The sequence below is a fragment of the Engystomops pustulosus genome, chromosome 2 (genome assembly GCF_040894005.1).
Source record: "Engystomops pustulosus chromosome 2, aEngPut4.maternal, whole genome shotgun sequence".
NCBI lineage: Eukaryota > Metazoa > Chordata > Amphibia > Anura > Leptodactylidae > Engystomops > Engystomops pustulosus.
In genome coordinates, this window is record NC_092412.1 from 32,917,134 (window position 1) to 32,989,222 (window position 72,089).

At 41.9% G+C, this 72,089-nt stretch overlaps 1 protein-coding gene across 4 annotated transcripts; it reads left to right on the forward strand.

Moving 5' to 3' along the window:
• Window positions 1–9,545: 9,545 nt before the first annotated feature.
• On the forward strand, window positions 9,546–44,549 carry YAP1 (Yes1 associated transcriptional regulator). 4 transcript variants are annotated; one of them, XM_072134192.1, is made up of 8 exons: window positions 9,546–9,986; window positions 17,983–18,233; window positions 31,373–31,485; window positions 34,733–34,834; window positions 40,755–40,945; window positions 41,844–41,974; window positions 42,133–42,245; window positions 42,738–44,549. In XM_072134192.1, exons 1-8 carry the CDS (start codon window positions 9,759–9,761, stop codon window positions 42,974–42,976), a joined length of 1,368 nt encoding a protein of 455 aa, XP_071990293.1. In that variant the 5' UTR covers window positions 9,546–9,758; the 3' UTR covers window positions 42,977–44,549. The 4 variants fall into 4 exon arrangements, with proteins under 4 accessions (XP_071990293.1, XP_071990295.1, XP_071990296.1 ...); XM_072134194.1 differs by having other exon boundaries at window positions 40,755–40,933; XM_072134195.1 differs by lacking the exon at window positions 34,733–34,834.
• Window positions 44,550–72,089: the final 27,540 nt, after the last annotated feature.

Genomic DNA, 72,089 nt, shown 5'->3' on the forward strand with positions numbered 1-72,089 from the left:
GAGAGCCATAAATCACACAATCTGTCCCCCCAGCCCAGACGGCCAATACACATATGTAAATGCGGAGTCCTACATGGACCAACTGGGAGAACCTCCTCAGAAACTACATTTTTGATATTTGCTTTCTGATTTACATTTTTAGTTTTGTTTACAGTTTAAAATAAAAAAAAACTAAAATGTAAATCAGAAAGCAAATTTGAAAAAATCTGATTATGATTTAATTCATTTTTATATACGTAAAAATAATCCTGGAAAAATTGTCAAAAATTTGCAATTACATTTCTGAAAATAGAATTGTATTTTGTGACTGGTATTAAATCTGAAGTCTATGAATTTCCATCTGATAAATACCTATAATCAAATATTATTTCTTATTGGTAAAATATGGATGAATTTTTGAAAAAAAAAAATGTAGAAATTTTTTTTCACTAAAGACATTTATGACTGATCACCAGAATGGACACGGCAATGGCAATGTCAGTCCTCCTCTTACCTATGTCAATGTATTATGGACCGGATCTAGGTCCAGCTTCATACAAGTGTATTCTCTGCGTGCTATAGACTAGCTTAAAGGAGACCTACTATGAGGAGTCTATCATCAGAAGTAGATCTGGTGGTAGATGCCTCCTTCCTTCCTGCCTCTGCCCTAATCTGTAATATAATAATCCTAGAACCAAACCTAATTTGTTACAAACTTTATTTAGTAATATGTAAAATAACCGCAGAGGCTACTGGGGCGTGTACTAGCCCAGCTGGGCACTGGGAGCTAAGGCTAGGACACACCCCAGTAGCCTCTGCAGTTAATTAACATATTACTAAAATAAAGTTTTAGTTAGGTTAGGTTCCAGGATTATTAAATTACAGATTAGGGCAGAGGCAGGCAGGAGGCATCTTCCACCACATCTAGTTCTGAAAGTAGATTCCTCATGGAAGTTTTCCTTGCAAGGGAATCTACCACCACAAATCTACCTATAAAGGTAGATCGGGTGGTAGGTGGATCAATAGGACGTGAGGATAGCCCTTTTAAGGGCTAATCCTCACGTCCCGCAATGTTTGGAAAAGTTTTATTGCCCCGTCGGACGAGGGTGCGCAGCTCCTCGTAGCTGCGCGCCGAAGATTTTTGGTAGGAGGAGAAAAGAGGCTACCGGGGCGTGGAGTAGCTGCCCCGTGTAACCTCAGATGCGGCTACTCCACGCCCCAGTAGCCGCATAAGTAAATTTGAATATTGGGGCAATAAAACTTTTCAAAACATTGCGGGGACATGCGGATTAGCCCTTAAAAGGGCTATCCTCACGTCCTATTGATCCACCTACCACCCGATCTACCTTTATAGGCTGGCTGCACACGACATGCACTGGCCAGATTTCTGGAACCCACCGCAGTGTCCTACCACAGGACAGGATATAAAATACAAGGATAAGATGAAGCTGATATCAGATGAGGATCCAGGAGTTACAAGTAGACAATCTCTAGACGGGACTACATGGGTGCTACAAAATAAAAAGCTCTTTGGTCTTTGTGAAAGGTCGTACTCTCTTGAGGTGTAGTTGTAACAACAGGGTGAATTGTATCCCACGTAAATAAATTATAAGGTGTGTGTGTTTATGGTGTTGTTGACACAGCTTTGAGAAGATCACAGTTAGCATTGTTTATCTACCAATCGTCTTTTCCTGTTTATTTCTTCAGGGCTCCAAGACCAGACAACAGCCTGGGATTTGAGGACTGCTGGGAAAAAAAAACGACAGGAGACAACAATCCGTTTATCTTTCCCAGGTTCTTTTACCTCCTCTCACACAATATATAGCCCATTAAATCAACATGATGTTTGTGGAGAAGTCTAATCTCCCTGGAGAGGAGCTCAACATTTACTCTGATGTTACTGTAATGTCTCCTGAGATGTCACATCAGTGGGGCAGCAACTTGGTGGGAACTTAGAACTTCATGAGGTCAGGCAGAAACCTGTAGGAAGATCAAAAATAGGAAAATCCAGATTTTTGTTGACATATTTCTCATTTAAATCAGATATTGACCTGCCATGGATTTCGTGGACATCACAGTAACACCCCTGAACATAATATATCTATAGATAAGATGAAGGCAAGAACCTTTGAACTGGTGGACCAATGGTACTTACATTGGGCTAATTGTTGAACATAATGGGGGTTATTTACTAAGGGCCCAATTTGCGTTTTTCCGGCGGTTACACAAATTTTTCCGTTTTGCGCCAATTTTCCATGAATTGCCCCTGGGTTTTTGGCGCACGCGATCGGATTGTGGCGCATCGGCGCCGGCATGCACGCGTCGGAAATCGTGGGGCGTGGCCGAAAGAAAACCTGATAAATTCTGAGAAACCGCCGCATTTTTTTTTTTAAAAGTGTCGCTGGACACGCACTTACCTTCACTCGGCCCGGCTTGGTGAACTCCAATGCATTCAGTGCAGCAGCGACACCTGGTGGACGTAGGGGGAACTGCCTTAGTGAATTGCCGGAAGACCCGAATCCACCGCAGAGAACGCGCCGCAGGATCGCAAATGGACTGTGTAAGTAAATCTGCCCCAATATGTCTATAGATAAGTTGAAGGCAAGAACCTTTGAACTGGTGGACCAATGGTACTTACATTGGGCCAATTGTTCATCAGAAGACAACCCAAGTTGAGTCTGAATCCTCAGGCAATGGCTTGATTGTATGACCACTATATTGGCCTACTTCAAGTAGTAACCTCACCAACAGAACCTAGTGTTTTTTGGGGAAGAGGGAAGTCTGGAACCATAAGTAGTTATTGTTGTGTTAATTTATCGATGATCAATGATCCCATAGACTGTTAAGTAATCTTTGAGTTCTTCCAGAAGTGATATCCAACTTAACACACAGATCCTATATGTAGAGCATGCCAAGTGATTGCTAGATAAGAAGAATCCTTAAAAAGTCAGTATATCTTCTGAATTTCTTGAAGGATAAGAATAACATGAAAGTAAAAGTGTTCCTGTTTGTTGTGGACCAGATCCAAGTGTTTTATGTTTGTTGTATGACTCACCGCAATCTATCTTGGCAAACTGTGTTCCCTTTTCTCTCTCCAGAGAGATTATCATCTTAGCACTAGCTAATTTCGTTGCTGCATGGGAAAACTTTCTACAAGTTGACACTTTATCTCCTAACAGAAACCCATAGATCTGAGTCTTGACAGCACTTAAATTGCTAGATCTCAAATCCCAATGGTGTCTATAAATTTTAGATTATGTACTGTAGAATGGACCCTGGCTCTAGAATTCTTCTTCTCCTTCCCTCAATCCCTGAAGTCAGTTTACCCCTGCCCTCAGCCTCTTGTCTTCCTAAATCTCCAAAAAGGGCCCATATTCCACTGACAAAAATAATCGGACACCTCCCAATTCCCACCAACCCTGGCACTGTTAAGCTGCATTTGGCTGGTGGACTTGGCTAAATCTGCAAAAGACACTACACATGCTGAATGTTGTCTCAGAACTGTATGAAAACTTCTCGCAGCTGTGACTTACCGGTATGATTGCAAAATTTTCCTCCAAGGTGTCTTCAGCTCCTTCTAACAAATCTCCATGTTGTGATCCTAAAAATACCACAGTCATTTACCACATAGGGGCACATTTAATAAGGGTCCACACACCGCATTTCTGTCAGGTTTCCCGACTATTTCCGATTTGCGCCGCATTTAACGGGGGGGGGGGGGGTTTGGCGCACGCGATCAGATTTTGGTGCCAACTTTCATTCGACACAAATCGGGGGGCATGGCCGTCGTACAACTCGATTGATTCGGACTAAGCGCAGGATTTAAAATTCAAATTGTGTCGCAGGACAATGCACTCACATGCACCGGGAAGAAAAAGGTGAACTCCGGCCGACCTGAGCGGGGAAGCGACACACGCAGGATATCGGGCGCACGATCTTAGTGAATCGCGCCGGATTTCATCCTCATCGGACAACGCACCTCGGGGGTTGGCGAGAGGACCAGGTCAGTAAATGTGCCCCATAGAGTCCCTTAGAAAACAACTATGTCCCCCACTGTGCTCCTAAATATTATATACCCCTCACAACAAAACTGACCAGACTTCAACCCTTTGATATATTATACTACACAATAAGTCCTGTAAAAATTATTATGTGGTGCCTTCCAAATAAACTCCATAACATTTCATACCAGCTAAATACATAATTATATACACAATTTATACAGTTCCTCTGGAATATTTACAATGATCTCATGTATGAAATGCTTATTGTGTTGTATCCTAGGGATACCAGATACCACAAATCTACTTTTGTGTGGGCAAAAGTGCCAAAGCTGGACAACCCCTTTAATTTATACTTCCATCAGCTGCTATCTATAGGTAGAGGTCTACTGAGCAGGATGATGAATGTGACATCAGAAATTCTCATTTGTATGGTGAGTCTATGCTGACCTCCAAGAATATGAGGGGGGTGAATGCAAGTATATGAGTAATCTGTGTTTTATCTCTGGATCCCAGGTGTAGATACTCCCCCGTCATATATATCTGACATAATGGATAGATTGATAGATTTTTTAAGGCATAAGCTGCTTCTGATCTCAAAGTACTATTGAATCTTCACATACTGGAGGTCCTGTGCCTAGGGTGTCCAGTTCTTAAGGGTAGTTTCCACAAATAGACAACCCAGTCACAGTATTTGGTAGAGAAGGAACATAGGGTTTGTAATAATAGTCATGTATAGGAGTGGAAGCATTATTACCGTAACTATAATTTCAGAATTCTCATAGTGTTTCTTTTAATACAGCAACATTATTATGTTTTCTTAGGGGTTAGTGTTATCCGTGGCATCAAATCAAAAGATCATTAATAAGCCTTGGTTTTATAGGTGACTCCCTGTTAACATCGACTATACCATTCATTATACAAAAAAACTGCATATTATAATTATCATGATTAATTGAGATTTACATATCCGCAGAACCCAGGGCAGTGTGATCCTACCACATGTCACAGTGGTCAGGACTTTCATGGGGGTCCTACTAGTTATAACTCATTTGTAATCTTTGCTATTACTAGCATGCCATTGACAATGAGATCTAACAATGATACATGTGACTATATAAGTTTTCAGGACATTACTTTTCTGTTTCCTAAAAATCTGTCATTGTGAAGAAAAGCATTTTTTTAGCTTTATGCAAATGACATTACCAGTGCATAAGCTATGGGATTAATAATAATAATCTTTATTTATATAGCACCATCATATTCCGTAACAGATTGTAGATAACGGACGGGAGAAGGACATAGGATAGATTAGTAAAGAGAGAGGTGAAATTTCATGCAGTTAGCGAGTGTGATAGGCTGCCTAAAGAGATGGGTTTTTAGAACATGTTTGAAACTTTGGAGGGTGAGTATCAGTCTGAGGGTCCAGGGAAGCTAATTCCAGAGAATTGGTGCAGCTCAGGAGAAGTCCTGGAGACATGCGTGAGAAGTTCGAATAAAGGTAGAGATTAACTAACAACACCAGGAGATCGAAAAACACGGGTTGGGCGATAGACTGAGAAGAGAGAGGAGAAGTAGGGGGTGCAGCATTATACAGAGCTTTGTGGATGAGGGTTATTAATTTAAACTGTATTCGGAAGTAAAATGGGCAACAAGTGCAGTGATTGGCACAAACTGGAGGCATTCATGTAGCATTTGGTCTGAAAGACAAGCCTGGCTGCTGCATTAAGAATAGATTGTAGAGGAAAGAGTTTGGCGAGTGGAAGACCGATTAGTAGGGAGTTACAGTAGTCTAGTCGAGAGTGAATCAGAGCAACAATTAGCATTTTAGAAGTTTCAGTTGTCAGAAACGGTCGTATTCTGGAGATGTTTTTGAGATGCATCTGGCAAGAGCGAGCAAGAATATGTGGTGCAAAGGAGGGGTCAGAGTCCAGCACAACCCCAAGACATGACATGGACATGATGTTACAGACAGTCACTAGTGTTCTGAAGTAAGGCAGGTGTAATGGGTCTTATGGACCCTGACAATGAGACAAAGATGAGAACAGAGAGATCCAGAAAAGGTTGTGTCTTTATGAGCACCAGCTTTCTACTTTCTATGCTTTCTTCCAACGGCCGATGTCAATCATTGTGTAATAGGGCAGCGCTGGGTGGCCACTATGCTCCTAAATAATATATACTCTGTACACACAACTGACCAGACTCTGACCCCTCTATTATGTAGTGCATGTATGTAATAAATTACATTACAATCAATACCAACTAAATAGAACCAAAATTCTTTGAATGGATGTAGCATCGCACTGCCACACTTCTGGTACCCAGAGAAGCTCATTGAAAGTTTGCAGGTTTTTCAGAAGTACACAGGCACGGGGCAGGAACACCCTGTGCCCACCCACTCCTCCGGCCGCCGTGCCCCCTCTACACCCCCTGCACACACACATGGCGTGGAGATAGCATAGTCGCTACTTTAATCCCAAATTCTTGCACTGGGCGATAATGTACGAGCAGGGATAAAGCTCCACTTTTATGTGGGGGAGAAGGGTGAGTCGCAGCAGCTACGTCACCACTCAGCAGCTTATAAAGAAATGCATATTTATAGACAGAGAGTTAATGAATGTAAAAAAAAGTTCTCATGTAAAAATGGAAGCAGGAAAATTAGGGCGGGAAAGCTGATCAAGTGCCCTGTGCCACGGTATATTACTAACAGTCCCTAACTTTCCAAAAAACAAACAAACAACTAAATCAATAAGACAAGTGAATACAATAAACCTTGTAATACGTCCTATCAGAGGAAGGTCCTTTTTCCTTCACTTACTCAGGTTCTTATCATCCTTCTTCCTTTTCTGCTTTTCACTCTGAAATCTCTGCTGGATTTTATCCTGATAGTAAGACACCGGGTTCTGGTTACCAATCCCATACTTTTCCATAAAAGTGCTGTTGCGGTGCTAGCGCTACGTGTGACCGCACCCTTAACATCCTTTACTATGTTAGAATATTCCAGCTTCTGACCAGCTAAGTTGCCTATTCCAGACAAGAACCAGCAAAAGTATGTTTGAAAGAGGTGCTCCAGGATTCCCAAAACATTGATGCCTTGCAGACGTCACCCAGTGAAGTTCACAAGACGTTGGTGACACATAATTCCCCTCAGAAGTGTTGAATGGCCAGAGAAGAGGGGACCACAGCTGATCTTTAGGATCAGTAGGGATCTGTCCATCAGGATAGTTTTGTGTTGCTGTGTCATGTGGCCCTTTGTGGTTTCAGTGCTAATTCTATGGAGAAACAAAAGTGAGATAGTACAGAAGGAACTATGACCTGATGTGTTTTCTAGAGCAAATTTTAAGGAATAAAATCTGGGGGATTACTCTAAGACCCCTCTGTAGATCATCAGTTGACAACTGTGACCAACTTTTTTTTTTTTTAAAGAAGGATGTCTAGTTTGGAAAACCCATTGATATGAGAGAGTGATCCCTCATCTAGGATATACCGAGAGTTGGAGCAAGTGGCTATGAGAACATTGTTTCATCGTATGCATTTGTTCATAATATGTTGATACATGCATTAACATTGCGTTAATACGTGTGATTTGTAAACACAATGTTGACAGCAATGTAATTAGGCAAATCTCCTGTAGTGATGCGTTTGAAAATACATGTGTTAATGCAAACGAAATGCAACTTGTGAACCCAGCCTCAGGGCGCCTTCCCACGTGCCTTTTTTAAACGCATCCAAAACTAAAGTGGGAGGGGGTTTGGCCAAAATGCATATGCGTTTGCAAGGAAACGCATGCCTTTCCCACTAGCGTTTTGTAAGCGTTTAAAAACGCAACAAAAACGGCACATGGAAAGCGCCCTGAGGGTGCAGTCACACGTCGCGTTTGACGCCTGCGTTTAAAACGCATCGCAACAGCTTAAGAGAGATTCGCCTAATTAAACAGCTGTTAACACTGTTCTGTTTGCAACCGTTTACCATGCGTTTGGCGGCTTACAACCTGCTCATCTATTAAGATAATTGGGGAAAACGGACAATAACGGTCAAAAACAGACGCATTTTCAAAAATGGACTGAAAGCGCATGCTTAAAAACGGACTAAAAACCTTACGTGTGACGGCATCTTTAGCAAGCAGGCATGGATGTGATTGGCCAGGTGGTCACCTGGTGGGCACCCCTGGCCAATCACAGCCTTTCCTGATTGCTTGGGGCATAAAGCTGCCTGGGAGGAGGCAGAATCTAAAGTTCGCTCCTCTCTAACTGGCAGTGTATGGACATCCCATTGAAGAAGCTATATAAGGGTGATGGCACACGCGTTTTTGGGCCGTTTTTAAGCAGTCCGTTTGAAAACACATCCGTTTTTGACAGGTTTGACCAATTATCTTAATTGGAACTGGTCAAAAACACATGCGTTTTTTGACAGACTGCTTGAAAACGGCCCAAAAACACGTTCAAAACGCCACGTGTGCCATCACCCTAATACTTTCTTTCACCCACTAAGAAACAACACAATTTTGTATGGATTGTGGCTATCTACTATAAATCCTAACAAAGTATTAAAAGAGTTTGATTCATCACCAGAGGCAGCCAGACAGCTGAATGATGGGGACCCCCACTATTATGATACGATCAATATATATATACTGCCAAACCCTTTTAAGCCTCTTCTTTAGGACATTGGAAGGGGTCTTATACATGTCATCTTTCAGGTTATTGTCACATAGAGCAAATTTATTGTATTGAATTACTACAAAAAAGCATCAACTCCGTTTATCTGAACAAAAGGGTAACTTCCATCCAAAAACAGCGCCACACTAGACCATGGCTTGTGATGGTATTGCAGCTGAGCTGTATAAAGATGAGGGTGCAGTCACAGATAAAAAACGCAATGCGAGCGCACTGGGGCGTGCCATGACCAAATCACGCTTGCAATCTGTAACCTTGCCCGCGGGGCCGCGGATAGACATATTTTTCAGATTCTAGACAACCCCTTAAAGTTATTCTGGAAGCCAGACTGAGACGGACCCATAGGTGAATCCTTCCTCGGGTATGATGGATCGGGACCCCTAATGATCTACATTGTGTCCCCTCTCCTGTGACTACAAGTACATCCATATTCTCCACCTATCGCTCCTTTGTGTAACTAAACATGGGGGCTTTCTTCCGCCTTTCTTCCAAAAACGGCAGCGCGTCTGATCACAGTCTGTGACTGTATTGCAGCTCAGTAGTATGAAAATGGAATGGAGCTAAGTTGCAATACCACACACCACCCATGGCCAGATGGGGGCGCTGTTTTTCAAACCCAAACAATTCCTTTAAGTCATATAAAAGTCAGTGGAAAGCTGCTGTAGTATCAGTGATCCTCTATATAAGTGATCCTGACAATCCCTATGAATCTTCCTCATCTTCCTCCATCGCTTATTCTCTCCCCTCCTATACACGAGTGTAAGGGGCGTGGTTTCCCGTACAATCCCGCCCCCCAGACCGGGACTTATCCATGTTATAGGCGTGGTTTTCCGCACGGTTCCCCCGCCCCACAGTCCAGGACTCATCCATATCATGGGCGTGGCCTGCCGTGAGATCACGTGCCCAGGGAGAAAAAGTTTTTGCGGTCCCAGCGGGATGTGAGGAAAGTTTTTTTTGCTGTAAGTTGTAGTAGAGCGGGAGCTGCGGGGCCCGGGTGCAGAGCGTGCAGCCAGCGCAGGACGAGCCAGTGACCGGGACATGCCCCGGAGCCGCGCACTCTGAGCACCCCGCCCGCACACAGCACCCCGACAACCCCCACACCATGGAGAGCGGAGGCCCGCAGCAGAACCCCTCGTCCGCCCCGCAGCCGCCCCCGGCCGGGCACCAGATCGTCCATGTGCGGGGGGACTCGGAGACTGACCTGGAGGCGCTCTTTAACGCGGTCATGAACCCCAAAACCGCCAATGTACCCCAAACCCTGCCCATGAGGATGAGGAAGTTACCCGACTCCTTCTTCAAGCAGCCGGAGCCCAAGTCCCACTCCCGGCAGGTACTGGACTTAAAGGGGAGGGGGTGCTCGGGGTGCAGCACACATTGGGGGGCTCTGCAGCCTCTATATCAGGGGAGGGGGGCATAGAAAGCCTGATCATTATTGGAGATGGTGTAATTGAGTTTCCGAGCCTTAGGGGGCGCTGGACTGTATTGCAGGGGGGTCTATGACTACTGACAGTATACACACCGTGTGAAGAGGGGGGGATTGGGGTGCTTTATTATTGGAGGTGTACTCCAGTGTAGGGGGGTATATGACCGTATACTATACTGACAGTATATACACTGGGTATGAAGGAGGGGGGTATATGTATACTGACAGTATATACACTGGGTAGGGAGGAGGGGGTTAGTCAGAGAGCGCACCAAACTTTTTGGAGGAGTATATGAGTATCTGAGCCCTAGGGGGTTGCTGTACTCTAGTGTAGGGGGATATATGTCTACTGACATTATATACACTAGGTGGTGGGGTATATATGACTGCTGATGGTGTATACACACTGGCTAGGGTGGGGGGGGTACATGACTGCTGACAGTATATACATAGGATACGGGAGGGGTATAGGACTGTTATCTGTATATACATAGGGTAAGGGGGTGGAGTAGTGACACTTGTATATTAACTTCCCACTGGGGGGGGGGGGGGGAATCTTCTGACCTGTCAGGTGGGGGAGGGGGTTGTAAAAACTAAGTGTCCCCTCACCATCTATCGGTTCCCACACTTCTAATGAGTGAGTATTGCTTACCCTCCTGTACATAGTGGGTACACGACATCTGACTATATCTTTGAATGTGTGTGTATATACATATATAATAGATTTGCACTAGTCCGAGATCTTGCTGGGATTTGTAGTCCGGTTTTCGGAGGTGATATCAGGGTGCAGGGTGACGTCTTTGTGTCTGCTGTGCAATCACAGCTTTTCTCTGGGGTCACTGCAAACTTTTTTTTTTTTTCTCCTTCTTTCCAAGTTTGTAGCCAAAGGCAGTGAGTGTGGGGGGTGGAGGAGCTGCATGTAGAGTCCTGCTCACTCCCACATTGGAGAGTCAGGGTGTGGGGGAGGAGGTCGCCTCCACTGCAGCGGGTCCTGTGTAGTAATGGTGATCTGGAAGTCATTTATTAATAGCTTTATATGGTTGTTCTCAGCTGCCTCTGATCTTTTAGCTCAGCCTTCAAGACGTAACCCCTTCAGTGCCGGCCTCCTCCATGGCCAAGCTCCTCACCTTTTATGCTTTTTTTTTTTTTACTATTTTTAATCCATATGTAACCATATTTGTTAGCATTGTGGGTTGATTCTGATTCGGCTGAACAGGCTCTGCTGGAAGTTGCATTTCTAAAAGAAAATAAAAGTAACGCAACGGGGGTTAATAGTCGTACTGGCATTTTGCATAGGATAATATGATAGTCAGGGGTCTAGATATAGGGGGTGCAGAGTTGGTTGTCACACCGGGTGCCTATTGGGGCCACCAGGCTATAAATAGCACCTCATCCTTTAGGGAAGGAGGGGGCAATTCTAGGAAATGTTCCTGGAAATACTTCCATAGAAATCCTTGTAGTGGTGCCGTCTGTGAAGTCACAGGAGCAGTGGTAAAACTTCCTCTTTTGGGAATGCAATGGTTAAAATATAATCGCACCATGATGTCATCCTCATGTTGGTGATGTGTTGCCTGCGGTGATATCACCGTGCGGATTCACCATTGCCATGTGACCAATGATTGGCCAAATCCTCAGCACATAGCGTCACGTTATTATATAGTTGATACTTTTATGATACTTTTACTGTTTTGCACCTATAGGGATCTGTTCACACATTCAGGATTCGTCAGGGATAATCTGTGAGATCATAGGGTTTCTGGCATGGAAATTTCCATATCCTGATTTAGTCAGGGACTCAACTGCTCTGGGATCATACTGTACCTCCAATTTTACAAGGGGGTAACAACATGGTTATAAAGTCCTCAAAGGGGTATATAACATGGCGTTAGGAGAGTCCGTCCCTTTAACTTAAGTTCAGCAATATTGTGGGAAGTTTTGTTACCATTAGGCTAAATATTTAGCTGTCAGGTTGTGTAACATTGTATCTGACATGTTACATCTGACTTGTTGCGCTTTTTTGTTACTTTGTTTATTTATTTATTTTTTCATTCCTAAGGAATAGACAAAAGGGATTGAAATCCATGAAATAAAAAATCCCCAATCCTGCGATTGTTTTGCACAAGGCTCAGTCGCTGGCTGCTGGTTTTCCCGTTGTTGGCCCCAGGGTGGAACTCAAGAGGGAACACATCCAGGGGGAGGGGCCTGGCCCTTTAAAAGAACATGGAAGTATAGGAATGTTTCCAGGATGAGAAGGGAAATATAGAGTTGGTGTTGTGACTTCTCTAGATGCCTATCATCCAGGGATATCTTTTGTGGTTTGTTGTAGTTGAGCCGAGTTTGTCCTTTGTTAGAAGTGCATATCCACATCTCTAAACCAAGTGACAAACTCTACACTGCTACATTTGTATTGGGAACAGCCTGTATACAACTTGTCTGGAGGTTGTGGATGGAGGAGGGAACGTTCCCATCCCCCTCCTCTTCTAACTTGATCATCACACAAAACTTTTCCTCTGCCGTGGCCACCCAGGCTCAGCGCTACAAAAGCGAAGCTGTGATTTGTCCCTGCACCCAGCGCTGCTCATGGATAAATACAACTTTAATCTAGTGCAGGACATTTCCATAACTATTCACAGCGCTCCGAGGCCGCACAACTTCCAGGGTTATTGTTCACCGCTTTATTTCCCATGCCAGATTTTTATACTAATTTACACTGTTACAGATTGAGACATGGCCTAAAATACAGGATTTAAATTAAATTAAGCCTAGTTATTAATTCTTATATTTTTGTTAAAAATACCACAACTAGTATCTATCCGACTTAACGGTGAGAACTTTGATATAGTATACAGGGGGAACATTGTTCAATTGACTTCCTGTTCTTCATCCCATTGATGAATTCTGCACGTCCCCTCTTTCCAGCTAGAACTGGCTGATAACAGGGAGTAATAGAGTATACAACAACAAAACAATGTCCGGTTAGAGTGACTAGCTGCATTAAAATTGACAATAAAATCCACTCTATTCCCTGTTAATTTGCCACTGACTTCAGGGAATTTCCCAAATGATGCGTCTTGTAAAGTCTGCAGATCGGCATCCACTTTAGTGTGCAAAATTTTTTTGCACAAAAATTTGTCTGACAATCTGGACTGTGTGTAGTGACCCTGTGTTGGTGGATCTACACTGACTTAGAATAAGAGAAGCTGTCTGATTGCGGTGGTATAACCACAGGGTAGGGGTGTGTAATCCAATAGGGGATCGGCCAATGCCCCTTTTTTAATGGAAACCGGAAAGATGCCCATTACGGAAATAAATGGACGGATGGCTGAAGAGGTTGTTGTGTGCTGTTGTTTGTTTGTTGTGTGGTTTTTTTTTTTTTTTTTTTTTTTTTTAATATCATAGGGGGCACGAGTCCCATTGATCAGACCCCCATGGAGGAGATGTGTGTTTCCTATATTGTGTATAGAGAACCAATGTGCATGGAAAACCCTTTTAATCACCAGTAAAATGGAAAAATATGGTTACGTTTGAGAGGCGAAACCATGTGCTCACCCTTTTATCCTATACTTACAGTGAACCAACTCTTCTTCTGGTCAGAGGCAATGATAAGAAGTTTGGTGGCCTGACCTCCCTAGATTCCCATTGATCCATAAAATAGCAGATGAGCAGGGTTTTCATCAGAGCCATAAACTGTGAATGCAGTGGTCTGAAGCCATGATCAAGTGTCTAGGAGGAGCTGCTAATGATGGGGTTCGGGCTTAGAAGGCAGACCCTTGTCTGTCCAGATAGTGAATACTGAAGGTATGTTTTAGCCCAAAGAAATAGCAAGTGTCCCTTCTACTCTAAAAAAAATAAAAAATCTTTGGTCCATTCCCTGAAGCTCCAGAGTTTCCAGAACATGACTACACATTGTGGCTGTGTTCCTCAGAACTCTGCTGTTCCATGGAATCTGGTCAGGGGCTCCAGATGTATCGGCAAGAGAAGACATTCTTACAGTAACAGGGGGTTGACCACAAGTTTTGAGGTGTAATACTTTGAGCAGGAATTGGATAAACCTCTTCAGTTTAACTCCAGTTTTTTACCTTGCAGAAATTGGTGATGAGTGAAGTAGTAAATCTGTAGTGAAGAATAATAATTTACTATTAACCTTTAGGTAGGATACTATGACCATAATCAATTGGCTGTAGGAACTCTCCACCAGCACAAATCGGGCAAAATTGCAGATTTCAGGAAGACCGGCTGTGTGGGGATATGCAAACTAAAATTCGGTTCGTATGTTTGGGTTCAACCTGGGGAAAAATGTCTATGGTGGAGGGGAGATCTGCTAACAGAATCCTTAAAGGGATATTCTAGTTACTATGGCATTTTTCCATTAAAGCTTCAGATCCATGCCCCTAACCTGCAGCCTGTACCTACCATATAATCCAGTTTTGTGGGTCCCATGGACAAAGACTTACAGTAGTTAGATTATGGAATATAGTGTACACTACTGTACCGGTCTAATTACAAAAATACGCAGGAAACCTGCACACAAATACATAAGACGACAATGGCCAGGACCCTCTGACTGCAGCCAATGGCTACTTGTTTAGACAGCTGTGTTTGGTGAAGTGGAACCAACAAACATGAGCCCCAGAGCAGATGCCTCAGACGTCCAGCCATTGTGTATTGGGTATTTGTTGTGTATTGTCTCACCAGTGTCGGGAATCATTGGTGGAATTCGAGAGTTTAAGACGTTTTGTAGTTACATTTGCTCTAAATAACAACAAATATTTACTTTTTTTTTTTTTCTTTTTTTTTTTTTCTTTGAGGCCCAGGAGCTTTGGTTATCTTAAGGCAGAATAGGACAGATCTCAGGAGTCAACGACCAAATATAAAGGCCTCTAATTCAAAGTACATTTATGGACTTTCAAGGTTCATTCACACTACCTGACGCATGCGTTTTTATGTTACTATGTGTTTGGCTTTAAGGGTAAGCAGTGGTTTCCCAATGTTAACACAGCTGATTACACTTCCAGAAGTGTAGAAAAAACCCTTTCAAATCTGGAAAACGCAGAATAGCATAAAAACACTTGCGCCAGGACACCATGTGTGAATGCACCCTTAGGCTACATACACATGGCCATATGGGGGATGTATATACGCCCCCCATAGACTGCAATGGGCACACAGTGCCATACGGGAGTAGTGCGGCACAGTACAGTCCCGTAGCCAGGAGAAAGATGGGACATGTTCTATCTTTCGATGGAATACGATGCCATATATCTCTATGGAGAGGGGCAGGGTGAGCAGCGCTCACCTCCTTCTCCTCCTCTCCCCAGCGTCGTGTGCCCGCTGTGTTACGGTACAACGGGCACATGTTTGTGAATTTGGCCTAAGAGTGCGGTCACATGTTGTTTTCCTTGCATTACAACGGCTGAGAGGTGATTTACCTAATTACATTACTGATAACATTTGCATTTACATAAATATATGTTAACACGCGTTAACATAACGCACATGTTTACACTCAAACTTCTTATTGACCACTATAATCCGTCTAGTTCCCAAACACTTGGTGGCTTTCAGCTGTCCCAGATACTGTACTACCCATGGATGTAAAAACTGAGAGCAGGTCTTCTTACTGCCTGTGTTCCCATAGAATTTTAAGGGAACGCTGACAAATACAGATACCACACATATGCATCCACAAAATAACATTGGGGTTGGATGAAGCGTGAGATGCTTTGGAGGTGATCTGTGATGAGCGATCATTGTAGCGTACAAAACATGCTGCAGGACTTGGAACAAGCAAGTCGGGACCTGACGCCACCATCATCTTGGCGAGGCCTGCGATGTGATATGTGCCGACTCTTTAGAGACCACATTGGTAATGTCCATAGTCTGCAGAGGCATCTTGGGTAGGATTTTGCACCAATTCAACCCAGGTCAGTGATTTGCTGCCATGGTCACCTGTCCTATTGATGCCTCATTAGCAGGTGACGCGTCACCTGGAGTGCAGAGATTGGATGAGGATTAGGGAAGGAAATGGTAAGGTTGGGGTGCATTAACATGGGTCCGCAAAACACTGGTGGAGACTTATCAGAAGTGTCAGGACAGAGCTGTTCTAGTTTCCCATGCCAACCCATTTGCGATCCGATTGAAAGGCATGCTGGGGAGCTTTTTTTAAAAAAAAAGTTGTACTCTCCTCCGCAGTCACTCCCGTTATCCTGCGCTGCCATCTCGCCAGTCCATGCCCCTGTTTGTTTACAGGGGCACGAAAGCTGGTATGAGTTCAGCTTCGGGCTGGCCAGTCCCACCCCTACTCCCAGTGTGGTATCATGCACCAAGATATGGGGGTGGGTGGACGTGACCAGCCACCTCTGCGGCCGGAAGCTGGCCTCAGCGTAGCTTTCATGTCCCTGTAAACAAACACCATGATGGACAGAGGAGGGATTTAAAAAATAAAAAAATTCCTCCAATTTTAAGAATTGTTGGACACCCCCTTTAATTTAATTTAACAGCTGTGGGAAAATAAAAGCTGAGCTCTGATTTGTTGTCCTGGGCATCTGGAACAGTTTTGCTCTGACGCTTCTGACAACACTCCATGTGTGTGTTTGTCGCTGAGCGCATGCGTTTCACATGAAACGCAGATAGGATCTGGCAATGGCCTGCAGATGCCATGTGTGAACAGACCCTTACTACTATTCATTCAATTCCTTTAAACAATTGTTCGGTCTATTGTAATAATTCTGAAGGCTGATCATAGACATGGTTCCACGCTACTTTTAGACACTGCTTAGAAGACGGCAGTAGGATCACGATGAGGTCACCAAATTGCTCACCAATTTTAGTTAAAATTGAAGGATGATGCAAGATGATCATTTTCCAATATAGCTTTAGTTTTATGACTTTACTGTGATTTTGTGCAGTCAATGTTGTATTCACCACTTTATGCAAGTCGCTCTACTCTTCCAGCTGGCAGCAGGATTTGATGTCCCGCTGGTACCTTCCACTCACTTCCTTCCCATTGGTGCAGCTTCCTGTTTGACGGTGTAGCTTGCATTATGTAAAGGACTGTTGAAGCCATCGGAGCTTGTCCAGGGCGGTGGTAACCCCGCTGGGAGGGTTCTTGGAGTGTTAATTATTTCTGCAGAAGAACAGCCTGAGATGATGACCTCGTAATTTTGTATTTGGGCGTGTAGGTTTCAGAAAGTTGGGGGCGTGTTGAATGAGGATATCTCAATACCTATATAGTAGCCCAGAGCTGCATTTAGAATTCTGCAGGCTTCAGAGCTAAACTCTCCAAACGTTCTTTGCTGTCTTTCTGAGTTTCCTCTACTGTGTTTGTGTTTTCCTTTTGTATTGACTCCAGGCAGGCTGCTGCTTTTATTAAGTTTCTGTTGATTCTCAGGATTATGGTGGTCTAGAGGTTAGATGACATCAAATTGCGTAGTGATGGCATATCCTAGGGGCCTCCATTTCTAGGATACGCTGGCCTATCGTGATAATATCGCTCATAGTTTGGTTATGATGTTGGATGGGTGGACTAGCAAGGCCACACACATTTTATAACCCTAGCAATTAGTGTTATTCTTGATTTTTGGAAAACTTTTCATCCCATGGACATTGATTTCATTTTTTGGATATCTGAAATATTTGCCCACTTGGCTGCCCTGCAAGTATTTCTCTTGGAGGTTGTATTGAACAAGCCTCTTTATGTTGCTTCAACTTGACACAAGATACTGCTCAGCTTTCCTAATGTAGATCCTCACGCACTGAGGTTGGTATATATGTGTAATTATAAGTTTTGGGTACAATTGATCCTATAACATGGTTGACTGATAGAATATGTATTATAAACTGAAATAAATTAATAGAAATCAGCCATTTTGCTAAGAAGAATAATCCCTTTGCCTCCTCACAGGCCAGCACGGATGGTGGATCCGCGGGGGCGTTGACTCCTCAGCATGTTCGCGCTCACTCCTCTCCAGCTTCTCTACAACTTGGCGCCGTCTCTCCGGGTGCACTTTCTCCACAAGGGGTGGTTTCTGCCCAAGGACCACCCGCCCCAAATCCACATCTTCGACAGTCATCTTACGAAATTCCAGACGATGTCCCCCTGCCACCGGGATGGGAGATGGCCAAAACTCCATCAGGACAAAGATATTTTCTAAAGTGAGTCTCTGTCTAATGCAATTCTAACTTATTTGTAGATTTTTTTTTATTCTATATTTATTTTTATTTTCTTGCCAACTCCACAAGATTTAATTAGTTAAATGATGGTGGACTGATAACCAGCCACCTTTTGATCATCTGTCTTGACAATGGCGTCCTAAAGCATCTGCTTCAGCAGAGGCACCCGTTTACTTTCAATGGTATCCAAGGCCTCCAGTCCTTACGGCAGTGGTGTATTAGAGACCGGGTGCCCAAACATCAATTAAAACCACCTTGTATATCACAAAGTGGCAATGTAGGTAGTAACTTTGCTCCTTGCTAGGATTATTATTGTAGCATCCATCTAGGATCCTCTGAACACAATGGTTAGTGGGATGTGGAGCAGGAGCTCTAGTGATAGAGCTCTGTCCAGACCTCTGAACTTCTCCTGTAGTCCCAGGCAGCCAAGCACGTGGTGCTTTAAAATGGTGGCGGGTGTAGGGTGTCTTGGGCTGCCTGGTACTGTAGGAGGAGGTCTTGAGTTCTGTCTGGTGAACCCCTGGGTACCCACAGAGGGCTCTGAGTGGCACCCGTGCTGTAGGTTTGGCACCACTGCCCTACTGGTTCACATAACTTGGTGTCTTTCATTTACTACTGGAAATGGCAGCATGGCCGGGTAACTGCCCCCCAATGAATATTGATTGGCTGTGGATAGGCCGTCAATATAAATACTAGTCCAACGCCTTTAATTTACCAGAATAGATCAAGGTTTTCAGATGCACCCAGGCCTATATATACACATAACTAGGATGTGCAGAGGTGTGCTGGGTATCATTACTACACATTATGTAATTATATGCAAATGAAAACAATTAAGACCTATATATAGATCCTGGACAACATGCAGTGTGTACCTGTAACAATTTTAGGGCGGCACTGGTACAGATTGCGTTGGGTACAGAAGCCTCAAGTTACCTCTGATGGGTGCAGCTTTGACAGTCAATACAAGCAAATAGTTCCTGTGTGTTCTTGCCTATTGGTATATGAACATATTTCAATGTCGAACTAGGTCGGTTACCAACAATGAATGTAAGGGAGCATTCATTTTTGATTTGCAGTTTAAAAAAACTCATTTAAAGGGTTTGTCCAGATTATTCTTTTCTTATTTCAAACTTCTTTTGTTGGAATGGTGATCCCAGGCGACCCCCTTTACGCGAGATATGTTGACCAAAGCAGACATCCATCTTTGGATAATATTAGTGTTTCATTAGTTCTAGTGGGGTGCAAATTAGCATATTTTTTCCCCATGTTATAAAGTCTCCATAAAACCAGGTTCTCCCAAATAAATTTTTGGAACCCATAACAAAGCTTTAGCAGTTTCCTGTAGACGGATATATTACTCTTGAAGTTGCAGAATATAAAATCAATAAAATAGAGATGATTCATGGAACAATTTTATGGGAACTTGATGACTTTTGGGTCAGCCCACTCTGCCATATACTAGAGGAGTAGATTTATCGCTTTCTTGAACTTTTCTCTATAAATCTTCTCCTCTCTGGTCTTCCCCCCCCCCCCCATTAAATACCTGTAAAAGTGCACATATTGATCTTTTCCTCTCTGTATCTCCTCGGCTGCCCTGGTTTCCTTATTAAGGGCTCATGTTTCAGCCAGAACAATGAGGAGCCTTAGACTGTAAAGTACACACAAGTCTGGCAAAGTCGTATGCATGAGCGAGAGCGTTTGTTCCCCAGCAGACATCCTAAGTAAATGATTGAATGGGCCGCTGGCTGTGAGGGATCAGACCTGATTGAGAAAAGGCCTGGATATAAACTAGGTTGTTAAGCAAAATAAAGGCTGCTTTCTAAATCTCTCCCTGCTGGGATCACATGCTGACCTGCCGAGCCGATTAACCCTTCCTGGCCGGGTGAGAAGTTTGCCCTTAATTGCATCAACTTTGCAAAAGTTATCCATGACAATGGGGAGATGGGCTTGTTGTTATACAGTGTAATTGAAATGTAATTTTGGCAGTGTGGGATATTATAGCTTGGGGGTAGTTAGAATGAATGAAACTGATCTGACACTTTGAAAAATCCCTTATCACCTACACTACTGCGCCTTCAGGCAACTTTTACTTTGTTAGAGGTGTGTAATGTGTTACACTGATTGGACAGTGTGAAAGGACACACCAACAACTGGTAAATCCAGTGATTTTATGTAATTTTTTTAGGAGAAATATGTAAGGTAGTTTACGATGTAAAGTTATCACCTTTTTCTCATCCCGTAAAAAAAGGAAATCTACCGTAGGGAATTGACTTTGTGATAAATTCCCCCTTCCCTGTACCATGCCCATACCATTTTTCGTAAGATCTTTTGTACTGCCTTTTTTGCAGAAAAACGTTTTAAAACTTTATGCAAATGAATTGTGGGGGCGTGGAGTAGCCTCTGTGAGCTCCAGAGGCGAAGGCTACCCCACGTCCACTGGAGCCCCAGAAGTTCCAAAACTCTTTGGTCTTGTCTCCAGCAGCAGAAGAGCTCTGCTGTTGTTGCACCTGGTGAGCTCTCCATTTGCTTCCGGTGCGTCGCCAACCGACTAACAGGAGCTAAAGCGATTGTGTAGAGCTCGCCAGCTGCAGGCGCCTTATCTGTAATGTAACAGGACCTACTGCACTTGCACAGAGCTCTTCTGCTGATGGAGACTCACCCGGAGCCCAGGCGGATCTTCTGGTGCTTCAGTTGACATGGAGTACCGTTCGCCTGCGGCACTCAGGGGGGCTACTCCACCTGCCCAGTAGCCCCTGCAATTCACTTGCATAAAGATGAAATACAGCGTTTCTGCAAAAAGGTGTAATAAAATAACTAAAAATATTGTAGGGATGGTGCAGGAAGGGTGAACCTACCATAGAAACTAGTTCAGAAAGTAGATTCCCGATGGTAATTTTTGTTAAAGGGATTTTACTTGGTGAAAATGCATCTCTTGAGTTAGTAGGTGGACTGGCTTCTAGGACCACCAAAGCTCTTCATTGCAGACCCATAATTCTATGTTTTATGCCATATCCATGTATTTTCCTAGAACATAGCGGGTCCAGCACCTTTAATCAAGGTAATCCCCAAGTGAACCCCATTCATTTGAATTTGCGCTGTTTCCAGTGCTGTCCCCTTTTTGATGTGGATACCCCGAACATTTTAATTCAAATTTACCATGATGCCCTTCGGTTATCACACCACAACTCATACATACACATGCATACCTGGACCATGAATGATCCGTCAATCCTGCTGTAATTGGTGACTTGGCTGTTACATCTCCTGTTTTTTGCCCCTATCAAATAAGAGCAGGATCCCCCTGTTTAGAGCTTCCTTGCTTAATCTGGAGAGATCAGAGTTCCCTCCAGGTCTTGTTGAAGAGACCATAGTTGGCACCATAAAGGAGAAGTTTGGTCAGGAACAGCCCACATGTAATGTTTTGATATATCGGTCCCTACAGTCCAGATGTGTTTTTATTGCATGGGGCAGGTCCAGTATTCCTGGTTTTCCCAGGATATAGTTGTAGTTATGATGTGACAACTCTCTTCCTGAGATGATCTCGGTAAATCTGTTCAGATGTCAGAGACCACCGTAATTAGGATAATGTCCTTGTTTGTATCAATGTAATGACTGGGAAGCTGTGGGTTTATATTATACTTCCGTTTTTTTTTTCTCCTTTGTTATCTGTAGAGTTAGTAAGCTCTTTATAAAGTTATAATATCCAAAATTAACTTTCGAGCTGGGCCGGCTAATTCTTCTGACTTTACTTACACCTTCGTCATTCGCTCGGTCAAATGTTAATTGTTTTTGAGTACACTTAGACGGACTTCTCGTCATTTTTGCTCCCTGTAGGAAAAAAAGCGGTTGGACGTTGCAATTTAGTTTACGTAAAAATTATGCCCCCCCCCCCCCAACACTCTTGGCTTTGCCCCTATAATGAAGTTGTCTTCCCGTCGAAGCACTGTGTATAGAGGTGGAAGCTTTAGGGTGATGGCACATGTGACTTTTTTGGGCCTGTTTTTAAGCAGTCCGTCAAAAAATGCATCAGATTTTGACAGGTTTGACCAATTATCTTAATTGAAACTGGTCAAAAACGCATGCATTTTTTGGACTGCTTAAAAACGGGCCAAAAAACGCATTCAAAACGCCACGTGCGCCATCACCCTCAGCAGGTGTGGACTGCTGAGAATACGGACCGAAAACTCCTAAATCTCCTTTCCTCAAGGGCAACTCTATTTCAAGTAGGCAGCATTACAAATCTGTAATCTGGGGAAACTATTTATCTCTTGTCACCTTGGTTACAGACTACAAACAAATCCTTTTGTAGTCTGAAGCTATGATTCTATAAAAACGTGTCCCAACCCCCCCTTCTCCCCCATTAAAAATTATGCCTTTTGATGTGATAATGTGACAATCGATGTGAGACCCTTTGCAATATTTTTGGATTCTGGTCTACGTTAATTTAGGCTTTGCATGTGACCAGAGTTTGGTCTACTCTAAATCTGACTTATTCTGACCCCTTTATGTAAGTGCATATGTGATTGTAAAGGCATGTAAGAGATGGGACAAGGTTACAACCCTGAGATAAGTCAGGAGAGACTGTCTGAGATAAGAGCAGGCAGAAGCCCTGTGGCTAATGGAGCTCCGAGTCCTGTCTTTTTATGTGACAAGTTGCAGGTTCCCATGTTGAAAGAAATCCGGTTTTCCCACTTTCTGTTCTGTGGAAACAAAAACTTTGAACAGGGAAAGATAACGGACTGTATTGATCCTGTAAACAGTGTTTATACAAATGTCAATGACTGTATCTGTGTGGACCCAGATGTCCGAGCTCATTCCCCCAATGCTGGCCAAAAGAGGATGCCTTTGGTCTCGGATGCACCTTTTGAGCACTAGAATTTACTGTATAAATTGGCTCATTCTTCTGCACTTCCATATCTTATATAATTGATACACCCCTAATATCCACCTACAACTTGTGCTTGGGACCCTTATGCTGCCATCTTTGAAGGCTAATGTCTAAACAGATTGGGCAAATTGGGTTTCCTTTGTGTCCACCCCAACCCCTCCCTCGATCCATTCAGAGCCTCCATTCCTGAATTGAAGGGGCTATGTTTAAAAAAAAAAAAAAAAAAAAATTACAGATACTAGAAAAGAAGTCTCTATTAAGGTCAACGGGAGGTCTCAGGCCAAATTTTTCACTCTGTCTCCCCATAGAACTGCATGCTGGTTTTGGAACATAACTACACAAAAATTAAGTCCGTTTTTAATAAAAAAGAAAAAGTAGTTGTAGCTCCGGATACCAATAATTCTGCACCCTGGTGCGTTTCCATTACCCTGCAGTTTCTTTTGTTCTTTTGTATGGTATATAGATTTGCTGTACTCCCTGGCTGGGTTAATCCGTGTCACGCTGTATTTCGGAAAAGGTAGCTCTGCATTTTGTTTGCACGGTGTCCTTTTGATCTTATCTGGAGTCTAGCGAGCACTTCCATTTCCAAACTGAAATTGGCAGTAAAAGTGTCTATCAATCACCTTCCGAGCGGCAAATAATCACCCCCCCCCCCCCCCCCCAAGTTTGTTTATCCTGAAATGTGAGTCAAGCTGGAGTCATGGACGAGGATAAGGACCGTGGCACTCGATGATCCTTAGTCAGTCGGTGACTCATCCCCCAAATGTTTTTCCTTTTTACCTACTTTCCAAAAACTAATTCTGCACGACTTTGTATGATGAGTGTGAATGGTGTGGAAGATGTAATTACATATGATCTATACCCTGTAAGCCTATGGATTTACAGACCACTTCAGCTAAACCAGGATATTGTGTGGGAGAATTTCAGCTCCTGCCTCGACTGTTCCGTTCTTATCAGGTTGTTCGGATACTGTGTACTTGGCCGAGCTTTCAGAAACCTAAGATGGTAAACCTGCTCTTGTTAGCGACTGACTTTTGGTCTATATTTTCTCTTGTAACATAATGCAGGTATAGATAAGTATGGGCTGTATACTTGTTATAGACAACCCTGACCACTGCTGTACTGGCTATGGGCAGTAGTTGTTATGTGGTGGACTACTTATTTACAGGAGATAAACAATTGACGGAGGTGTCAGTCCCTTCTCTTCATGCATACTCAACCAAGCCAAGTATGCGTGTATGGGTAGGTGATATGCAATGGCAGTAGGCTGGAAATCTTTGGTCTTCTTTAGGCCTCATAAATGAGCATATTCTAGTGCTATATCATAAGATTCAGTGGAGGAAACTAGTTTAATAATTTAAAACTTCACATGGATGCACCATACAGCACCATTGGCGACCTACATGGGACGACCAGCTCTACTTTGAGGAGCTCTTAAGATGAAAAGTCATGATCCTGTTCCCTAGGGCCCAGAGTTTTCAATTCTCAGTGTGGCTCCATCATTTCTTTACTCATCATTTTTAAGTTTCCATTGATTAATAAACAATCCAAAAAATTCTGCACGTTACAGCTGGTTGTACCTGTGATTTGTGAAGGTATTTTTGTCATAGGATTGACACATTTGAAGGTCATTTGGCTTTGGATGTTTGGATAACACAATCTGGTCAAAAAAAGTTTAGGCACAATGTTCAGGCTTGCATTATTAGTCTGTGTCTCCCAGATGTTTTTGTCTTTTTGGGTTTTTCTCCTGCAGCCCCATTGCTTGGTGTGGTTTCAGTGTCTTCTGTAGGACAGTTGACCTCTTCGTCCACTCTCAACTTCCCTTTTGTTCCAAAAAAGAAAGGAGGGGAGGAAAAACAGTCTCCTTTGGGCCATTTGTGTGCACTATAAATGGTAAACAGTAATAGTCATCCTGTTCCCTTCAAAGGGAAGATTAAGCCACTGGAGGGTCAGAGGGGTGAGCTTTTAATCTAGTTTGATAATGTGGTGTTGATGGAGGCCTAGTTACTTGTCTTGTTGAAATAATCCTTGATGGGAGCTTCTTATTCCGCAGGCGGATCATTATTAGCCAAGGAAGAAATACTGGATTGATTTTTTTTTTTTTTCTTCTCAGGAATTTCTTGGACGTGTATATATTGGGTCTGTCATTGGCCAACAATGTGTACATAAATTTTTATAAAATGTGAATTTTTTATTTTTTAATGCATTTCGGATTACAGTTTAAATACTTTCAATACCAAAACCATTGCATTTAGTGCAGATGTCTTTCTGTACATAGACATGGCTATGTGTTTAAATCTACACATTTTTGAGTTGCTCTGTTCAGGGTCGGCTCCAGGTTTCAGTAGGCCCCTGGGCGACAGAGCCTCAGTGGGCCCCTTTGCAGGGATCTCATGTGGCAGCATTAAAATTTCAGAAGCTAAAAACGTCTCCTGTTCCCTAAAATATAAACCAATTTATCATAGTAAACAGCACCCTCATAATTATTTTATTAAAAAAAATCCCTCACCCCCTATGAATTAACTATGAACAGCCTTATGTGGGCCCCCGGCACTTGCCCAGTGCTGGCGCCGGCCCTGGCTCTGTTTGCTATCGTGGATTGGCCAAAGTATAAATGCGTTGCCTGTTATAGGGGAATGCTAGCTACGTTTTTGTTTACATCACTGTTACATAGCTCCGAGGTTACGATTCTCAGGACGTTGATTTGTGCAAGGATTAAAGGGCACAATACAGCATCATGAGCCGAGTCCAATGACCATGGTGGTTTTTATAGACTTGAGTACCCTATTGCATGTGACACTGTACATATCCCCCAACACAATAACGTGGGATTTGTCAATGAGACAATGAGCGTCGCTCCCGGGCCGTGCTTGTCCAGCATTTTTTTTTAGTGTTGGGGTAGATTAATCTTTGCTTCCACACAATGAAATAAGTATTAAAGCTCTCATTTCTGAAATCATTCATGATATTCAGTGGCCAATGTATGGAGTACTTGACGTATTGGTCATACAATTGTCTTATACACTGGCATGGACATGGGGTGTCTGTCACCCCCCCCCCCCCCAATTTATTTCTTTTTGACATATACCTTACATTCTTTGTGTCCCAACAATAACTACTTCCAAAATCCACTCAAATTTTGGGCACCAGCAAAATTGAAGTGATGGGTTTCTTTCCCCGATGAGTGGTGTAATCATACCTTTTTGTATGTGGTGCAGCAGGACTGTGAAAAGTATTTTTTTTTTTTTTTTTTTATTGCAGGATTGTTGCTTTTCCTCATTCACTTACGGGTTGTCCTCACACTGCTGTGCTCTCAAACTGCTCTACAGCGCCTCCTGTCTGCTAACTGACTTTTGTAGTCAACAAGAATCCTGTTTTAGTTTGGAACAGGGCAATGAAGCTGTGCAGGAATGAACATTGCTGTGTTCTAATTATTCTATTGTATTCATGCATTTTTCACAGTCCTGCTGCTACTAATGCACACAAAGGTCTGATTACACCGGCCAGTACCTAACGCTCTCTATAGCTTTGGTTGGTGCTAATGACACTTTCCCTTTAACTACAGTAAGCAGTTATCTTGATTACTTTAGTGGCCCAGGGAAGAAATTTTAGTTAATGTACATGACTAACTCCCCTGCCCTTATTGCATTTATAACCAATTAAAAGCTTCTGATTTTGGCCTCCTGGTAATGTCACTTACTGAATAATTAAAGTTGCCTAATAAGCCATGACTGATGTCGGCACGTAGGACTTGTATGACCTCTAAATTGACGTCTTGAGAAGTGGGTTGAATCATGGGTTGGTCCTAAGTGTTGAGTATAGTACTACTGCCTGAGCAAAGTGTGTATTCCTTGACAAAAATATTTAAAAAAAAAAACCACTTGGACTACTCGGTCATCCGAAGTGGAAAATGGCTTCACAAGTCTTTTGGGACACATCCAGGTGGCCATATTTGTGCCTGGAATCTGAGATATTCCTAGCTCAACCACGATTTTGTCTCATCTGAAATGCTGACAATGGTGGCAGTTCAAACAATGGCTGATATGGACTGGTTTTGGGTAAGTGGCCTACTAAAGGACTATATTTCCCAACTCCAAATATGTCCATCAGAATGTGTCTACGTTTTGGAAGATTCATCCGGTGCCTTTAAGTGCGTCGTGCAATACTTCAGTTTGCCTAAGGTGGTGCTGCATAGCAATTGTTCACTGGCTACTTCTTTGTAAGTCATAAGTTAAACACCTTAGAGTGGTCCCATGGGATACTTGGCCAGCTGTAATAAGTAGGCAAACCCTTAGTTTACTTAAATCAACTAACTCGTGTGTGCGTGTGTGTGTGTGTGTGTGTGTATATATATTACATTTTTTTTTTTTTTTCTTGTGTGAGATAGAGATGTCACCCCTTAATTTTAGGAGGCTGCGGTAGTCCCCTTTTTGGTTCCATTATTTGCCCTTATTTTTAAAAAGTGCAAAAATCCTGTAATCTAGCTGCTAATTTAAGAGAATTGAATTCACAGATGACACTTTAGTATTGTGTCTTTTGAGTGGCCCCTTTTAATTAGGATAATCTGTAGCCCTTGCCCGCTATGATGTGCCCTCCCAGTAAATGTACAACCGCAGAGCTCTTTGTGGTCTGTAAGATGAAGCCTTGTCACTCGTTGTGTGTGGAGAACAGATTATCTCATCCCGCTTTTTCCCACCCCTTTGCCTAAAGGGTCTTTTGTCTGTTTCCATGAGCAGTCCCACTATTGGCAGGGAAGTGTAGTGGGAGTTCTGTTAAACGGCAGGGAAGCCATAGACTGGCGTCACGAGGAAGTCAGGCATCAAGGCTTTCGGAGTTAGTCTATATGACCTTCACAGGGGGCCTCTCAAAAGGAGAGCTGTTCCTCTTGTGCTCTAATAGCAGCAGGGAGGTCGGCGAGGCCTTTGTTCAACAAAGCAGAAAAGAAAGCAACTAGGAGCAAATGGTTTGCTTTATGTAAGCGATTGCTGAGTCAGTGCCTCTAGGGAAATGTTCTGAGTGTCGGAATGACCAGCAACGTGTGGGATTCCCTACGTCTTTTCCTCCTGCCACCCTCTGCCTCGGCTGGTTCTCGTAATTGTACTGACGTAATACATGTAAGGGCAGTGTAAACAAGCCATTCCACAATTTGTAGTTTTTTTTTTAGCAATTTGTATTAGTTTGTGCTTGTCAAGGTCTGGAGTCCTGGGTCCCATACAAACAAGTCCAGCTCCTGCAAGGAGTTTCCATGGCCTTTGTAGGAAGGAGATCCTTTACTTGTACGGTTTCATCTTGGTCTTTAATGAATCGATTAACTGGCTTTGTGACTAGTGTCCATGGTGTGGGAAATGGTGAACAATAAAATGAAAACGGCCCTAGAATTCTTGTCTTTTCCATTGTCTAGAAAAGTCAGAGGAACGAACATACACCAGGAGTAACAAAGTGGGGACCCTCACTGATCAGTAGGTTCCTGCAGTCATTACCAAAACAGAGCTTCAGGTACTAGAGCCCAGGTCCTATTCCCTAAAATTGTACCAAGTTTCAGACCCTAATGATCTGATATTTATGACCTGTCCATAGCTTAAACATGGAATTCGCAGGATAAATTGGGAAGGAATTAATGAATCCGTAAAGTTCTCTAGAGAAGGTGAACAGGTACAAACTGCTAGACCTTGCACACAACCTTGTTATAGTAGACAAGGAACGCAATATTATGGAGCCCTAATAATACTGTATGTACACACAGTAGTTTACATATCTGGCAGTATTTGGAGGTCAGCAGTAGGGGCCATTGGCTGAACTATGACTGGGGCAAGATGGACAGAAAGCTGGAGATGGAGCATATAAAAATATTGTGTTGGCTGTTGATGGGGCTATAAAGACATGGGTACAATGCAAGCATATGGTGCTTCACCTTGACGTTTTCCAGGTTGAACTTTGGTTTATTTGGCTTTACAGACTCGTAAGAATTTCCTTTCCAGTGAGACTGGTCATGCACGCGAGACGTTAGCTGAATTCACATACATTAACTCCTTTGGCCAACTATCTGATGTATGGTACCCCACTGACCAGGAATATGACAACTTCCTTTCTTTTGCAGACTTTAGTGGCCCCGGACCACAGCTTTTGAATTTTTTTATTTATTTTTCCTGAGATCATTCGAGAGATTTACAGTTTGTTTCATTAGCATCCACAAATTGCTCAACAACAAAGACATGTTCACACCAAGTCAGCGTGGGTACTGCAGATTTGTGCTGGTTTATTTTTTTTTTTTATTAACTTTTTACTGAAGTTGGAGGCAGCCAATCCAGAAATCTGATACTTTATGCCTATAGTATGGAGGTAAACCATAATAAAATCCCCTTGTTGTATACATGAAGATCCTGGCCACAAAGTAACTTTGCTATAAGAAAAAAAAATCCTAGGTTTGGCTTGCCCTGTAGTAGATAATCCCAACCTGTGTCTGAAAGGCTACTCTAATTTTAGGGGTTAAATAACTAAAACCCCAGGTACACCTTAAACCGACTTGTCCATAGCCAGGTAGCACGAGTTGTCAGTAGACCCCATTGTGCAGCTCAGGGATCGGAATGTCTCTGAATCATGTACCGGTCTGTAATCCTGAAGATGCTATGGTCAGTGGTGGTGGTTTCAGAACACACTGAGCCTCTTCTATGGCTCCTGTTTGCTCCATAGGTTTAGTTATACATCTTGACAGTGCCGCTTTGTCCCACAGGCGATGACAGGGATAAGCAAGCCTTTATTTGCTCAGCAAATATTGCCAGTTTTCGTGTACCTCCTAGTATAGATGCCTCGCTCTTCTTATCCAACAAGGAGGCCGTTTAAGTTGACATGGCCTTTATGAGTCACAGCTCCAGAAGAGACGATTTGCTTACACGGCCATGTTACTTGATGTCATTTCCAGTGAAATCAGAATTTTGTAATTGCTTGCAATGTTTTCTTAACCTAGGGGGGTAAGTTATGAAAGCAGAATGAACAAGTCAGGAGGAGGGACGGGTGTAACATAAAAGTATCTTCACCATTTATACCTAATCCCCCTTTTGCTCGTAAAATTTTAAGGGAACCTCATTTCTCCTGTAGCTTCTTCAACTCTTTGCCATGATGGGTCACTGTTATGGACAAGTTTCACTAAACTTTGATGCTGGCTCTGCTTCATCTTTGCTCTGATACAGTATTGTTGGTTCCTGAAGATTCTGCAGTAACTGTTCTTGCCAAATAATGGACCTCTTTACTGTCGATGTTCCAGTGTGTACTTTGGATAATGCTAGATTAGATATTGGTTGGCCTTGATTCTCCTGCTCCAGATCTTAAATCTAATGTTCATGGGGTAGATAATCCAAGGATAATCCAAAAAGTTGTGCATGTTTTCGTCAGGCTTGCCAGATCCTTTTTGGTATCTGATGTGGACAGAAGTTTGTTTTGGTGTCTTGATAGCTGGATAATCTTTTGTCTGTGGATTATTTTGGTACTGTCTGATATCTGCCATTCGAGGCCCCATGCACTATAGATGGTCCTCATATTGGGCCAGTTTTGGCCCTTATATGATTTAAACTCTAAAGAAAACCTTCACACCCAGCTGAAGCATTCTGAGAGGTCCAAAAGAATGTATGTCAAACAAACCTAGTCTAATGTTGGCATAGTATAGAAATAATATGGTCCTTGGGTAGTACATTGTCGATGAGTTGAGAAGCTAAAACTGTGCCGTATTTCCATCATTGATGGCATTTTAAGAAATTTGATTGGATATTTCCTTCCCATCATCATGACCTAGGATTGAAATTCAAAGTCTCTTGTGTGTTGGGTGGTCCTTTCTTTTACAGAAGGTAGCCAGGAGCAACTACCCCATCATGGCCGCCTTGTTCTGCAGAATATGGGAACCTTAGTATATTTAAGTCATATTTGTATTTTCTATGGTTGGAGAACCTTATTTAGAAAATCAAAAAATAAAAAAGTTAAACTGGTCGTTATTTGCCGATCATTCCCCTTGTCACGTGGTCTGGTTTCAGTTCTAGGGCTCATTCAAGCCTCTTTTTCCATTGCCGTATGTGGATACAATACACCTACAATTGCGAAGCTTACAAGGTGTCCAGGGATGGGGGTCGAGTATTAAATTTTGTTGCCCTACTCCTCACTGGTTGCCAACTATACATAATTAGGTTCTTGCATTTTTTTCTTTTCCTTTTTCATGATATATATATATTTTTTTTCCTTGCAGCCATATTGAACAAACGACCACATGGCAGGATCCGAGGAAGGCCTTACTGACTCAGATGAATGTTACCGCTCCTACCAGTCCTGCCGTGCAGCAGAACCTCATGAACCCTACAGGTATGAGACAGTTTACCTGTCCCAAATTTGGTCTGTATTCTATCTGTCCAATATTGGCAGCTCTAGTCAGCGTATGTTCATCCTTTTACATTCTGCCAGTTAAGGAGCAGGAAGACTCTACGAGCGATCTACTGAATGTTAGTGTCTTCTGTAATGATGCAGAATGGGGTTAATTCATGCACCTTCTGTAAGCTCCAGCCTGCCCTTTAACTCTCTCATACACACACGCACACGCTCTGTTTGGCTGCAGGTGTACGAAGTGTTAAGTCTCCTCTAGATACAACAAATGGCGACTTATCTCTGGCCTCAAAATAGGACTTGTGAAATTAAACATGACTTATCTTCCTTAGTTTACCTGTCAATATCTTTCATCGGAGTGTCTGTAGGCCCTCTTAAATGTTGACTAGTGTGTTTTTATTTTTAAGACTTTTTTTTTTTTCAATTTTTAAAAAAAAATGTACAAATGGTAAATATCCACCTCCAAGAGCAGCACGTAATACAATCATGAACAGCAGTGACTTGTACAAATGAAGTGGTGCAGATGAACCCCATAAAATATTAAAGAAATGAGAGGAGCATACTCCCGACAAAAGTCAGAGTATCAATCTGGGGTACCCTTAGAAGCATAGGTAAGTTTATAAACCCGTAAGATCTGCATTAATCAGAGCAATCCATTTATCAAGGGGGTAATGGGAGACCATGCCCTAGAGTCGCCTCCCCAGATAGCCCGCCACCTTGTTCCATATAGTCACTGCCGCCCCCATGTTAGACGTGTAGTGTAACCCAGATAGTTATTGGAATTAGAATGCATTTGTTACTCCACTTCATGGGGCAAAACTGGCAATGAATATAAAGTTTTTGCCTTTTTCCTTTTTTTTTTTTTTCATGTTCTGCTATGGTGCTTTTCGAAGTGGTGATTAATTGCAGTACGCTGTGTTTGTAATCTATAAAATACTATAAAACTCTTATATCTGACAATGGATACTCATATTTGGGAACATAAATCCTTTGCCAATGCTCTTGATGTATCCGCAGACTGGATGCACTGCCATACAGTTGCCTTGCTTTTGGTGTGGAGAGGTGGCTTAAAGGGGGAATTAACTATTTCAAGGCTTGTATTCCAGAAAACCGGGCCTGATAAATGCCATTATCTGGATTTAAAATTTTGTAAAACTGTGGGTGTGGGCTTTGTGCAAGGTTTACTGGGAGATGACAGAAATTTTGGTCTTGTGGACAGAACGATTACATCAATATTGAATTTTGTGTGTTTTTTGGGGATTTTTTTTTTTCCATTTTTAATATTTTTTTAAAAAAAATCTCCATATTCGGTTTCACTTTAGCTATGCGAGAGCTTATTTTTGTCGCTTGAGTTATTGTTTTTATTACCATTTGTGGGAGAAATGAGATTCTCCATATTGTGATTTTTTTTTTTACAGCTCTAACATTATGGTGGTGCTGTCATGCTAGGGGAAAGAGGCTCCCCCCAGCAGTCTAATGGATTTGATGCCACAAGCATGCGTATGACGTGTGCACTTTCACAGGCTGCAAACAATCCTTTAGGTCAGTGATGGCGAACCTTTTGGAGACGGAGTGCCCAAACCACAAATCCACTTATTTACTGTGAAGTGCCAATATGGCGGTAACTTATTGTTACCTGTCCTTCAACATCTTTCAATTGTATTGGCCGCCTAAGGCCACCAATACAATTGAAAGAAGGAGGGCAAATTCAGACCATCATTGTAGCTTCTCTCCAGGGTCTCTCTGTACAGGAAGAGTGATGGGTCTAGCAGGACGACCTCCAAAGATAATGCACTTCTTTCAACACCTTCTCACTTTTCCTGCAGTTCCAAACAGTCAATGAAGTATCACTGTAAAATAGCGCTCAGAGCAGCATCTAAGTTGCCTGGGACTGTGGGAAGATTTGATGGATTTGGTCCTGTTTGGTGAACTCTGTCCTGGGGCGATGGCCTGAGTGCCCACAGAAAGGGCTCTGAGTGCCACCTCTGGCACCCGTGCCATAGGTTCGCCACCACTGCTTTAGGTGAACACCAGTCATTCTTGGATGTCGATAATAAGACTGCATGGGCAAGAATGGGACCTACTATTTCATAATTCGAGCAGTCGTCTCCTGCATGGGGCAGAGGCTTTGTGCATGAGCCCATAGAAATGCTGTCTTTGTAACCCTTAAAATTTCTGCAGGTTCTGTGCGGTCTGCATTTGTGTCAGAACTGGTGTAGACTCACCTCTTCATAGACTAATTTGCTAGGAAGACCCAATTGGAACGATTTTTAGAGTGAGAAAAAAAAAAGCGTGAAGCCCAGCCGGATAGAGAATCTTTCTCTCATGAGATATTTTACAAAGATTTTTTTTGTAGTCATTTTGTACTGTTTGGTTTCATTACAAGTATTTTGTATAGTTGGTGGCCGTTAAAATCACCATAGGGTTTAGTTTAGTGGTGGTCTTTGGAATCCGGACAGTTTGTTCCCCTGACACTACCAAAACTGTGTTTTACTATATATCTATATATATATCTATCTTCTTAATTTTTTTTATTTTTTATTAGGACATTGAAACTTTTTTTTGCTCCGGCTTATTACGTTGGTGGAGGGAATTTTTATTTATTGGGCTCAATGCTATACAAAAATATTGAATCCTGAAGTTATAAGGGTATTGATTCACAAGGTGTAGTAGATTTGGATAGAGGGTTGTACTTGTTAGAAGTTCTTGGCTGTTCGTCAGACATTTACAACTGGACCAAGTTTGCCCTCTCTCCGAGCTTGGAGAACCAGCATTAATTCCATCCCTTCGGATTTCTTGCTGAAAGTCCCTGATTTTTGGTTAAATCCTTGAAAGCTGTTGTACATTTTGTAGAACATTTGCAGAAGACCTAAAATGACCTCATGGCAGCCAAAAAAAAAGCTGTAAATTGCCAACCCTTGACTCGGGAGTTATGTCTTGAGCTTCCCTTTCCCAATCTTCAATAACCTTTGTCAATCGATAACCCTCTTAGTGTCTATAGTATTATAACTTGATTGGACTTCTCATGGTTCTCTCGGGCCACCCCTTCCCACAATGAGAATATTTAGGTAATGGTGAATAATACTTCTCTTCATAGCGTTGGAGCTCCTCGTAGATTTTTGCAGCGTTTCATGTTTCGATGGAACATTTTTAGATTTTTAGATCTTAGACTATAATAATATATATTAAGATTAAGCTTTAAAATCTATTTTTTAAATTTTTGTTGTAGGTCCACTACCAGATGGGTGGGAGCAAGCCCTTACTCCTGAAGGGGAAATCTACTACATAAATCATAAAAACAAGACCACATCGTGGCTAGACCCTCGTTTCGGTAAGAACTTTTTAAATTTAGTTTTTCCCAATCTAGTTTTAAGTGTGGTGGTTTTCCTTTTGGGCACAGACCTTTTTTGAGACCACAAAAGCTCTTAGTGTAAGTGTGGATGTTTTCTACAGATAATTTAAGGATAGATGTTACTTGAGGTCTCTTGCGACCACCACCATAGTCCATAAGGGATATGTTCTTCCCGATGTCTGTTGTTATAATGTTCAGCCAAATATTCTGTCCACTGCCATGATCTTACTGTATGCCACGTGCAATTTTTTTTATCTGGAACAAGTTATTACAATTTAAAAACACATTTTATTTGAGGTGTTAAAGAGAAATATGGCCATCTGAAGAGCATTGTGGTTAACTCGTTGGGATGAGGTTTGTTTCATAGCCACCACTTAGGTTAGAGTTGAGGATGAAGAATAGCAATGAGAAACTTTCACCCAATGCTCATTGTACCCAATATATTCTGCCTAATACAGGATCCTCTAGCACAATGATGGCCAACTTATGGCATGGGTTCTCTGTGGACATCCTGGTTGTTGTCACCAGACAGGACTCCAGGCCCCCCTCCTACAATTCCAGGCATCCCAGGATGTCGCATGCTCCCTGCTATTTTAAAGAGACACCTAATGGACTGCCTGGAACTTCAGAAGATGTGGACACCGTCAAATTATCAGCAGAACCACTGCTGTGGGCCCCGCAATTCTTCCTGCATGTGGAATCTATGCTGATAACCCAAATTTGCCTTGTTTTGTTAAGAAACCGTTTCTCCCTTCTTCTTTCTACTGTATTGGTATCCTCAGGCTGCCAATACAATTGAAAGTTGTGGAAGAGCAGTTGGCAAGAAGTTACTGCTCCAAAAACTAATTTGGGTTTAGGTTGTAGTTTGGGCACTCTCTCTAAAAGATCTGCCATCACTGCTCTAGCTCATGAACCCATAGACCTCTGCGGCGTCCATAATTACTGCCATATGCTTGTATAGGGTCCAAAGAAGTCCTTGGCATTGGACGCCTTGATGGTGGTGTTGTCATTGCCATTTTTGGACGTTGGTTATAGGGTTCTTTAGGTTTACCGTAAAACAAATGTATTTGCATATACAATCTGCTCATGGAGTTTTATTTCTAAGAGTGGATTCCTATGATATGTAACTGGCACGGTTTGCTAGATGGGTTGCATCTTCTCCATAGCAGCAAACTTGAGAATTTTTTTTTTTTTTGAGGTCTAATCCTGTTTTTGAAACCTCATCTGCTGTGAATGAAAGGGCAATTGTCTTCCCGAATGCCAATGTTTCAGTCACTCCAAATATGAAAGGCATTTGGCTATGGTGTTTGAACAGCAAGTGAAGTAAAGATCTCGCGATTGATCTTGCTAGTAATGGTTCTAGTATCGCCACAGAGTATAAAGCGCCTACAGCGGCCCATTTGTTGTAACCTTTTATAGGATTACATAAACAATGCTTGCATCTTCTAAAAATGGCGCCACCCCTATCTGCAGGTTGTTTATTTTGGTATTTAATCTTTCTGATCAATGATCAATGGTGAAGTTCAAAATATGGCCACTTTCATCCAAATTTATGTTTTACCACTAAAAATCCATCATGATAAACCAGGGACACGTACTCATGGATTCTGGCACCGTGACACTGGTAATCTGCTCTTATTTGTTATTCATGGCCTCCTTTCTTCTAAAATCAACTTTTTTAAAATTGTGGTAATGAGCATGATGGGCACCTGGTGGTGTTACCAGAGACCTTCAGAGCTCCAGAGCTTGTCTCGTCCCATACCCCTGTGTCTGCATGTGTAATCTAGCAGCACAAGGACGCGCAGGGGGAGGTCAGACCACCTCTGCTCTTTGTAACAACAACCGGTGAAGTTATAGCACTTGGTGGCTCTGGAAACGACCATGAGAGCCCTACTGTCTTATTAGCGTAATTTTAAAAGTTGATTTTAGAGGGCAGAAGGCTGTGGATAACAAATATGAGAATATTTCCACAGTCACTGTGCCTGGATCCCTGGTTTATCTTGATGATCCAATTGCCAAGAAAAATTTGGTGTATTCTGCAGAAGTACGTTCCAGAGCAGGTGGAGCTGTATGCAGTGGAAAATGCTGTATAACTTTAATTTGCATAAATCCTCAGCTTTTTTCTTTTTATGGTAGTCTTAGCTGCCAGTCACTTATTGCACCACCCCATCTCTGAATGCACACTAATGGAAGGGAGGGTGTCGATCACCTCCTTGATTTTTACATTCAGAATAGTTTTCACCCCAAAGCAATTTATTAATCCGTTCAGCTCCTCCTGCTCTATAACCTGCCTGCAGATAGGACACAATCAATAGAGGTTCTACACATATCCACAGTTGCGGTTTCGAGGAAAAATTCATTAAAGGCGACTTGCTAATGTTGTTGCTCTGAAATTCTAAGGAAATGTGAGCCAGACCTCTAGCCTACATGTCTTCCACCACATTTTAGAGGGGGGGCTCTGATGCCTCCCGTGTGTTCCCTGCAGCGCTTCTACTAACATCTCATTATCTTGTGATCTTAATTACTGTTTGCTATACTGTAAGTGTTAATTATCACTTGCACCCCCGCACCCCTCCGTTCTTTTTGTCTTGGTGCTGAATGTTGCAGTTGGCTGTATGCTGTAATTGGGGGGGAGGAGGTGGGGGGGGGGGTTGTCTTCTGTTTAGTATATTTTGTTGAAAAAATGTAATTCTCCCCCCTCCCTCCTGACCCATATCCTGATTTCCCCCTCTTTACTAGAACAAAGTGTTTTTTTTTTTATTTATTTTGTTTGTGTGCGCCTCCCTGTGAGGTCTGGACGGCCTGGGTACGGCTTCATACGCGTTCCAGATCTGCTGGGGTATAAGAATCTGACAGGAAACAGACGAAACCCTGGCTTAGAAAAATATCACATCGGCTTATTTACTTTTTAACGCGTCTTCAGGCTCCGCTCAGAGCAGAAGGCAGAGAGGTTTTCCAGGAATCGGGAACCTCTAGTAACTTTTTGTGCCGAGATCCTGCGCGCCTCCCATACTATAGAATAAATACTGGAGGCTCCGGAATACTGGCATGTCTTAGTGTTACGAAACTCTAGGAAGAACGCATCACACCTGTCGGAGAAGTTTCTGCCATATCTAGTAATTTAAAGGGTTATACCGGGTTTTAATGATGCAGTCTTTATAGATATGGAAATATAGGACATTGTGAGCCTATGAAAACTGAGTTAGAGTTTTGCAAGGATTAATATATTGAAGACTTATTGAACCTATTGAACATTTAATATTGGAACTTTAGTAAGATTGTCCCATTTCAGAACCCCCAAACCTCTGCTTCCCATAACAGTTGTATTGCCTGGTGATGCATCCGGCCCCAGTCCCTGCAATGGGGCAATCTGTAATATCAAGCACCACCACTAGGATTAGGGTCTCTGGTCCAGCATGTTGAACATGGCCAATCTTTGTGTAGACTTTAATGGAGCCCGTAAAGATGTGGGTGAGATGGCATTGGCTGCACAAATCTTTAACTTTATGGCTCTCTTAAAGGAAACCTACCATGAGAAGTGTATCTGATGGTAGATTCCTCCTTCCTGCCTCTGCCCTAATTTGTTATTTTAATAATCCTGGAACCGAACGCAACTTGGGCGTGGGCTACTGGGGCGTGGAGTATCCTTGGCTCCCAGTGCCTGGCCAGGCTAGTACACACCCCAGTAGCCTCTGCAATTAATTGAAATGTTAAAAACTTTTATTTTGGTAATAAGTTAGGTTCCAGGATTATCAAATTCGGCTGGAGGAATCTACCATCACATCTACTACCTATAGTAGATTCCTCATGGTACGTTTCCTTTTTAATGGCCAAATGGGTCACTACCTAGTCGCTTTTGAATGGTTTCAAATAACCTATAAAAAAGTTTACTTTGGCTGAACGTTCACCCTTGTAAATATTTAATGAAGCTGTTCCAGAACATTTTTGTTTCCACTTCTGTCTAGCATTAGGTAAGTAGGAAAAATACATCCTACTTGGATCTACCATCAAAATTCATCATGATAAACCAGGAGTATAGATACAGCCACCATGACTGTGATTGTTATCCAGGGCCTCTTTCCTTCTAAAATCAACTTTTAAAATTATCTTAACTGGCCGGAACTGCTTGGAGGGGGGCTTTACCAAAACCCCTCCATACTTTGTCTTCGCAGGCTGTTGTACTGTGCAGGAGCACTTCTCCCTCCCACTGTATGAGAGGGGGTTGTTAAGCTTGATTTTAAAAGTTTATTTTAGGAGGAAGTAGAACATTTGACAACAAATTTGAGATTACTACAGTAACTGTGCCTGGATCTAGAAGTATGTGTCCTTGGATTATCATGATGGATTTCGATGGTAGATTTCCTTAAGGACCCCCATTCGTCATGGATATGTCAGATCCTTTTCATGTTTGACTGTTCAAAGAGTAATCTCTCAAAGGTGTGTTCCATTATTTGAACTTATTGCATGTATCAAGGATATTTCATTATTTTCTTATCAGTATGAGGCATCTGCTAGGATGTCCATTGAGCCTCTGTACAGAGCATTGCATCTCCTTTGGGATCTGTGAGGACCCCCACAATTATATTGTCCTGGCATATTCCTGGGCTGGGTGGGAATCCCCCTTAAATGTTTTTTATTACAAGGAACCCCATTCATTGTATTTGCACTGGTTTGTTTTGTCCTAACTTGCTACAAACCTCTGACGTAACCATAGTGTCCTTGGCTTTGTTTCGCATCAACATAGAAGAACCGAGGAGGGGGGGGGGGGGGGGCAAAAGAGGTCTCGACTTTAAATGTTATCATAAAAAGCCTCTTAAAACAAGATGTTTGCCGAGCCAGAGATTGCCAAGTTAGGCAGCTGTTTACCTCTTGGCGTACGTTCAGGGCGCTGATGTCACTGTGACCTGGTAAAAATAAAAGTGCAAGTGAGAAAGCGGGCCGACTCACCTCATGAAGCGGAGCATTGTTTTATGTAAAGAGATTTCTTTCTCTGACTCTGATAGGTGGGGGAGGGCGAGGTGATCCGTTAATTCCAAAAATCATTTGTGCTTGTTCAGCTTGACGAGAAATTGATGAGTAACTGTGGAGACCCGTGGGAGGAGAAGACTGGGATGAAGCTGCAGGTCACCAGAACTAAATTTTTGGGTTGGTGGACAGATAATCAAGGCAGGCAAACCTCATATATTTTTGTTTATTAGTTTATAATCTAGACCAGTGTTCTCTCGTTTGCGGATGTTGGGATTTTTGTTAATCAGCATTTTTCTGGGTATTCAGATGTTGCATGAGTCAAATGTGGAAAGAAGTAATAAGACCCTTCTGGCAGTGTCTTCTCTTCAGTTAAACCAATCAGCTTTGTTGTAATCAAAGTTCCCCCACATACATACCTATGCCAACAACGGCCATCAAGTAGAAGTCCTATTTTAATGAGGGGGTTAAAGGGGTTTTCACTTTTATGAATGAAACTCCTGAAGGGGCAGAATTTCCTGAGGATGTGGTGGTAGAGAAAATGTTTTTTACATACAGTTCTTGAGGCTGTACCCAACTCCCAAGGTGGCCTTCTGTTCCCCCAAAGCTCCCATTCCTAATGGACAATTGGTCATGTTATGTTTCATGTTTTAGGAAACCCTAGGCTGATCCCTGGCCTTAAATGTGACTACAAAAGCCATTAGACATCCTCTGCGGATGTCTCATTTTACCGTTTGACCTTATTGACCACTAACTCTACCAAATATAATTATAGACTTATCGGATTACTCATAATTTTCAGTTTCTTTACCCCTTTATGAACTGGCCTATTACTGTTACGTTGATGTATGTTAGATATCCCACTTGTAAATCTGGGGTCTCTGTGATTGAACCACATTAGGTAAACCCTTATCTTTTTTTTCTCTCTATACAGCTATGAACCAACAGAGACTAAGTCAGAGTGCACCAGTGAAATCCCCTCCACCACTGGCCCCTCAGAGCCCCCAGAGCGGTGTCATGGGTGGCGGTGGCAATCAGCAGCAGCTAAGACTCCAACAGCTTCAGATGGAGAAAGAACGTCTACGACTCAAGCACCAAGAACTGCTTCGGCAGGTGAGGCCACAGGTTAGAAACCGCCTTTTGTTACTCTTTATACGTGTTTGTCCTGTCTGGTGTCTTTTTTGTTAGATGGGGGAGGGGAGTTATGGAATTGGCTGAAGTTGAGATTGTATACTTGTAGATCCGTAGACTTACAATTTCCTCCTATGGTCTGCTGGGTCTATGTAGTTTTCTTCTGTACCATACATGCTCCAAGACCAAAAATACACCCCTCCAGTCTAAAAAGTTTCTAGCTGAAAAACCAGTTTTATTTCTTTTAGTTGTTTTTATAACTTTGGAGTGAGTTTTGAGCTTGAGTGTAGATTTACTATACCTTTTGTATAACCGATCAGATGCTCCAGGACAGTTCTGCTACAGCTTTTGAGCCTCTAGATGTCATAGTGCCACACCTGTCCCCACATGTTACTTCTGGTATCACCAGACAAACTGAATAGTAAAGGGGATGGGGGTAGAAATAAGTCTCCGTCCTTTCTGGATGAGAAAATCCAACAATTTGTCTATAGCAGTGATGGCGACCCTTTTAGAGATAGAGTGCCCAAAATGAGGCCCAAAACACACTAGCTTTTCCCAAAGTGTCAACACAGCAATTTAGACAGTAACAAGCTTATTGCTACCAGAATCTTGGAGCTCCAATCTGACCCCCTGTCCACACCTTCCCACCCTTCGGATAGGACCAGGCAGCACAGGATGGGTCAGGGCACTACTTAGACAGCCTGAGACTGCAGGAAGGTGCCATGTCTGGCAAACTCTGTGCCTGGGAGACGGCCCGTGTGCCCACAGAGAAGTCTCTTGAGTGCCATAGGTTCGCCACCACTGGTCTATAGGAACGTTTATTTGTTGGCCTGTAGTGCAGGGTAATCACATTATTGAATTTAATAGTACACAGGTTTACTCTTCTTTGCAGGAACTAGCTCTACGTAGTCAACTACCAACCATGGAGCAAGATGGCGGAACTCAGAATCCAGTGTGTTCTTCCGGCATCACCCAAGAGCTCAGAACAATGACCATGAACAGTTCTGATCCTTTCCTCAACAGGTGTGTGTGTATATGGTGACCACCGTGGCCCGATACGTCTGGTGACTGTCCTTTTGGACAACCCTGACATGGAACCATTGTTATACTGAAGGAGACTTTGACAGAAGGACTCATTTTTTTTATTTTTATTGGACTAAACCTGATTTTTCTCTTCGCAGCGGCACGTATCACTCCAGAGATGAGAGTACGGACAGTGGATTGAGCATGAGTAGTTACAGTGTTCCCCGCACGCCTGACGATTTCCTTAACAGTGTTGATGAAATGGACACAGGTCAGTAGACTTAAAGCAATATATTTCCCGATTGGTCAGTAGTGTTTAGACCAATATTGGTGGATATTGCATAAGAATGAGCTGTATAGACTGTTGCTTTTTGAAGCTTTTTTTTTTTGGGGGGGGGGGGGGGTTGTTTTGTCTTTGCTGCAAAGGGTCATGAATCAACCTTCTTACATGGGCTTTTGTCTATGGTCTGGTCATTGATTGTTTTTAGCTCGATTGACTACCCCTGACTTTCAAGAAAATTTGGGGTGTCAAAGTGACGGTGTAAAACTCTGATAACCTTGCACTGCTTAAACTTTATTCTAGTATTTACCCAATGTCACCTTTCATGACAGTCTTCTATTGTCTGTCCTGTGACTAGATCTGCAATGAGAACCCATTGGTCACCAGTGAATAGATCCCAACATTTTTTTATTTTTTTTAAATTTCTTTGAAGGTTTCTTTGGTTTTTATTTTCTCAAACTTTTTTTCACTCTTCATGTACAGGTGACGCAATCAACCAAAGCAGTATGCCCTCCCAACCGAACCGGTTCCCAGACTATTTGGAAGCACTTCCAGGAACTAATGTGGACCTTGGTACTCTTGAGGGGGAAGCCATGAACGTAGAAGGAGAGGAACTAATGCCAAGTCTACAAGAAGCTTTGAGTTCTGACATCCTTAATGACATGGAGTCTGTCCTCGCAGGCACCAAACTGGATAAAGAGAGTTTCCTCACATGGTTATAGAGGCCTCTACAAAACTGCTTCCAAAATCTGAAAGATTTTGTCAATCAAGAGTGCCTGTAACTTTACGAGTCAACCTCGGCCGCGTAGCAGAATATCTCCTTGTGATCCAAACAGACTTTCAAGGACGTCTACAAATGTGTTTTTTTTTTTTTTTCTTGTCCTAGTATTTTCTTTTCACCCGTTGCTGCTTTTATTACAAACACTTTTTTTTTTCTCCTTCCCACGATTTGCGAGCCTGAGATATCAACATTATGAACTTCGCTGCCTCTTTAAGTATTGTAAATGGGAAGAGTCAAGCAATAATACTACAAGTAGATACTCCATTTTCTGTAAATATGCAGTAACTGTATGCTTCCCGCTCTACTGACATTATTAGCTACCCTAACCAGGGAAGAACAAGATATTTACTCATTTATGTAACTTCTTGTATGGTGGCACCACCTCTCCCTCCCCCAACCATTTTCTTACAACACTAATAAGACGTCTTTCTTCTCAAAGAGGCCGAGCAACCTCGCAAGTTATTGGTTTCTACAAGTTTTTTTTCTTCCATGAACCAGTGTTAAATTTCTTTTGCCGTGGGATTCGCTTTGTCCAAAGAACTTGTATTCTGACCAAGGCGACCAAAATGAGCAGTGGTTGGAGTCCAACGTCAAAGCCAAGAAATTGGTGTTCAGCTATCCACCAAGTCTGAGCTTGAGAAGATGTTTCACCAGGAGTTCACCATCTAGTGACATCTTGACCTGTTTAACCTTCTCTCATATCTTCCCAATTCTTCTCAGAAAAAGTTGGAAGCCATAACTATAATATAGTATGTGTATTAGTCTTCGGAAGGTGTGGGGGGGAAGGGGTTATGTGTAATCCAGTCCGCTTTAGGCAATCTCAAGCATGGTTGAAGTACCGAGCTTTATTATAATGTGTATTTGATGTAAAGTTGCTCTATTTTGGTATGAAATAAGTTGTTTTGTTGGGTCTGTGCAAGGTTCTGAATACTGCATTGAACGGATCTGTAATGTAGTATTAGTCTATAAATGCTGATGATAACGATGATGCTGGCAGGTGCCAGTATATACTTGATGATGATGGTTTTTATACTTTTATGTGGATTGGAGGTGGTACCAGACAGAGATTTTTAGGACGTGTTTTTATTACTGGCAAAAAAATAAGGTTTTGAACATTTATCGAACAAATCATTCCACCTACCTCCTGTCTTTTTTTTTTCTATAGATAAAATGTGTCTTTTACATGAAAATCGGACGTCTAGCAGATATTGCCCAGCTCAAGGGCTTATTTTACTTTTTGTTTTTTTGCCTACAAATTGGCCAATTTTTTTTTTTTTTTTTCCTTTTATAAGGTCCCTTGGCCATAAAAATGATAGATCTACATGTAGAATTGCTTTTCCAAATAAAGCAAATTGTGTATCTTTTTAAGTTGTCTATCACCGTCTGTGTCCTTGCAATTGGGCGACTGCTGCCCAATTTTTTTATTTTGTGATGTTGTATGACTATTACATGATTGTCGTATTGTACACCTAATTGTTTTTATTAGAAAATTAAACAATAGTTAATTGTAAGAATTATTGTCTTTTTTTAAGTTTGTTTTTTTTTTTTTTGTTTTACCAAAATTCATCTTTGAGTGCCTATATAATAAAAATAATTTTAGGCCCCTTAAAGCCCATGTGCTTGTCCAGCCTGAATACCCAGCTAAAAGTAATGGAAGTTGGCTCTCCTTACCCCTCTCTCCTCCATAGAAAGCTGATTGGCCATGCCATAAAATTGACAAAATAAAGGTAATGTCCCATGGGGGGCTGTGATACGGCCTTACTTTCAGTAATGGACTCTGGTTCTGTTGGAATGACAGGGACTCCTAGCATCATGGATTACTTCAAAACCCAAAGCTTTGGGCTGCATTCACACGTCTGATTTTTGTCCAGTCCCGTATTTCTGTGCTGTATGAGACGTATATACGTGACGTTTTTCATCCGTATGCAGCGCGTATTTAACCCGTATTTATGTCACCATAGATTTCGATGGAACTGAAATACGTGAGAAAATAGGACATGCCATATATATATATATATTTATATTATTATTTTTTTTTTTTTACGGCTAGTATATGGTACGGTGTTAACAGAAATATAAATGGTTGGACATATTGTCCATTGAAATGAACATTACCGTATGTAACCCGTAAAAAAAAAAAAAAGTACGGTATGGGTAGCATACGGCCATTTTCATACGTTTGTGTGAATGAGGCATAACTGGGGCAGTATTCAGTTCTGAAGGAATTTATGAACTGAATGCAACAAACAGAACTGCACCATATGGGCATCAACCACTTCTTCTCTTTAGTCTCTTGGGGGCCCTATAATGGTCTTGAGCAGTAGCTAATAATAATAAAAATTTAAGCCAATTTTCTCAAAGCCCTCCTATATCTACCTTGTGACATTTTACATATTGGTGTTTCTGTAGTAGACGCCTTGAGCACTCAAAGTGTCACCAGTTCCAGGTGAATTGATAAATGCATTTTTATCAAAATTGGTCAATTTGAAGAAACTGCTTGTTCCATAAGTCACTAGAAACTTAATTGAGCTCATAGAACGTATTTGGACCCTGCAATTCCTAGTGAACTGTTGGGGTGCGTTCGAACATTTCAGATGCAGTTTTCGATGTCCATGTTAGCTGAGTAGCACCTACCTAGACAGGTGCTAACCCATTCTGATCCGCACTTGCTTTTGGCTTTGAAAACCTCATCTAAAAAAACTGAATGTGTGTATGCACCCTTACAACAAAATTCTCTTGTTTATATGGTAGCACACAGCAAATGCAGATTAATTGGAGAATTGGCACCAAATGTTGCAATGTCTACCCACAAAATATACTGGAGTATAATTGGGTAGAACTGTTGCTGCTTCAGGACACTCTTCTTCCCTCCCTCTCCCCCAAATCATGTAAAACTTGGATTTACCTGCAGTATTATTTGATATTGATTACAATTTGAAAGTGAAGTTGGCTGCACACAAATCGACTAAAGGGTGGAGGACAGGTCAAGAAGTCCAATATCCGTAGAACGGCAGCATTGACGCAGTTGTGCTGCTGGCCTATGTCTGTTCATGGAGGGTCAAGTCATGTAGTTGGGGTCGTCAAACCTCAATATAATCTAGTGTCATCCACCATAGTTCTTACATTTGGTTACATACCCGGATTTGCCATAAATTTACATTTTTGTGAAGATGTAAGCAAAGCTACTCTGAAAATCATGACCGTTATTATGAATGTTTGCATTTTCTCCTTTTTATAGTTTCACATGTATTTTGTGAAATTACATTCTTATTTGAAACTGATGGAACCTGCATCGGGCTTCATTATAATGCCATTATGTAGCCGTTAAACCTCAAATCTGGGTTCAGACATTGGTGTCTATGTTTTGGGCAGAGTGCTTCAGTTAAGAGACTTGGCAAAACTTAATTTTCTAGTGGGACAAAATACATTTGGGTGGTCAAATGTGCCAAACAGGCTTTATGTATGTCGTCTGAATTGGCCAACTGTGTCATGGGTAACTTCAACAGCGGCGGGGATCAGAAATTCGTGATTTCAACATGGCCTATGCTTTGTTCCAGCAAGAGATTGTCTGTCTGCCAGAAGCACACACACTAATGAAGGGGAATCTAAAACAATACATGTGTTAACCACAAAAATGTTTAGGTTTTTGGCCACCTTGCTGTTCCATTTTGTAATGGAAGTCTTGGATATATACGCAGTCCTGTCACAAGCTTTAAATTTACCAATTAGAGACTGGTTAAGCTTCTCTGAAGGTCGATGATTACAATCTATTGGCTTTGGTCGGGGAAATTTTACAGTGTTATCGAGTGAAGGGATTGGACACTACTGCTTAGCTGGTGGCCATTGTCTAGGGAGAATGTGGCTGAGACTAAGTTAGAACTAGAACCTTTTGATTTGACCATGAAGTAGTGTCCTAAGACTCATCCTGGAGGGAAGTATCTTAGTTGTACTACAGCACTATGTTAGAGTCAGGCCCATGGCAACATCTACAGGTTGTTTGTATATTGAGTCCATGTCTACGTCTAATTAATCATACGCTCAAAGTAATTGTTTTTTATCCCCAATGGCCTTAGACTCCGGTCAAAGTTGACACTTCAAAGTCAAGTCTTAAAATGACTATTTTTATAAGGTTGTCCCCTCCGATGCTCTTCACTCTTCCTAATAGAGATTCAAGCTGTGGTTGGACTCTTGCCAGAGACCCACTCCCAATGGTTTTCTGGAGCATACATAGTACTTTGTTCCCAAAGGAGGATTGAAGATGATTTATCTTGAAAATATTCAGGTAATGGGAATCTGACACTGATCAGTTTATTTTGGGTGTTCTATACAGGCAGTGCCCGGGTTACATACAAAATAGGTTCTGTAGGTTTGTTCTTGGGTTGAATTTGTATGTAAGTCGAAACCGTATATTTTAGAATTGTAGCTCCAGACAAATTTTTTTTGGCCTCTGTGACAATTGGATTTTAAAAATGTTGGGTTGTCATAAGAACCAGGATTAACAAAAAAGGTTAACTGCAGACACCTGTGATAACTGTTACAGCTGTTTATTATAGCCTAGGGCTAAAGTACAGTAAATTACCTATTACCAGAGGTCCGTTTGTAACTAGGGGTCGTCTGTAAGTCTGGTGTTCTTAAGTAGGGGACCGCCTGTATAACCAATTAAAATGTTCTAGTTTCTGAAAGCATGGGTTTATTATCTTCTTGAAACCTTCTTAACCCCTTAAGGACGCAGGGTTTTTCGGCTGATTTCTCGCTCTCCAACTTCAAAAATCCATAACTTTTTCATTTTTCTGTGTACAGACCTGTGTGAGGGCTTATTTTGTGCGTAACAAATTTTACTTTCCCGTAATGTTATTTATTTTAACATGCCGTGTACTGCGAAGCTGAAAAAAACCTCCAAATGTGGAAAAATTCTTGTGGGCTCAGTTTTTACGACTTTCACTCTTCGCTCCAAATAACATGCCTACTTTATTCTTTGGTTCGGTGCGATCGCGGTGATACCAAATTTATATAGGTTTTATTGTGTTTTAATACATTTTCATAAATTAAACGAATGTGTACAAAAAAGAAAAAAAAATTTTTGCCACCTTCTGACGCTAATAACTTTTTCATACTTTGGTGCACGGAGCTGTGTGAGGGGTAATTTTTTGTGAAATGAGGCAATGTTTTCATTGCTAACATTTTGAGGTCTGTGCGACATTTTGATCATTTTTTATTTCATTTTCTATGTTATGTAAAAAGGTGTAAAAGTCGCATTTCGGACATTTGGGCGCCATTTCCCGCCTCGGAGGTCACCGCCGGCCGTAACAGTTTTTATATTTTGATAGATCGGGCATTTTGGGACGCGGCGATACCTAATATGTCTGTGATTTTTACTTTTTGTTATGTTTTATATCCGTTCTAGGGAAAGGGGGGTGATTTGAACTTTTAATATTTTATTAATTTTTTTTATTTTTTAAACTTTTTTTTTTTTTTTTTTTTCACTTTTTTAGACCATCTAGGGTACATTAACCCTAGATGGTCAGATCGCTCCTACCACATACTGCAATACTACAGTATTGCAATATATGGCATTTTTGCAGGTCATACATTAAAATGAGCCACTGGCTCATTGTAACGAACCTGCATAAACCATGTAGCCTCGTGTCAAAAGAAGACCCAAGGCTACCATGGTAACCGATCGCCACCCCCCGATGACAATCGGGGGCGTGGCGATCGAAAAAAAAGATGGCGGCGCCCGCGCGCCGCCGTCTTTTAAACGCCGCCGGCGACTTTGCCGGCGGCATTTAGAGGGTTAATAGCCGCGATCGGTGCAAGCACCGACCGCGGTTATTAGTGGTGGGGGTTTTGTGCAAAATGCAAAAACCCCCACCTCTGTATGAAGAGGACTCAGCCCGTGAGCCCCCTTCATACATCCCTTATACCTCTGCGCCGTAGAGCTACGGCGCAGAGCGTTAAGGGGTTAAAAGCTCTCGTTTGAGCCTACCATAGTTGATAGGTTTCTAGGTTCGTCCTGAAGGGGGACCAGTCAGTATATCGGAGAGGAGCCACATTCAGGATGATGGCGAGCTCGTATAGAATTTCAAACGAGAACACAGGATAGTTCTCAGAAGAAAACTCTAATTCTATTGGAGCACAACATAGTCTTCTGTACCCAAAAGAATGGCGGTTACATGCTCGGCTGTCGTACAATCATTGGACAGCATCATAGAACCATACTGATCATCAGGTCTACTACTTATATCAATTCCTTAGCAATAATACTATAAAATATTCATAATGGCACAATAAAACGTCAAACTCCCCCAAAAAATATAAATAAAAATGACAGATTTTAATTCTTTTCAGCCACTCTGGAAAAAAAGTGCCTAATTTTTGTATTGTCCTTGCGTTTGCTGGGTTATTCATTACCCAGAAATGCCCTTTCTGGGACACGTAATTCATAGAAATAGTCTATAAAAATAGTCTAAATAAAAAATGTATAGAAATAGTCTATAAACCATTTTCTTGTCAGTAAACCTGTTTACATAAGGTCATAAATATATATCCACCATTGTCGTAAAAAAAACCAAAAAAAAACCAAGTATTTATAATGAAAATATTTTACACTTGTGACACGTACTGGAATATGATTTTGTTCGTCTTTCAAAAATGGAGAAATAAAACATAAGCTTTTACATTTTCTGACCGTTTTTATTCTTCATTGTATTTTTTGAATAATTAAATTTTTTATTTTTTTTTGCTAATTTTTATTATTTTCTTAACATGCTAAAAATTGGTCGTGTGGTTCTCAAACTACGGCCTCATGCACACAACGTATGAAAACAACCGTGTGTACGTGTATCATACAGCCCCATTCATTTCAATTGCCGTATTGTTCTACGTACCGTTTTCCAGATGTAAAAAAAATATATAGAGCAGGTCTTATTTTGTCATGTATTTCCGTTCCGTAGGCTCTATAGAAATCTATGGGAATGTATACAATACTGTTGGTTTACGGCTACGTATACAGAACCAGTGGGAGGTGCATTCTGTCAGCCATCCAACAGTCAGCCAATAGTGAGCCATCTCTTCAGGCTCCATAGGTGTTAATTGAGCTTGGAGCCCCTTAGGCTCATTTGCATACAGTCTTTCAACCTGGTGGTATATGCCCTTTAAACTCAAGTTGTAGATTTGTAGGGCATAATCCAGGTCCGGCATGTAGTTCAGCTATTCTGGTGAGGAAATTGTCAGAACTCCTGAACCTCCAGCCATAACACAATTGTCTACAGGGCACCGCCGCAGGAGCACTTCTCCCCCTTGCCTCTCACGGTGTGGGCGACATCAGACATATCATTGCGGAGGGGAAGATGGTGGACAGTGTAACAGCCAGTCCTGTTACAGCACAAAGGGGCTCAGGTAACACCCCGCCAGAGCCCTTATGACTCATTCCCATCATTATAAAAGTTAATTTTAGAGTGAAGCAGGCAATGGATAACAAATATAAGAAGTGTTTGCGTGGGTTTCCTCCGGGTACTCCGGTTTCCTCCCACACTCCAAAACATACTGGTAGGTTGTTTAGATTGTGAGCCCCATGGGGACAGGGACCAATTTGACAAGCGTAATCTGTGTGCGCTATATACATAAAGAGTTATTATTATTATTATTAAGATTACCACAGTCCCGGTGCCTGGATCTATGAGTAAGTGTCCCTGGTTTATCATGATGGATTTTGAAAGTAGATTTTCTTCTTTTTTCACAACCTAAAATCTTAATGTCCCATAATCTGTATAATTACAAGATAACAAATTGACGGTTCGGATATTACTTGTGTGATTTATCAAAGACTAGACTATAATTGTACTATTTTTGTATGTTTCTTTTAACAATGTACCCTTATGTGTCATATGTATAATATGTGTATTATGCCCTTATATCAGGAGCATAACTATTGTTACTTTATCTTTTATTTAATGACTCCTATCTTGTCACGATATGCTATATTTTATACTTCACTACAGATGTTGATTTCAGAAAATACAAAACTTTTTTTTTTTTTTTTGCTTTCCGAAATGTACAGAACAAATTTGTGTCTTGGTTCAGTGTTTTTTTGACAATCTACGTTATTGTACTATGTATTCGTTGGTATCAAAAATCCCAATACACTGATTCATTCTGAATATATTATTACAGCTTAATAAAACAAGATGTATATATTGATATGTGATTTGTATTTTCCTTATATCTGTACAGTTTTATAATGCTAGTCTTTGTATAGAGTGTGGAGGTGAGAGATCTTGGGGTATTGAGGACATTCTGTCTTAAAGGGGTTGTCTGAGTATTATCAAAATTTAGTAGCCTCGGTGGGGAGGGGTTTAAAAAAAAAAAAAAACTCCAGCGCTGTAGTTGATGTGGGCACAGGAGACGGGTGCCAGTCTGTCTAGAAGGTGTCGGAGCTTCCAACGGTTCACGGCACAGGACATCGGGAGCAACGGGTGGGGGGTGAGTACTTTTTTTTTTTCTTTAAAAGCCTTCACCAGTCCGGCTCCTAAATTTTTATAACCCTCGCCCAAGTTCTTAAACTCCCTTCCGTAGCCTTTGCAGGACAGAACATGGGTATTTTTTTGGAAAAACTGTAGATATGGGTGTTGCTTATAGGGGTTGTCATGGTTAATTATGATTTCTATATTGTGTAAGAAAATAACGGGAATATGGTGCCTCCCATTACCGCAGGGCATTGTTGTATTACAGAAGGTAGGTAGAGACATAATGCTCACTGGTTGACCCCAGTATAAACACATTGGGGGGGATATAACACAAATAGGCTCATTGGGCTCCAGTTGGGAATACACCCCCCCCCAAAAAAAAGTGCCCCGTTTACTAAAAGACTCCAGCCTGGATGACTTCTACACCAGCCCACCCCTCGTGCCTCCTCGCTGCCTCCCAGCCAACTTGGCGTGAGGGTAGCATTGGTAGATAAAAAGTCAAGTCATGGCTGTGGATTGGGAATTCTGACTTTTTCATGTCTTGCCTACAACCCGTGATATATACCCCCTATTGTCACGGCTGAACCTTTGGCACCTCATCACTTCTGGTTTCTCTGTTAGTATACAATCTGAAGTGAAAGGTTAGTAAATCTTTTCTTACAGAAACCCTTTACACATATATTGATATATTGAAATAGTAAATATATATTAAGCCGGGCACAAGTAGGAAGATCTGTGTCTAATATCGCTCAATATATTTAATGAAATTCCATAGCACAATGAATAACTCATGCTAAAATAAAAATACAGATAAAATACAATCTGCTTTGTCCCTTTATAGCTTTAGAGGGCATCTACTGCCAGGATGAAAGATTGGATGCAAATGAGCCTGAGGGGCTCCAGGCTCCATAGGTGTTAATGGAGCCTGGAGCCCATCAGGCTAATTTGCATCCAATCTTTCATCCTGGCAGTAGATGTCCTTTAATTTTCTTGGGTGATAATTCATCTGGTGTATATAGATAATATGCAATGCTATTTAAAACCATATATAATGCAATATCAGACTACTATCTGTGTCCGAATATACAGGCAGCCCCCAGGTTACGTACAAGATAGGTTCTTTAGGTTTGTACTTAAGATGAATTTTTATGTAAGTCGGAATAAGTATATTTCACAATTGTAACTCCAGACAAATTTTTTTTTGCCCTTTTGGTTTTTCGAAATTTTTTTGCTGTCATGGGAACAATATTATCATTAAAACTTCATTACAGACACCTTACAGCTGATCATTCCAACCTGGGACTATAGTAACATCCAGTGAGTTCACCAGAGGTCACAGTGGGCAGAGAGGTCCATCTGTAAGTCGGTGTATACTACAAAGTGGACTTATATACTCACAATAGGAGCCATAAAATGAAGGCTGAAATTAAATATCGTAAATCGATAAAAACCCCTCGACAGGTGCTGGGTTTCACTTCTTTAGGTTGTTTCCTGTAGCATGGCACCCAGCGTCTGCATCCATCATATGGCACAGTGTCCTTGTATTTAAAGTTCTTATAAAAAGTCATCAGTGCAGAGGTAAATATTGGCCAATCCCTTTAAGCTTTGTGAGCATCAAACATGACAAAATATTTCTGGTCGACCAAAACGTCTCTTCAGCTCATCTGTTCAGGTTTGGATTATAGGTATCCATCCATCATTTTGTTGTTCTACTTCTCGTAGGTTTGGACAATAATAACAAAAAAAAGACAAAAATTGAAAGGAAATAAATAGAGAGAGGTCCGAACCTATACCTCTGGACATATATACATATGTGGTGCTGTGAGCCCACTACAATATTTTTAAACATAGTATAGCATAGTTCTAAAAGGTTTGGGTTGATTTGGGCACAAATCATCTGTTTCTCCTTCCAAGAACAATTCTGTTGAACCAGGCTCGGCGCCAGCACTGGGCATACCTGGGCAAGTGCCAGGGCCCAGAGCTGCTGGGGTGGGCCCACATAAAGCTGTATATGAGGAATCCAATGGGTTAAAGGGGGTTGTATCTTATTAATCCATAGGGTGTGAGGGGGGCTCTATATAAAATAATCATGAGGGGGCTTGATTTTGTCATTTTTGTCATGATAAACTAGGGAATATTTTAGGGAACAGGAGACTGTTTTAGTTTCTGAATTTTTAATGCTGCCATGTGAGTTCACTGCAAAGGGGCCCACTGAGGGGCTGTCGCCCAGGGGCCTACATAAAACCTGGAGCCAACCATGTGTTGAATGTTCAATTGGTAGTTCCGAAAAAAAACTCTATATCACTTTAAAAATACAGCACATTAGAGGTTGGTCCTGACAGAATCTGCCGGTCTGGCTACAACAACCATTTAATATGTAGGGCTACCTTTATTGGAGAACTATTTTTCATGATAATTTAATGTCTTACCTCCAGTCAAGCTTGATCTCCGATTGTCTAATCACATTGTAACCAGTCTAGAGTGAGATTGTTTGGATTATGTTACTCAGCATTCCAGTAACTGGGATAATCTTTCCGAGAAATTTTCAGTACAGAAATAATCTACGTACAGTAGTTACACAATCCTATGGGCTTGTCAAAAACTTTATTAATGTACACAATGTACCCGTGATGTAAAACAAGTGAGGACACTGATTGGACACAGCCGGCCCATGACTGACGTCACTTCTTGTCCAACCAGCTCCCAGACGCTGGAACTATGAGATAAGTACATTGTATTTCCTTACCTCTGATCGATTAAACCCCTTTAATTCAAATGCTATGTGATAACTGATCCCACGTTTCGATGACACGTGGTTACTATAGAGTGCTTTTCCTGACACTAGTTTTGGAGCCAACTATGAACCCCTCATGATTCAGGTGAATTCTGGGAAATATTTTAAACAGTGGGAGAATGTTTGAGTTATAAGATACCAGAAGATTCTTACAGGGGTTGTATAAATAAATTGTCAGTTGTGTATCGTAAAATAAAAATTGCCACTAGAGATGAGTGGACCTGCCGTTCCAATTCAGGTTTGGGGTTCGCCTGCCCAATGTATTGCCGGAATGGTGGCTGAACAGCCAATCCGGCAAATTAACGTCCCTGGCTACGAGCCATGACTACGTACTCCCGAGTCTGCTCATATCAACATACCACGTCTTTACGTGTCCCCCCATTCCAGTGTTGGCTGCCTTGTCCTTGCAGTTGCCAGTCCTCACCAGAAAGCTGTCAGTCTTTGAGTGGAAAATTGGGTGGAAGCTAGAGCATTATTTTTTCTTCTGAAATAACAGGAGCACAATGATACAACGGACACCAAAAAATAGCCATTAAAGGTTCTTTTGAAATCAACATATTCAATAGACTTCCATTATTATCGTCTTGAAGTTGAGATCCCAAGGCAGGTGTGAACTGGGCCTTAAGTCTACTATGCAATACAGTGAGCAATATTCCCATATATATCAGCAAGACAAGGAGGTGCCCGTATTTGTACCAGGCCCTGACACCTACCAGCAAAAAACTGTCCCTGGTGATCAAAGCCACGAGCTGCATCAATGTAGAAACCATACGGTAATACTGTACACAGAAGGAAAATGTGGACAGATCCCGTGTAACAGCTGATTATTAAGAAATGTTTCCCGCCTATTTCGGAATGTGTACCCATGCCAAAAACACATGGGGTGATTCTGACCTTAGATGTGACCAATGTCCTATGTATAGACGAATTTAAGGTCAATGTAAAGTTCTGTCTGGTAATTTGTCTCTGTCGGTGTCGCTCACACTTCCACAATGATTGTTGTGGCAACAAAAGCACACAATTTCTTGGCAGAATATACGACAATCTGAAGCCTGTGGCACAGGAATAGAAGAAGTGGCAGCCGCTGCCAGTTCTCAGGGCCCTGGGGCACAAGAACCGTGATTAACTATTTTTAGTCTGTCTTGTAGTCTGTCTGTTACTTTTACTTCTACTGTGATATAGGAACGGCCAATCACTGGGCCACACGTACTGTATGATGTGGAGAGAAAAAGTGCAGTATTCTCCAGAAAATTGATGGTTGGAATCTGGTTGACATTCAGAAAAATGTGTGTGTGGGGGGGAATTTTGGAGCAGTTTTTTTTTTCAAGACAGAAGTACTTGGTGGTGTTGTTCCCTCCTCATGACCCTTGGGGAAATTCTGGAAGAGGAGAGGGACCATGATGTCAAGGGGAGGAAGAGAGGGGCCATATTTTTAAGAAGAGAAGGACATGGACCACAATGTGAGGAGAGGGACCACAATGTGAGGAAGAGAAGGACACGGACCACAATGTGAGGAAGAGGAGGACAGGGACCACAATGTGAGGAAGAGGAGGACAGGGACCACAATGTGAGGAAGAGGAGGACAGGGACCACAATGCGAGGAAGAGAAGGACATGGACTACAATGTGAGGAAGAGGAGAGGGACCACAATGCGAGGAAGAGAAGGACAGGGACCACAATGCGAGGAAGAGGAGTACAGGAGCCACAATACGATGAAGAGAAATATAGGGGTCACAATGCAAGGAAGGGAAATACAGGGACTACAATGTGAGGAAGAGGAGAACAGGGACCTCAATGCGAGGAGGAGAAGGACAGGGAGCACAATGTGAGGAAGAGCAGGACACAGACTACAATGTGAGGAAGAGAAGGACAGGGACCACAATGTGAGGAAGAGGAGGACAGGGACCACAATGCGAGGAAGAGAAGGACATGGACTACAATGTGAGGAAGAGGAGAGGGACCACAATGCGAGGAAGAGAAGGACAGGGACCACAATGCGAGGAAGAGGAGTACAGGAGCCACAATACGAGGAAGAGAAATATAGGGGTCACAATGCAAGGAAGGGAAATACAGGGACTACAATGTGAGGAAGAGGAGAACAGGGACCTCAATGCGAGGAGGAGAAGTACAGGATCCACAATGCGAGGAAGAGAAATACAGGGACCACAATGTGAGGAAGAGGAGGACAGGGACCACAATGCGAGGAAGAGAAATACAGGGACCACAATTTGATAAAGAGGAGGACAGGCGCCACAATGTGAGAAAGAGGAGGGCAGGGACCACAATGTGAGAAAGAGGAGGACAGGGACCACAATGTGAGGAAGAGGAGGACAGGGACCACAATGTGAGGAAGAGGAGGACAGGGACCACAATGTGAGAAAGAGGAGGGCAGGGACCACAATGTGAGAAAGAGGAGGACAGGAGCCACAATGTGAGGAAGAGGAGGACAGGGACCACAATGTGAGAAAGAGGAGGACAGGGGCCACAATGTGAGGAAGAAAAATACAGGGACCACAATGTGAGGAAGAGGAGGACAGGGACCACAATGCGAGGAAGAGAAATACAGGGACCACAATTTGATAAAGAGGAGGACAGGCGCCATAATGTGAGAAAGAGGAGGGCAGGGACCACAATGTGAGAAAGAGGAGGACAGGGACCACAATGTGAGGAAGAGCAGGACACAGACTACAATGTGAGGAAGAGAAGGACACAGACCACAATGTGAGGAAGAGAAGTACAGGATCCACAATGCGAGGAAGAGAAATACAGGGACCACAATGTGAGGAAGAGGAGGACAGGGACCACAATGCGAGGAAGAGAAATACAGGGACCACAATTTGATAAAGAGGAGGACAGGCGCCACAATGTGAGAAAAAGGAGGGCAGGGACCACAATGTGAGAAAGAGGAGGACAGGGACCACAATGTGAGGAAGAGGAGGACAGGGACCACAATGTGAGGAAGAGGAGGACAGGGACCACAATGTGAGAAAGAGGAGGGCAGGGACCACAATGTGAGAAAGAGGAGGACAGGAGCCACAATGTGAGGAAGAGGAGGACAGGGACCACAATGTGAGAAAGAGGAGGACAGGGGCCACAATGTGAGGAAGAGAAATACAGGGACCACAATGTGAGGAAGAGGAGGACAGGGACCACAATGCGAGGAAGAGAAATACAGGGACCACAATTTGATAAAGAGGAGGACAGGCGCCACAATGTGAGAAAGAGGAGGACAGGGACCACAATGTGAGGAAGAGGAGGACAGGGACCACAATGTGAGGAAGAGGAGGACAGGGACCACAATGTGAGAAAGAGGAGGGCAGGGACCACAATGTGAGAAAGAGGAGGACAGGAGCCACAATGTGAGGAAGAGGAGGACAGGGACCACAATGTGAGAAAGAGGAGGACAGGGGCCACAATGTGAGGAAGAAAAATACAGGGACCACAATGTGAGGAAGAGGAGGACAGGGACCACAATGCGAGGAAGAGAAATACAGGGACCACAATTTGATAAAGAGGAGGACAGGCGCCACAATGTGAGAAAGAGGAGGGCAGGGACCACAATGTGAGAAAGAGGAGGACAGGGACCACAATGTGAGGAAGAGGAGGACAGGGACCACAATGTGAGGAAGAGGAGGACAGGGACCACAATGTGAGAAAGAGGAGGGCAGGGACCACAATGTGAGAAAGAGGAGGACAGGAGCCACAATGTGAGGAAGAGGAGGACAGGGACCACAATGTGAGAAAGAGGAGGACAGGGGCCACAATGTGAGGAAGAGAAATACAGGGACCACAATGTGAGAAAGAGGACAGGCGCCACAATGTGAGAAAGAGGAGGACAGGGACCACAATGTGAGAAAGAGGAGGACAGAGGCCACAGTGTGAGGAAGAGGAGGACAGGGGCCACAATGTGAGGAAGAGGAGGACAGGGACCACAATGTGAGGAAGAGGAGGACAGGGATCACATGTAAGTGCAGTATAAGTATAGTCTAAAAAAACAGTCTCACTGGGTGGGGGATCAAAAGTACAAAGGGGATCATATATGAGGGGTATAAGGAGTAGGAGGCCAGTAGATTTTTGGGTTCTTTTACTCTTTGCATCAATTTACATTTTATTGAAGTTTTGCAAGTTGTATTTTGCTGTTGTATTTTACAATGGCACCATTCATGGGTGCATATATTTTTTTTATGGGGGATGAATATAACAAAACAAAATTACCCTGATTTATAGACACTGGAAGGGGGACCTGGTTGGACTTTTACCATTTGCATGTTGGTGCCCTGTTTAACCTCAAGTGTTGCACATACCTCACCTGCCATGTTTGCACCTTGCAGATCAGTTACACAATCTCTTTTTTTTTTTCTGGATGTGAGCTCATTTGCATTTCTTTACTTCCCATGAAGCATTGCATCACATCACATATCAGGCTCACTATGACCATCTCTATCACTTTCCATATACACAATTACCAGCCTCTAAGCACTAGCAACTTGGAAGTTCCTTTTTTAAATTAAAACAAATGAACTTTTGGTTTATTTGTCCTATTTTAGGAATTTAGGATTTTAAAAATTTAGGATTTTGCCAGATAAGAAATAAACATGATAGGGAAACATGGGGTTACACTTCCCTCCTCGCACATTGTGTACAGTCATGTATGTGAAGGTAATGGGAGACAGGCTGGAACATGCATCTGTGATTTAATCTTCCAGCAAAAGCAAACACGGTTTAATGAACTTTGTACTCGCAGGCAGTTCACAGCGGGGCGCTCTGCCAACCGGCCCTGAGACTATTATCAGTGAAATAAGAAGCCGATCAAAGGATCGATCATACAGGTGACCACTAGTCCTATGTGTCAGGGTTTGTGGCCTTTCTACAGCTGAATATCTGGTACCATTGATCAGTAAAGCAGATCCGGAGTATAATACTGGAGAGACTACATTGTTACTGTTGATACAATCTGTTTTCCTGTGGAACCGGTTAATCATTTTCCTCTTTCATTTGCACTTTTTTTTACGGAGATACATTTGTCGTAACAAAGTCAAGATGTTACCATTTAATGGGAGAGGGTCTAAAGATTGAATCCGGCACTTAGCCACACGTGTGCCAATTCCAACATCTTTATTCCTGAATAAATCAGATGTATCCATTATGCAAATATGAAATGTGCCACATGTGCTTTTGGGCGTTGCACATCCTCTGTGCCTGTCATTTAATCTTAGCCACTATACTCCCCATCATCTGCAACAGATACCGTACTGATATTATTTAGGGCCACGGTGACACAGGTGTGAGGCAGAGCTGCTTTCTGAGTAAAAGGAACCCTGTGGAGCACTTTCTGAGTAAAAGGACACCCTAGAGCACCTTCTGGGTAGGAGGACGCTCTTGGAGCAGTTTCTGAGTAAGAGGGCAACATTGGAGCAGTTTCTGAGTAAGAGGGCAACCTTGGAGCACTTTCTGAGTAAGAGGACAACCTGGGACTCTGGGAGCACTTTCTGAGTAAAATGACACCCTTAGAGCACCTTCTGGTAAGAGGACACCCTTGGAGCACTTTCTGAGTAAGAGGGCAACATTGGAGCAGTTTCTGAGTAAGAGGGCAACCTTGGAGCACTTTCTGAGTAAGAGGGCAACATTGGAGCACTTTCTGGGTAAGAGGACAACCTTGGAGCAGTTTCTGAGTAAGAGGGCAACATTGGAGCAGTTTCTGAGTAAGAGGGCAACCTTGGAGCACTTTCTGAGTAAGAGGGCAACATTGGAGCACTTTCTGGGTAAGAGGACACCCTTGGAGCACTTTCTGAGTAAAAGACACCCTTAGAGAACCTTCTGGGTAAGAGGACACCATTGGAGCAGTTTTTGAGTAAGAGGGCAATATTTGAGCACTTTCTGGGTAAGAGGACACCCTTGGAGCACTTTCTGAGTAAAAGGACACCCTTAGAGCACCATCTGGTTAAGAGGCCACCCTTGGAGCAGTTTCTGAGTAAGAGGGCAACATTGGAGCACTTTCTGAGTAAGAGGACAACTTTGGAGCACTTTCTGAGTAAAAGGACACCATTAGACCACCTTCTGGGTAAGTGAATGCCTTTGGAGCACTTTCTGAGTACGAGGACGCCCTTGGAGCACTTTCTGAGTATGAGGACGCCCTTGGAGCACTTTCTGAGTAAGTGAATGCCCTTGGAGCGCTTTCTGAGTATGAGGACGCCCTTGGAGCACTTTCTGAGTAAGAGGATACCCTTTGAAGCACTGTCCACTGAAGTAACCAATAAAAGTTTGACTCCAGGTTCCTCTTTTTTCCTCCTCAAGTGCATGGCCCTACAAAAGTGCCTATATGTGCCTCCTCACTCATGGGGCCCTAGTAGATTTGCGAGCACCATAATATTAATACATGACGCTAAATGCTCATGGTCTATGAGTACAAACATAAATCTCTATATACCTCATTAGTTTTTCTATCTTTCCTACTTCAGACAAACGACTTTAAACTGGTTAAGACTGGAAGCGCACAGTCATCGAATAAGGGTATAAAACAAGTTTGACATGGCCCTGAGTTACTTATACAAGAGAACAGTTATCTATATTTAGCATACCCGAGCCAAAGGCCATCATATCCCGTAGCACTTAATAAATCATAGGTGGCATATACAAATAAAATATTACAGTGTAGTGCAAACAGTCCCCACAAATCTGTTGGGATGGTCAAGGAGACAAAACTTTCACATATTTCAGTGCATGCAAGTGCGTCTTCCATGAGTATTATCACTAGTTGCTTGTATTATACCTTTGGTTGCCAAGTACGGCAATCACTGCCAAGTCTTACACATTTACAACTGCTGGGAGGCACTTTGTACCGGCACCCTAAGTCGTCTTGTCCCTAAGTCGTCTGGTCCCTAAGTCGTCTTGTCCCTAAGTCGTCTTGTCCCTAAGTCAACTCGCATTGTTTACTGGCTGGAACATCTGGCCCAAAAGCTCAGCAACCGGAACTGAAATGACATGCAGACCGGACATTCCAGCCAGAACATGCTAAAAGTTTGATGCTAATCAGACGCATCAAATTTCGGGAAGATTAATTAGGGGCTGGGACATACCCTGCTCTGGGGGATCCCGAGACCTGCTTTCCTCAGACCACACTAACATAGAGGAAGAGATGTCCCGTGTCTGAAGAGGCCCCTCTTTGGTTGAAACGGGTTCCATGACCCCCCAAAACTTGGCAGGCTGCAATAGATAATAGACCGGCCACAACTTTGGAGCTGGACAAGTTAGGTATGCATATTTTTTTTAAAGAAATCTTGGAGAACCAGGAAGTGCAGGGGGACCAACTACAACTTTTTTTTATTGGACCTAACCTTCTTAGATAGGCCCTTTCTTCAACTGGAGAAACTTTTCTGCTTACATAGAATTACCAAACATCACACATTGGTGGGCGACTGTTATGCTGGACAATTCTACGCCAGGCCCTATAGAATTGTGCTATAACCTGGGCCAGAATTGGATAGTGCACTATGCCAGCCCCCTCTGGCGCCCGGCATGCCCACCTGCAGTGGGGGTGGCATAAGGCGGAAAATAATCCTGGCTGAGTGCAAGGAATTACGATTATTTCAAGGCATACAAAGGCATAGAAGCCTTGATAAATCTCTCTCATGTGTATAGGTGTATAGCATTGGGTCTATTTTTAAAAATGCCAGTGACCACTGTTGAAAATTTTTTTGTTTTCTATGGACCGGAAGACTATAGTAGCTGCGAGAAAAGCCAACCAAGCTTTTGATCCCTATGTTCAGATGTTAAGATGCCACTTCCAAATACTCTACCTTTCACTAGAAAATGTTACATTTAAAGAATTTTCTTAAAGGGGTTGCGCATGAACTGGCTGCCCCGTTCATCTCTATGGAGCTGGCCTGAGACTAACGAGTTCGGAGCACAGCTATCTCCGTCAGCTCCACAGAGATGAACGGGGCAGTATGTGCATGCGCGAGCGGCAGCTCGGATCATCTTAGGGTACATCGGACTCCCGTTCTCATGATCTGTGAGGTTCCATCAATGAGACCCCCACACCTATGGAAAGGGCTTAACTTGCTATGATGGGACAACCCCTTTAATTTTACACTTCTTTTCTAAATAAAGAATAGAATAGAACTTTATTCAGCGAGGACGAAAACTCCACCACCCCAGATATTTTCACCGAGATGACAGCTCATATATAAATCTCTGCATGGTTTTATGGAAATTCAGACGAATAGGTCATTTTATCTTAATTATTCATACAGGAGAATATATTTTTGTTTAAATCTAATGTAATTAGTAACTGTTGCCTTTAGCCTTCCCCTGACTACACTTATTTGTCTTTCAATGCTGTGAACTTTCTCATGTCAACGCTGCCTGTGATGTGTGTGAAAAATTTAGATAAAGATTAGAAGTGACAGGAAAATGAAGCTGTAGGGGACAGCTATTTCACATGACTCCAGGGTTCACACAAGGTAACTCTTTGCCTGTATTGATCTCAAACACATTTTAATCCAATCCATCAAGTCTTGTAATAATTCCAATTAAAAAAAATCTTTTAGAAAATTTTTTAAAAAGTCATCTACCTCTTGCACTTTGGAGCCTTTTGGTAATAGAGGCAACAGTATTTATTTTATTTTACATTATATTTATTAAACTAATAACATTTTATATTACAATAAATTAGACTGCTCCTCAGGGGAGGGGCATAGAAATATAAACAATATGTATTCTGACCAATGGTTATTTATGGGTATTTTATGGTTATTATTAATGATCATTTTTACACCTATGGACAATTTAAAAGGGTATTTCAGGACTTTTTACATCATTTATCCAACATGAGCTGTTTGAAACCTTGGCAGCATTCTGATGGTAAATGGGTCTGAGTTTCAATACCAACAACAACCACTTTGCAATGTATGGTGCTGTCCTTACTAGACTGGGCTTTTACAGCTGATGAGAGGATGTGCTTGGTGTTAGACACCCATCCCAAGATTAAGACATGTCTTACCTATCAACAAACTCTAAATATATAAGTAGTGTAGTACAAGTAGTCCCCAGGTTACGTACAAGATAGGGTCTGTAGGTTGGCTCTTAAGTTGAATTTGTATGTAAGTCAGAACTGTATATTTTATAATTGTAGCTCCAGTTAAATTTTTTTGGTCTCTGTGACAATTGTATTTTTAAAAATGTTGGATTATCATAAGAACCAGGATTAACAATAAAGCTTAATTGCAGACACCTTTGATAACTGTTAAAGGTATTAATTATAGCCCAAGGCAAATAAATTACTAATTACCAGAGGTCCGTTTGTAACTAGGGGTCGTCTGTAAGTTGGGTGTTCTTAAGAAGGGGACCACCTCTCTATGTACATGTGAAATAACACAGTTTCTGGGTATAATGTGACAACATTTGAAATTCTCTATGTGATGCAGGGTGGAGACCTAGCGGCTATGACCTCTGCATACCTCCGTGAGCTTCTGTCCATCCCACAAGCTATTAGGACGGGAGCATGAAAGGAGCCGAGTAGGTGGAGAAGGAAGAACATTTCTCACATAAGAAATATAACATAGGTTTCTTATACTGTATTGTATAATTGATTTATGAAAAGTTTGTTAACAGTTAGTGACCATATAAAGTCTCTTCTTATTTTTTTTTTCAAGATTTTTAAAAAATAATAAAAATTTAATTGATTGCTAAAGATTTTGCCAAATAAGATTGTACTACTTGTTTTAGATCCTCTTTGTAGATTTTGACTCCATACCTACCTTGTCCCAAAAATGTAAAATTAATAAAAATTCAGCTAGCAGATTCTTCAGGATCATTTGGTGAGACATGAAGAAACTGAACACATTTCCTTGAAACGAGGGTCAAAGAGATGAACGCTGCCTCCTGGGCAGGTGTCACCGAGGGTCAATGTCAGTAGAAAATCAAGTTTTAACTGAGGTTATTCATCCATGTCTAAAGAGGAACTGCTGTGTATAGGTGGGAAGGGAATACAGTAACTAGAACAGAAAATCAGTCCAGTCCTTTGTTTTTACCCCTGAAAAGGCTTTAACCCCTTAATGACCAGGCCCTTTTTCGTTTTTGCATTTTAATTTTTCACTCCCCATCTTCAAAAATCCATAACTTTGTAATTTTTCCATGTAAAGAGCTGTGAATGGGCTTCTTTTCTGCGTAACAAATTGCACTTCATAGTGACGGTATTTAATATCCCAACCCGCATACTGGGAAGTGGGAAAAAATTCCAAATACAGTGAAATTGGTGAAAAAGCGCTTTGCAACGGTTTCTTGTGGGCTTGGATTTTACGGCTTTCACTGTGCGCCCCAAATGACATGTCTACTTTATTCTTTTGGTCGGTGTGATCACGGGGATAACAAATTAGTATAGGTTTTATAATGTTTTCATACATTTACAAAAATTAAAACCTCCTGTACAAAAAAAAATCTTCATTTTGCCTTCTTCAGGCGCTAAAAACTTTTTCATACTTCGGAATACGGAGCTGTGGGTGGTGTCAATTTTGGCTACTTTTGATGACATTTTCAATGCTACCATTTTAAGGACTGTATGGCCTTTTGCTCACTTTTTAATGAAGTTTTAATATTTTCTAAAATGGCAAAAAAGTGTCATTTTCCATTACGGGTTAAAGGCTTGGGTAAAAAAAAAAAAGTTATTGTATTTTGATAGATTGGAAATTTTGGGACACTGTGATACCTAACATGTTTATGATTTTTACTGTTATTTACATTTACCGTATATACTCGAGTATAAGCCGACCTGAGTATAATCCGAGGTTATGTCCAAAGCAGAGTGCCCCCTTAATGTTATGTCCAAAGCAGAGTGCCCCCTCAATGTTATATCCAAAGCAGAATGCCCCCTTAATGTTATGTCCAAAGCAGAGTGCCCCCTTAATTTTATGTCTAAAGCAGAGTGCCCCCTTAATGTTACGTCCAAAGCAGAGTGCCCCCTCAATGTTATATCCAAAGCAGAATGCCCCCTTAATGTTATATCCAAAGCAGAGTGCCCCCTTAATGTTACGTCCACAGCAGAGTACCCACTAAAAATAAAGTTAATACTCACCCTCTGGTGCTGACCCCCGGACTTCTCTTCTCCCCACAGCAGATCTTCGGGTTCCCAGCCGGGCCGGCAGATGCACGTCTATCCGATCTTTCAGCAGAGTGCAGCCGCCTGCTGACGTCATAGTTCTGTGCTGGCAAATCGCATAGACGTTCATCTGCCAGCCCAGCCAGGGACCCAAAGACTTGATGTGAGGAGTATAGGACGCCCAGGGACAGCACCGGAGGGTGAGTACTAATTTTATTTTATTTTTTAGTATAAGCCAAATGGGACTTTCCAGCACTAAAATTGTGCTGAAAAACTTGGCTTATACTGGAGAATATCAAGTATATTAGTATATCAGTTCTAAGGAAAGGGGGTGATTTGAAATTTTAGGGTTTTTTAATTACATTTTTAAAAACTTTTTTTTTTACTAGTTTTCAGACTCCTAGGGTACTTTAACCCTAGGTTGTCTGATTGAACCTACCATATACTGCCATACTCGTATATAGGGATTTTACACATCATGGGGATTTTACATATGATTTATTACAATGTGCAAATCATGTCATATGTCAGGAGCTTTGCATCGATTAGGCTGCTCAAACATGATAACATCAGACTTATTAAGTCTAAATTGACTAAATTATTAAATAATCTAAATTATGTTTTATGTTTTTTATAACCAGGTTTATTTTTTAAATTTTCTTATATGATTATGACATCAAATATCTTAACTTTTAGTAGCAGGGGCAGAGATTTACTTTGTAGCAATCGGAGGAACATAAGAAAGGAAAGACAGAAAACGTATTTAGTTAGGCTCCATGCACACATCCGCATCAGCAGATGTGTGCCGCTCCTCACCCCTCCCCTCCCCGTAGGGCAGGAATATGACCTGCACTATCTTTTGTGGCAAGGCCGCATGGCTCAGACAAGAGTGCAGTGAGACAGACTGTCTGTCCATAATGTACATCTATGGCGGCCATGAGCTAGCTGCCGTTTTTGTGGTTGGTTTGTGCATGGAGCCTCACACAGAGCAATGGTGCAGTGAGCATGTGATAACGTTTTTATTAGTCACCAACTTACAAGGAAGGGGGTAAGAGAAGGAACGAAAAGAAGGGGGAATTGTGCTCATCACCTATTATCAGTGGTAATCCTGTGTTATCTGCTGTCAGAGTGACCATATATATTAGCTTATTTTGACCCAAATTATGAAAATTGTGGGACAATAAGCAGTCGTCTGGAGGCAGCTTGAGAAAGATGCTTAGACTCATGAACATCAGGTCTTTGGCAGAACATATACATGCTCACTGGGCTGGATTTACATATAATACATCCCATTATGGGGAATATGGAAGACTAAGGCCTCTTGCACACTAGCGTTGCGTTTCACGTGCGGGTGCAATGCGTGAAAAACTGACGTTTTGGCTGCGTTTTTGTTCCATTTTTCCTTGGAGTAATTTGCGTTTTTGCGTTTTTCACGCGCGTGTTGTTAGCGTTGTTTTTGCGTTTTCGGCGCATTTTTGACGCGCGTTTCAATGGGAGACTCGAGCAGTTTTCAAAGGGACCATGATTTGGGATTAAAATGTGTTATTTAATTGAAAAATAATGTCTTCTGATAATTTGCAAACATCTGCGATCTATTCTTCACTGTTCCGCGCGTATATTATCTCCCGACAATTTAGCAGATGTGAAGAACAGTGAAGAATAGAATAAAACCAGTGAACACAGTGAACACAGGATCATTTAAGATAAAAACACAGTGCAGAACACAGTGCAGAATAGATTACAGATGTTCGGCACATCTGCTTACTTGTCGGGAGATACGCGCGGAGCGGTGCGAACAAAATAGCATGTGAAGAACAATATATATGTGTGCAGAAGACATTGCAGATGTATGGAAACATCTGCAATGTGTTCTTTACACACATATATATTGTTCTTCACATGCTATTTTGTTCGCACCGCTCCGCGCGTATCTCCCGACAAGTAAGCAGATGTGCCGAACATCTGTAATCTATTCTGCACTGTGTTCTGCACTGTGTTTTTATCTTAAATGATCCTGTGGTCACTGTGTTCACTGTGTTCACTGGTTTTATTCTATTCTTCACTGTTCTTCACTGTGTTTTATTAATTAACCCCTACGGGACGCAGCCTCTTTTGGCCTTAAGGACGCGGCCCCATTCTTCAAATCTGACCTGTGTCACTATAAGTGGTTATAGTTTTGGAACGCTATGAGATATCCAGGGAATTTTGAGATTGTTTTCTCGTGACACATTGTACTTCAAATTAGTTTAAAAATTTGGATGAAATCTTTTGTGTTTAGTTATGAAAAAAAACAAAATTTGGCAAAAATTTGGAAAAATTCTTTATTTTCAACGTTCTAAATTCTCTACTTTTGATGCAGATAGTCATAGCTCCCAAATAAATTCATAACTTACATTTCCCGGGTCTCTGCTTTATGTTGGCATGGTTTTTTAAGATTCCACATATTTTACTAGAATGTTATAAGGCTCAGAATTTAGGTATCATTTTTCACATTTTTTGTAAAATCACCAAAACCTGTATTTAGATGGACCTGCTCAACTTCTAATTGACACTGAGAGGCCTAAATAATAGTGAGACTCGTAAATTACCCCATTGTGGAAACTACACACCTCAACGTATGAAAAACCACTTTTAAGAAGTTTGTTAACGCTTTACGTGTTTTATAGGGGTTAAAACAAAATGGAGGTGCAGTCTCCAAATTGTAATATTTTTTCACAATACACCCATTTTGGGTGGAAAATTAAACATTTACAATGGATTAAATGAATAAAGGCTCCACAAAATTTGTTACCCAATCTCTCCCGAGTACACAGATACCCCATATGTGCTGGTAACCTGCTGTATGGGCGCACGGCCGGGCATAGAAGGGAAGGAGGCGCCATCCAAATCAGATTTGCTATGTCACATTGTACAGGCTATAATTTTTTTCTTTTTTGAATGTGGACCTATAGGGGCTTATTTCTTTTGCCACATGAGATGCACTTTTCTGGTACGTAATTTGGGGGAATCTATAGGCTAATTGGTGAGATTTTATTAACTCTTTGTTGGTGGAGGAAATGAAAATCATCACTTTTCAGGAAGATTTTTATGGGGTTTTTTTTTTGGCTGTTTACCATACCATAAAAATAGTATATTATTTTTATTCTATGGGTCGCCACGATTACAAAAAGACCTCATTTATATAGATTTTTTATTTTTTCCCATTTTTACTGAATAAAAAGTAATTTGGCAAAAATGTTGTTAATTTTAGCATCACCGTCTTTCATATGCATAACTTTTTTATTTTTCGCCTCACAAATCTGTTTAAGGGCTTATTTTTTGCGAGAAGGATTGTTCTTTTTAGTGGTCTTATTTTAGAGTGCATAACATTTTTTAAATCCCTTTTTAAAGCATTTTTATAGGGTATTAATTGAAAATGATCTTTTTTCTGGAGCTTTTTTTTGTTTTGTTTTTTACGGGGTTCACTTTGCGGATCTAATAACGATTCTGTTTTATTATACAGATTGTTACGGACGCAGGGATACCAAATATGTGGGGGTTTTGTGTATTTTATTCAATTGTACTGAATAAAAACCAATTTGGAGAATATCTTGTTCATTTTAGCATCACCATCTTTTCATATGCATAACTTTTTTATTTTTCGGCTGACAAATCTGGTTAGGGGCTTATTTTTTGCGAGAAGAGTTGTTCTTTTTAGTGGGCTTATTTTGGAGTGCATAACATTTTTTAAATGACTTTTTAGAGCATTTTTTTATAGGGTATTAATTAAAAATTAACTTTTTTCGAAACGTTTTTGCGTTTTTTTTCTACGGCGTGTACCGTGCGGGTTCAGTAACGATTCTGTTTTATTATACAGATTGTTACGGACGCGGCAATACCAAATATGCAGGGTTTTTTGTGTTTTTGTGTTTTTTATACTTTATTAAGTGTTTTTATGGGAAAGTGACATTTTAGGGGCTTATATTTTTATGTAATTATTTTTTATTTATTATAATGTGTAGTGTTTAGTGTTTTTGCATATTTTTACTTATACATACTTGAACTTGAACCAGTGATGCTCTGATCACTGGTTTAAGTTCAATACACTGCTCTACAATACTATTTTATTGTAGAGCAGTGTAAACTGTCTGAGCAAGCTTGCGCATGCTCAGACAGTTTACAGTCAGACCCGGAAGGGGTCTGGCTGCCATGGAGACCGGGCAGCTCCGGGGCACATGCCAGTCCTCGGAGCTGCCCAGAAGTGGATCGGATCCCCCGGTAAGCGGCACGGGGGATCCGATCCACAGCGCAAACACCCTTACACGCCGCGGTCATGTTTGACCGCGGCGTGTAAGGGGTTAACACCCGCGATCGGAGCCGGCTCCGATCGCGGGTGTTAGCGCAGGCTGTCAGCTGTACTAGACAGCTGACAGCCGCTGCTTCTGGTACCGGCTCCGTTCGTGAGCCGGCGCCAGAAGCAGGACGTTATAGAACGTCCCCGTGCGCTAAGCATCTAGCCCCGGGGACGTACTATAACGTCCTGGTGCGCCTAGGGGTTAAATGATCGTTCGCGAGCAGGGGAAATAATGTTATTCTGGTCACCTAGCAACCCTTACGTTTAAAACGCATTGCACTCGCATTGCACTTGCAATGATTGCGAGTGCAATGCGTTCTTGATGCATCTCCATAGACTTGAATGGGGCGTGAAAAACGCGCGTGACTCGCAAAAATAGAGCATGCTGCGATTTTGACGCGCGTGCAAACGAACGCAAGCACGCGCGTTCAAAACCACGCAAATGGAGAAAGACCCATTGAATACAATGGGACAGAGTGCAATGCGAGTTCTGCGCGTCAAATGCACGCGCAGAACTCGCGCGTGAAAAACGCCAGTGTAGAAGGGGCCTTAGGGTGCCCAAAATATTTGTGGGATGGAAGTTCATCATATTGGCTGTTAATAAGAATCAGATTCAGGGAAGCATCGAGTAGTGGGATGAAGACCCCCCTTGTGTAGATTAAGAATAGGAAGAGAATGGCTCTGGAGGTGCCGAATTTTAACTTTAGGGAAAATTACTTTTGTTGGGGTCCCAAAAATACCAAACCTGCCTCTTCATATTCATGTGTCATCTTGAGCTGATCCTAAATGTATATGAACGTGTTGGGAGAGAGATAGCTGTCGGCTCTAATAAAGGTGTTATCTATTATTTTAATTCTGCCTGCAATGATATTGAGTTGTCGGCCAAACTCGCCTTCAGCGTTACACAACATACAATGAAAAGTAGTTTGGAAGAGTTATGGAAAGGGACAAACACTGTAAAAAAGCCATAATCAACTCATCTATATATTTTATTTATTATTATTATTAGTATTATTGATATTATTATTATTTTCTTATTTAAATTCTAAGATTTAGTGCTTTCCCAGGTGGAGATATTATTTTTTGGATCGGTTTCTGCCAGGGAGGACTACAGAATGGTGCATGTTATTTCTCACTCCTGCCTAGGAGGACGTAACATTTACACCATGTGCTGGATTTATCAATGTTCCCTGCACACAATGTTACAGGGTGAATACATCTATGATTTATTGGAGATCATCAGAGGTTTGGATGATGGTGTTAAGAAAAATAGACTGAACATAATGATAAATGAATGAATTTTAATGTAAAATTCCACATCTTATCCAGAAGATATCCTGCAGATTCATTACTATGCTCCCTAATTGCATGTTACCGTAAACCTCCAAAAATATTTGCACCAGTGGATGTTTTTCACCACTCTCACAACTCTTTACATAGGCAGAATCACTGGCCTTGTTACATGCCCCCATTATGTTCCAGATTGCACCTATGAGACAATTGTTTTTGCATGGACTCCCTGGATCATGTTCCAGAACTTCTCTGCATGTAGGACCATCCTCTCAAGTTGAGGCTTGTTCTTGGATCTCTTGGTAGCCCCCATGTCCCATTGCCTCTTTAGGAAATATTGAAATCTATTGTTACTATTATTAACTATTAATACTACATAAGGAGGAATTTTTGAATTAGGAGCCATTCATGGTGTATGTCCAGGAATTGTGTCTATTTCCTCCCTTTAACCACATCCAGAGCAGACCGGGCCTGCGCTCCGGATCCAGGAACTGGTCGGAACCTTTTTCTAGATCTGGCAGTGCCGAGAGGGAACATCATACACTGGTGCCAGTGTATAATACCCCCCCCTCTCCCCTATATTAATACAGCAGATTTTGATTAGCACTGACTCCAAGGGGGACATTTTTGGTTTTCTTCTTTTTTTTTAGTTGCGCCTTTCTTTTTTTGTGCCTATTCCATCGGTTGTAAAAAATGTGAGAAGTTGTCGGCTGCCTCACTTTTGCCTTACTATTACCGCTATTATAATGTTCAACAGCTTTTGCATAATTGAAGAAGTCGTGTGAGTGAGGAGATGGGGAAGGGCTCCCAGTACTGTATTCTGTATTAGCCTGTTGTGTCCTGTGCTCCATCTTCCTCCTTATCTACAGCTTATCAGCTGTTTTCTCCCATAACCTCCTGCCCAGACCCCTTCACTGCCATCATGGGACTGATAAGTGGCTCTTTTATCTATGCGTTTAAAATTATACCCATGCGGACAACTTTAGCTAAAGAGAGTATCTAAAACTAGGTATAAAGGCCCTCTTCTGTAAGATGGTGCTGGTGGATCGGGGATAGGTGACTGTAGTGAAGGACCTA

What these genes read in the sequence shown, in the direction of transcription:
- YAP1 (XM_072134192.1), top strand. Translation starts at nt 9,759, where the DNA reads ATGGAGAGCGGAGGCCCGCAGCAGAACCCCTCGTCCGCCCCGCAGCCG. An exon ending in CCAAGTCCCACTCCCGGCAG is followed by an intron (nt 9,987 to 17,982) that starts GTACTGGACTTA and finishes GCCTCCTCACAG; the next exon opens with GCCAGCACGGATGGTGGATC. An exon ending in GAACCTCATGAACCCTACAG is followed by an intron (nt 31,486 to 34,732) that starts GTATGAGACAGT and finishes TTTTTGTTGTAG; the next exon opens with GTCCACTACCAGATGGGTGG.